At 26.5% G+C, this 72,089-nt stretch overlaps 1 protein-coding gene across 1 annotated transcript; it reads left to right on the top strand.

Moving 5' to 3' along the window:
• Positions 1-14,412: 14,412 nt before the first annotated feature.
• Positions 14,413-49,283, top strand: LOC117170082. Its single transcript, XM_033356605.1, has 4 exons — positions 14,413-14,463; positions 46,340-46,426; positions 46,520-46,615; positions 49,164-49,283. Exons 1-4 carry the CDS (start codon positions 14,413-14,415, stop codon positions 49,281-49,283), a joined length of 354 nt encoding a protein of 117 aa, XP_033212496.1.
• Positions 49,284-72,089: the final 22,806 nt, after the last annotated feature.

Raw genomic sequence — 72,089 nt, 5'->3', positions numbered from 1 at the left:
CTCATTCTATTTTTGCTAAGAAATTGGTCTCTTTTATTTAAAAATTTACCTATTTAGTTGCAAACTTGTCTTTTTTAATTGAGCCTTTGATTACTTTTGTTAAAACTGAATATTATCGGGTCGTAAATTCAATTTTTTTTTTGAAAATTCGTCTGTTTGTCGGGAAATGACAACAGTGTTGATATAATTTTTCTCTTTGTCGACTGAAGAAATTTTCTCTGTTTAAAACTTAATCCTTTTGTTGAAAATTGATATTTTTAGTTCAAAAATTGGTCATTTTTTGTTGAAAATTAAAATAACTTCGAAAGTAATTTAAAATTACTGAGAATCGAGCCACAGAATTTTCGATTGCCAATCGGGTGCTTTCCCATTAGGCTTTCTTTCATTAAGTATTTTATGTAATTTGAAGAACTAACTCGAACGATAGGTTAATTTCTATTTTCACGATAGTGATGATAATACAGATTTCTTTAAATTATTCTAATAATTTTGTAAAAAAAAAAAATGTATTTTTTGTTAAATTCAACTTTTTTTATTCAAAATTAAGATTATCTTTGTACAAATATCAACTATTACACATTTTACTGAGAATTAATTTTTTAACGAAGATCCAAAATGATAGAAAATTTGAATTATAGTTAATTTTGGAAAGATACGCTTGAACTTTAATTAGGTTCACTTTATAGTGATTTTAATAGCCCATTCTGCAATTCAAAGATTTATACGCAGCTTTTTAGATCCTTTCACTTCTTAAGTGAGTTGACAATATATCGGAAATTGAAAAAATTTTATGATCCCAGAAAAGCACTATGTTATATTTTAACCCCTATGAGGAGTGCTTTTTAAAGTGAATTTTTTTCGTCCTTAACATCTGGTATGCTGATTCTATTATGATTGAATATAATAACAGCACTCATTTTTTTACCAAACAGAAGATGTTTTCCAACATTTTTCCATAATATTCGTATAATGCTTCATGTAAATATTGCATGCAAAACAAAAAAGTAAGGAAAGAGTGGAATTTTTTGTTCAAAAAGTTTAGGAGGTCAAATTTTTAAGCTAATCAGTTATTTATAAATGAAGGTGGAAAAATAGCTTTTTCTTCGTCTTATTTATAAATACAATTAAAATTACAGTTAAGAACATAATCTTTCAAAGTTCAAAATAAAATAATTTCTGATTAAAGATTCGTCCCAATTAGATCATTTAAAATAGCATCATATTTTAGTTAATTTTGATCATTAGACCTTAGATTTGTTATGCGTTTTTAAATAAAAAAAATTCAGAACGTAGTATTTGTTTTCAGGGGGCTGGCTGAAAACCGAAACGTTGGTAATTTTTCATAAATACTTTAAAAACAATATTACTGAAAATTCATTCTGGGTCTATAATTATTTTTTCATCATGAATTTCTTATAATTTTCGCGATTCGAAAAAAATCATGATGAGAAAATCAGTATTGATATACAGAATGCTCTAATATTGAAAAAAGCTGCGGCGAAACATAGAAAAAGTATTAAGAAATCATTTCCCAGTGGACGCAAAGTTTGACGACGTCTTTAAGACATCTTTGCGACGTCTTTAAGACATCTTGACGACATCTTGACGACAACTTTACGACATCCTATGTCCATGTCGTTAAGATGCCTTTACGATATCGTAAATAAGTCGCATGACCTGACGATGTCTTTACGATATCGCAAAGACACGAAGACGACATGGACATAGGATGTCGTAAAGATGTCGTGATGACGTCGTAAAGACGTCGCCAAATTTTGTGCCCACTGGGTTATTTATGTACATACTTCATTTAGATTTTTAATCATATTAGGTGATTTTAAGAGATATCAAATTATTTTTAAATTTTCCAAATATTCCTAATGGTTTCAAAAGATTTCATCGGTTTTCAAGAGATTAAAAAAAATGTTCATATATTTCAAGAGATTTCTTAATATTTTTTGAACGATATGTAATAAAGGATTTCAAACTACTTAGAAATAACTAAGGATTTTAAATAATTTCATAGGATTTCCAAAGATTTTAAGATATTTCAAATGAACTTGGGAAAATAAATCACATTAAAACAAATTTGAAAGAATTTTTTAGCAATCTCAAACATTTTGAGAAAATTCTAAGGTATTTTAAGAAATTTCCCAAGATACTAAGGTTTCAAAGATTTATAGGAATTTGAAAGTATTTTTAAAGGATTACAATTAATAAGTTTAATTTAATTTAAATTGCAGTGAATTTCCTTATACTTTAATCCTTTAATCCGGATTCTTTTTTCATCTATTAAACAAAAGGTATTTGGAGGACCTCTGTTTGGATGAAAATTAGGTTGATACAAAATTATTTATAACTATTACATTGGTTTATATTCCTTTGTTTGGTTGTGAATTCAATCACTTGCTTCGCGGTTGATCTAGTTTGTTAATTTATAAAAAACAGTAATGAAAATCACGAAAACAAATTTAGGCGACGAAAATTACGTAAGATTAAAGGGGGCGGATAAAATTGCAGACCATAGTAAAGGAGTTTACATAGTTTAAAATTTTAGAAAAATATCGCGCAATTTAATTTGATGATATAAACTTCTTCCATTATCATGGTATTGCTCTTTTTCATATCAAAGTATACATTTCTTCTTTTCTCGTTATTTCTTTTTTACGTTTCTCTCTTGACTCAAATTTACTTTCGCGTTCATTGAGAGTTAAATTTAATGAAATAGAATAATTCAAAGAGAGAATGTAAGTTTTCTTTTCATTTCTTAGCGTCTTACTTCTAGTATGTGTTGTAGTCGAGTTTCAAGAAGTCGCCTTCTCATAAGGAATAAATGGATCTTCTATGTGACTTTCTTCAAGTGTCTCTTCATTAAAAAAGGTACTCCGAAGAAACATAAAAAAATATTCTTATTTTTTAAGGTTTTCTTTTGATCTAAAAGTCACATTGAGTCCAAAATTTAAGTCGTCAATTAAACACAATTTATTTCATCATATTAATAAAAAAAAAATCTACGAAATAAATCAAAGCAATGAAAGGTCCTAGCAGGCACAAAATTTGGCGACGTCTTTACGACATCGTTACGACATCTGTACGACAACTTTATGACATACTATGTCCATGTCGTTTCGCTGTCTTTACGATATCGTAAATAAGTCGCATGATCTGACGATGTCTTTACGACATCGTAAAGACAGCTAAGCGTCATGGACATAGGATGTCGTAAAATTGTCGTAAAGGTGTCGTAACGATGTCGTAAAGACGTCGCCGAATTTCGTGCCCACTGGGAAAGGTTACATCGTTAAAAATCACGACGGGTTAATTACTCAGAATCTTGGTGGATACTAGATTTCAATAATGCAAAAGCGTAGGGTATTCCAAGTATCGTAAAATATTGTACAAGATTTCAAAAATGTTATGAATAATAGAAAACTCATTCTATAAAATAGTTCAAATAAAAAAAATTTATAGGGTAATCAGCATTGGAATAAATTTCACAAAAACACCGATGCAATAAATGTAAAAAGTAGCGAAAATACTGAATCTCTTAGAATCTCTTAATACCTTCCCAGTGGGCACAAAGTTCGGCGACGTCTTTAGGACATCGTTACGACATCCTTACGACAACTTTACGACATCCTATGTCCATGTCGTTAAGATGTCTTTACGATATTGTAAATAAGTCGTATGACCTGACAATGTCTTTACGATATCGCAAAGACACGGAAACGACATGGACATAGGATGTCGTAAAGATGTCGAAAAGATGTCGTAAAGATGTCGTAACGATGTCGTAAAGACGTCGCCAAATTTTGTGCCCACTGGGTTGGAAAATATCTTGAAAGGGATTGGAATCTATTGAAGTCCATTGAAATTTGTATGTAAAATCTCCCAAAATCTTTGATACAATTGAAAATCTTATAAATCATAATCTTCTTTTATTTTATTTTTGAGATCCTTAGCAATTATGTCAATATTGGCACCCTATGCTACTGCGCTTGCGTTAGGGCTGTGCGCTGGTTGCCCGCACTTGGCGCGCTATTCAAAATTGCTTTGAAAAACAATTCTTGTAATGTAAGTAAATAACTATTAAAATATCCAAAAGGATATATAAAAAATTGTGTAACTTTTGATTTTAGGCAAAAAAATTATAAAATATATATTTAATAGTTTATTTTCATTTAATTATATAACCTATAAATACATAAATTGTCACGACTGCATTGCAGTTGTTTTTCTTTTCTTTTTTTTTTTTTTACTTTAGGCGTTGTTTTACCGCATGTCAATCAAAAGGAACAATATTCTGAGCTGAATTTTTTTTTTAGAAAAATTCAAATATTCTAATTATTATATTCTGCAATTTACTTCTATATATTAAGCTGCTAAAATATTATATGGTATCCCAAAACATGTATCTCTTAAAAAATGTTATGTGAAATATAGCTCAGTCATTAAAATTCAATAAAAATAAACAGATATTTATCAAATATATGTGTTATACATTTTTTCTTTGTCTCAAATAAAAAGTAACACAATTTGTATACATCTTGTGCATATTTCAATGATTATTTATTTAAATGGCAAGAATTGTTTTTTAATGTGATTTTGATTCGCGCGACAAATGTGGATAACCACCGAGAAATCATTAAAATCACTGGAAAGTCTTGGTGATTTATTAAAATCATTTAAATCTTGTGGAATTTATTGAAATCGCTAGAAATCCTCCGGAATCTTTCGGAATGTTACATCATTTCTTTAAATCCCTTAACGTTTTTGTATATCTTTCGAAATCCTTTGAAATTCTATCTAAAAAATATAAATTGAATATAATTCAAATCAAATTGATTAATTAAATTTTTCAAAAATAAGGTACCTCTAGAAATCTCTGAAATCCCTTGAAATCTTTTAAGACTCAATATAATTCTTATAATTTTGTTAAATTCCTTAAAAAATCCCTGGAAATGTTTAGAAATTTTTTCAAATGGAGAAAAATATTTTCACACTCATAGAAGTAAACGCAATCTTTTGAAATTATTCTAAGTATTTAGAAATTCCTCAAAACTTCCTGACATAATAGGAAATCTCTAAAATGCATGAAATTTTAAGAAATCTGACAAAATCGCTTAAAATCCATAGTAATTTGTTGAAATGCAAATTAAATTTAAACTATTGATTAAATTACTCTAAAAACGTTTAAATCCCTATAATTTTTTCAAATTTTTAATTTTGTTTAAATTCCTTTTAATGCAATAAAATCCTTTCTCTTTAGACCAAAAAATGTAGCAATTTTTGTCTTGATTGAAAAAAATATTGGTTTGAAATTCATCTCCTCCCGTAAAAAATTCACGTTATTTAGTTAAAAATGCAATTGCCTGGATAAAAGTTAATCAGTTTTATTTACTTAGTTCTTTTTTGTCTGCTTAATCCAAATGTTTTTTTAATTTGAAATTCGAATATTTTTTGTTAAAATATCAACTATTAGATTTTGTGTTAAAAATTCGTCTTTTTAAATTCATGATTAATTTTTTGTTTGGTTTTTTGTTTGGTCAAAAATTATTTTTTGCATTGAAAATTATTTCTTTTATAGGAACAAATAGCTCCTCTATTTATGAATAAATATTGTCCTTTCTTAGTTTAAACATTCTACTATTTATAGTTTAAAAAATGATCAAAACCAGCTTCACATCAATTTTTCAACTATTTAGTTGTTTTTTGTTGAAAATTGAAATCCATGATAAACACGCTAAGAATCTTTTAAGATTCAATAAAATTTTATTCAATTTTCAAAGTTCTTGAAAAATTCCTTAACTTTTTTATGGATACTACACAATTAATAATTATTAATGATTTTGTATTATGATGTTTACAAAATCGCATGAAAAGTATAAGAGATTAATTATATAAGAAAATAATTATAGGCCCATACCAAATTTCGTCCAATATTTTTCTGCGCTTTAAGGGTAAAAATTGATTATAAACTAATTTTTTAATATAAGAGTTTAAAAGGTTTTTATTGAATTTCTGTATGATATAAAAGTAATTTCGTCTTGAGAAGACGCTATTAATTTATAAATTATTCAACATTATTCTACAATATTTTGTGCAATTGTCGGTAAAACATCGTTAATTTTCGTTTACTCCTTCTGCGGCAGAAGTTCTTTGCTCTTAGAAATTCCAAGAAAATATGGATTCCACTTTAAGAAAGCAATAAACTGAAGCAAATTAAATATTTTATGAGACTGTACGACCTAAAATTTGCTTAAAAGTGGAGTTTTATGAAACAAGGTGACTCTTAATCAAATTAGGTGAATTTTCAGTAAATTAATTAAATGTTCAAAAAAAGGTTTACTTTGTAACCACATAGTTGAATTTTTGACATACAACGATGATTTCATTGATGAAATCGTTCAATTTTACACATACAAAAATTAATTTTGTAACCAGCCCGCATTTACAACAAAATGTTTGGAATTTCAAGAAAAAATACCTAATTTAAAAAAAATAGTTTAATTTTTAACTAAAAAAAAAAAGAATCTTTTAAAACCTTTTCTATTTGAAATGATAAATTTTCTATCTAAAAAGACAAATATTCTTTTCTATCGAAATTCATTGAGGACATCAAGTTAAAAAAAAACTGAAGTGGGGTGAATTGGAAATTCACGTAAAGTAAAATTAAAATAAGTTAAAATTATATAATTTTTAACGGATAATAGGAATTTTGTACAAAGTGGTTCAATTATAAGTTAAGGAGATTGATATTATATAAAAAAAGACAAATTTTCAACAAAATACATGAAATTGCAAACCAAAAATTGTTGAATTTTCTGCCAAAAGAAGATAAATATTTCAACAATTACAGAAACGAAAAATTTTTTAGTCAAAGGAAATAATTGTCAATCAAAAAAAAAGATTATTTCACAAAATTGTTCCATTTTGAATATAAGATTTTCAAAAATCAAAGATGTTCACTCAATAAAATAGATTTTAAACAAAGTATGTCAACTTTTAACTAAGAAATAAAAGTTTCAATCTAGAAGGTAAATTATGTAGGCACCAAAAAAGATGCATTTGCAACAAAATATATATATATTTTTTTAATTGTTAAATTTTTATCTCAACACTATCAATTTGCAACCAATAATTTAACAGTTAAATGTTCAGTCGAAGGAACCAGTTTTCAATAAAAAAGGAAGAAATTTTCAAAAAATTAGGTTTACCTTAAACCACTGATTAATAAAATAGTTTAATCTTTAATCAGGTATTTGAATGTTTAATTAGATAAGATGAATTCTGTACCAAAAATATAATAGTAGATTTTTTGATTAAAAAGGATTAACTTGGTTATTCAAATTATTGGTTAATTTTTTACGAAAAAAGATGAGTTGTTAATGACAAATTTTTTAATTGGATTTTCAATTAAAAAGACTAACCTTTTAACCAAAAATGGAATACCAAAATGTTTGAATATAATCTTACATTTTTTTAATATTAATTAATTTTTTACATATATGTACATATTTTTGCACCAGTGTACTCTAATATTCTAGAAAATTTTTGAATTCTCAACTAAAAATGATCAATTTTTAAAAATTAATACAATGTTAAGTTTGAAGAATTAATTTCTACCAAAAGAAACGAATTTTGAACAACACAGTTGAATTTCAACCAAAGAGTTGCATTTTTTTTTAATATTTGCATTTTAAAGCAAGTGGTTCAATTTTCAATCAAGAAGATTAATTTTGTGCAAAAAATAAGAATTCTCGACAAAAGGCATGAATTTGTAACAAAATTGTTAAATTTTTAACCAAGGTATTGGATCATTAACTACTAACAATATTAGTTTTTATGAATGTAGTTGATTTTTGATGACTTGTCAACTGAATTATCAACAATTACATCTGAATTATCAACAAATCAGTTTAATCTTTAACCTCTGAAGTTAATTTTCAACAAAGCAGTTCAATTTTCAACTAAAAAGTTGAATCTTTAATAAAAAATATGAGTTCCTAATACAAAATTATAGAGTTGGATTGTTAATTAATAATTATAAACTTCTTAACCAAATATAGGATAGTTCAATTTTGATTAAAAAAAATAAATTTTCAAAAAAAGCAACAATTTTTCCACTAACTAGATAAATCTTTAATAAAATAATTGAATTTTTAAACAGAAGAGATTAATTCTGTTTCAAAAATATTGAAGAAGACTTTTAGATTAAAAAGGATTAGGTTGATTGATTATTAATTAATTTCTTAGCAAAAAAGACAAGTAGAAGCAATATGATAAATTTTCAAGAAAATGTTGAATTCAAAATGAAAAATCGAACAGTTGAATTTTCAAATATGAAAGATTGACCTCGCTTCCAAAAATATAATAGTTACATTTTTATTTAAAATAATAATTTTTTAACAACTACAAAAAAACATTTCTAAAAAATAGGAAAACTTTTAAACAAAAATAATTTTGAACCAGAATAGATGAATTTTGTACCAAAAATATAATAGTATACTTTTTTATCAAAAAGGATTAACTTGGACAATAAAATTATTGATTATTTTTTCCAAAAAGGATGAATTTGAAACAAAATAATTAATTTTTGGCAAAAAAAGAAACCGAATTTTCAACATAGTATTTGAATCTTCAAAAAAAGACATGGATCTCTAATGAATGAAATAAAGAAACATAACTTTTTCAAACGGAATTGTTCAATCTTTAACCAAATAAAAAATTATTAACCTAAAGAGATGAATTTTGTACCAAAAATATAAATATAAAGTTTTTGATTGATTTACATATTATGTTTAAATCATTGAATTCTTTTTTAACAGAAAAGCCGAATTTGCAACAAAATAATAAATTGATAAAATTCATCTTTAAGAAAGTAGTTCACCTTTATTCTTTTTTTCCTTTTTACTAGAAGAGATTAATTATGTTCAAAAAATGAAAGCCGACTTTTGGATTTAAAAGAATTATCTTTTAACCCTAAGTAGCTAAGACTTTAGATACTTCAATTGTAAAAAACAATCCCTAAATTTGCTTTCTTTTGAAACCTAAAAAAAATGTTATTTCAATTTACATTTTTCGTGTGTGATATTACATTCTGCGTTGACTTTTTCACCCTTTAAGTCTGTCTTGTTTTTCGAATCAACCGAAAAATGATAAAGTGGAAACCCTAAGAAAACAAGAGATGGCGGCTGCGGACCATTAGCTGAAAAGGAGGAAACAGTTCAATATGAAATTACGAGAAAGTGTCGAAATGAGCACTGACGTGAAAACTTATCGGCACGTTTCAGCGGATATTTCCAATGGCTCGCTCGCACGATGCGAAAGAGCGAATTCTTTTCACATGCATTCATCTCTCGAAGGGGTTCCTGCGAAATTAAATTACATGTTTTCAAGCGCTAGGAGAAAACTTTTCCATTTTAAATAAGAATAAATTCAGATTCCGTCGCGCCTCGCGAATCCTTATGGCTTGAGTAACAAGAACGGTGGACTCACCTCACTGCATAAAGAAGAACGTTATAGGATAAGAAACTTATGCCACTTGAGGCATAAGAATTTATGAAAGTTTTGCGGAGAACCTCATTTTGCAAACGCGAAAAGAGCTTTTAGTGATTCGTCTGTTTTTTGTTAGTTTTTTTTTTGCTTTTTTAGAAATTTCTATTATATAGATGAGTCCTTTCCGAAAATGAATCCGGCTATTTTAATGCAATCAATTCTCCTGTAAAATCGATTACCCTTGCTGCGTTCATTTAAAGTTTCTACCAAATAAATATGATTGATAAAGTTTATTGTGTACGTTTTTAATAATAACGTTTACGGAAGGACAAGAGTGAAATTTCTACCCATGAGAATCCCTACTGTAATTAAGAGGATAGATACCCTATCTTTTTTAATAATGTTGAATCTTTATAAAAAAAAGAGATAATAGATTCTCAATAGTTCGATATCTCCATTTTAATTTCAATTCCTGCTTATCTTTTTCAATCTATTTGTTAATTTGAAATCATTTCTATATTTTTCTAACCCTTCTTCTGTACCTAATCACATCTTTGTTCTATCCATGTCAATCCTTTCCTATCTCTGTGGATCTGAATTCACGTATGTCTTTTTCAATACCTTCTTCTCCATCTCATCCTATACTTTATCTATCCACATCATATCCTTCGTCTGTAAACTTCTATCTTCTTCAATCCTACCTTCTATATTCCACCCGATCTTTCATCTATCCACGTCAATCTTTAAAAAATTTTCTGTCAATCTATATTTGTGTCTATCTTTTTTGACCTACTGTTTCCTACCTTATCCTATCATTTATGTATCCAAGTCAATATTTTTCAATCTCTCTATTAATATGAACTACTATGTGTCTTTTCCACGTCTACCTTTTTTCTGTATCTTTCTTAATTTGAATTTACGCCTTAATTTTGCAATCCCTTCTTCTCTATAACATCATATCCTTGATCTATTCGTTTCAATCTTATTCTATCTCTGTTGATCTAAATTCACATTAGTCAGAAATTGAAATTTCTTAAAAATTCAATGCTTTTGTTAAAGATTCAGAATTTTCATAAAAAATTTATCTCTTTGGTTGAAAGTTAAACTTTTTTGATTAAACCCAGGTTTTCCACTTTACTAAAGTTTTTCTACAAATATTCAAAATCAATTTTGTGAAAAGTGCAGTATTGGAAATGACGAAATTGCAATACATTTATTTTAAGTGTTGTAAATCGTGAAGTCATCGTCCAGCATTCCAATACATGTATTAGAGCGTTTCTAAGACGAGAATGGAATAGAAGGAATTCACGAAATATACGGAATTCTCAGGATTCATGAAATTCACGGAATACATGACATTCATAGAATAAGCGGAACTCATGCAAAGGAATGAATTTACGAAATCTATTGAATTCGTGGAATTCAAGGAATTTACGAAATTCATGAAGTTCACCAAAGTTCTGGAATTTGATGATTTCATGTAATTCCAGAAATACGCGAAATTATCAGAATTCATGGAATTCGCGGAATTTATGCAAATCATGAAATTCATAGAATTTGCGGAATTTCTGGTAAATGATGGAATTGAAGGAAATCGCGGAATTGATAGAATTCATGGAATTCACGAAACTGATGGAATTTAAGTAATTCATGGAATTCAGGGATGCATGGTATTTACGGAATTGAAGAATTTCGCAAAATGGAATGTAATAACGGAATTTAAGGAATTTATGTAACACCCATAATTCACGAAATTCATGCAATTCGCGAAATTCGAAGAATTCAGGGAAATAAATGAATTAACAAAATTTATGGAAGTTACGAAATTCATGGAATTAACGGAATTCGTGCGATTCATGGATATCATAAAATTTGCAATATTCGCGAAATTTATAGAATTGAAGGAGTTCAAAGGATTTACAATATTCAAGGAATTGGCGGAGTTTATGGAATTCGTGAAAGTCCATGACTTATTTTGAATTCCATGAATTGCTTGAATTCCGCGAATTCCATTAATTCCATGAATTTCGTAGAAGCCATAAATTCCGTGATTTCCTTTTATTCGATGAAGTCCGTGAATTCCATCATTTTTGTGAATTCCATAAATTCCGTGAAGTACTTGAGTTTCTGGAATTTCATGAATTCCTTGAGTTCCTTAATTTCTTTAGATTCCGTTTATTCCTTGATTTTCGTGAATTCTTTGGATTTCGCACATTTCTAAATGCTGTGAATTCTGTAAATTTAATGAAGTCTCTGAAATTCGTATATAGCGTGAACTGCGGGAATTGTTCGAATTCCGTAAATTCCGCGAATTCACATTCGTGAATTTTGCTAATTCCATGAAATCCGTGAATTCTGGACGTTATATGAATTTCGCATATTCTGTGAATTCGACGAATTCATTCAGTTCTCTTAAATATATACACATATTATTATAATAAATAATAAGGTGCAAATTTATTTTATGTTTCAGGTACGTATGACTCATAGAGTGAACTGTTTTCTGTTCCAAAATCAAATTTCATGAGCATCTTGGTATGTACTCATAATACATAGTTTTAGACAATTGAAAGCCCAGTAAATCAATATTTGTTAACTTAGACCATTTTTTTATAAAAATGAAAAAATTGGGAGCATTTTATAAATTATTGAGGCAACTTTTTTAAAGATTTAAAACCTCTTTGTACGGTTATTAGTAGTTCTCAATAATACAAACAATTGATCCTCATGACTTTTTTTGACACAAAAAAATTACTGGAGTGATAGCATTTACAAAATTAAATTAAACAAACGAAAATGATCATTTTAAGCCAAACAACGCATGATGTAAAAAATCAGAATCAGAGAAACGTTGCATTTTAATCACTCTACGAGATTGTTATAGTAACTTTTTGGATTTTCCTGGAAAATCAAAGATTCAAATTTTGATAACACAAAAAATAATTAAAATTTAAAAAAATCCATTTTGCGGTAAGTATAAGAAAGATATACGAAAATATAAGTTGACAAAAATTTTGCAATTCAAAAAGATCTAGAAATGTATTAAGAAGCATTCTTAGATAGGGCACGTAGTTTTTCTTCTATTAATAAAAAACAACATTAAAAATGAAAAAACTATATTTTTGGATAAACGACACAAAGTGCACAAAATAAAATGAATATACGAGAGTAGCTCATTTCAAAAAGAATGAAGACTCATCCAAATTCGTTGGCAATCATTTTTTGATAGGACTCCCCGTTTTCGTTTTAGCCGTAAAAAATCAAATTCGAAGTCCAAAAGTTAACTTTTTTTAAAAAACGACACAAGGTGCGGAAAAACATTAATAAAATAAAGTTCAAGCACTCATTTTAAAGTTGAACTACTTTGTTAAAAATTAATTTTTGTCTTCAAAGATTCATGTGTTTATTTAAAAATTTGACTATTTTTTTAACATTCTTTTTTTGCAGCTAATGTTCTTCTTGGTTAAAAGGTTAATTTTTTTGCTGAATGTTGAATCTTATTCCAAATATTATTTTTTTAGTTATTTTCCTAAAAATTTAAAAACGTAACTATTCCATTTTTAGTTCGTAATTGATATTTTTAATTGATTATTGATCTTCTGTGGTAGAAACTTCGTGTTTTTTGGTACAACATTAATCTTCTGGGTGAAAATATCATCCTTTTTTGTCAAAAATGCAACTGCTTACTTAAAACTTAATCTATTTTGGTTGAGCATTCAACTATTTCTTTGAAAATTCGTCTTTTATTAAAAATTTTTTTCTGGTGAAAGATTCATAATTTTAAAGGAAAATTTATCTCTTTGGTGAAAATTTAGTTTTTTTCATAAAAATTTTTTTATCTAAATATTTAACTATTTGGTTAAAAACTCAACTTTTTTATAGAAAATTCGTCATCCTATCATTAAAATTCAACAGTTTGGAATAATATTGTTCTATTTAGTGCATAATTCAACTATTTTTCAAAAATTCGTTTTTTCAAGATGTAAAATACCGTTTTTAATTAAAGCTCATCTATTTCATTTTTGGTTAATAATGGATCTTTTTTGCTTTCCAACTTCAACTATTTGGTTCAAAATTTTTGTAATTTGTTCAAAATTCGCCTTTTTGGTAAAAAGTTCAGCTTTTGGGTAAAAACCCATATTTTAAGTTAAAAATTCGATTATTTTGTTGAAAATTCAACTGCTTCTTAACAGAATTGTTTTTTTTGGCTTAGAAATTGTAGATTTTCAATAAAATTGATTGTTTTTATAGACTGAAAATGTTCCAGAGTTGACAATGCTACTATTATTAAAAATTGCCGTTTGTTATTTGAATATTTATCTCTTCTAACAGAAAGGTCATCTTTTTTTGGTTCATTTCAACTTTTTTTTTATTGTAAATAAAAAACTTCACATGGTTAAAATATCAAATATTACATTATTTGTTAAGGATTCAACATTTTTTGAAATTCAACTAACTAACATTACACTAACTTAAAGAAGATTGTATTTAATATTATATTGCATACACCACGTAAGGAACTGTCTAACCCTGCGAGTGATGTACGATATTTCTTTCAAAATAAGTATTTTATGAGACTGCAGGGCAGTCTGAAAAGTAAATCGTGATGCCAATAAGATCTTCGGTCGTAAAAATAGAGGACTCATGTATCAGTCATCTGCTTTACTTTGACTAGTAATCACGTATGGTACGAAATTTGAAATTGTGATTACGAATAAAGCTAATAAATGTAAATTTCTAAAACAATTTGAGTTAGTATAGTGTGATGTAAATTCTTGCTCAATACTCTATACATGGAACATTTGTGTAGCAATTAGAAGTCAGTTTACGACGTTAGCGGAGTACATGGTACGTGAGTGGATTTTCGACACGAGTATTCGGTTCTGGTGCGAGAAGCCTTTGTCTACCTAAATGATGTGGCTAACCGTGGGATCAAGTGTTTCTGGTCAGGGTAAGCAAGTTAAGGTACTTGTATTTAATCGACCGTCCTTATCTTAATCCCAGGGACGACGGTGAACCTTGTTAATTTTCAAGATAAACAGGTTATTCTAAAGGAACACCTTCTTTATTAGATTTACTTAAACTCACCTCGGGTTACGACGAACCTTTGCACCTACAACTTGATGTCCTTGTTAGTAATAAAATATTAGACCTTAAAATATACAATTTAAGAGAACTTTTAAAAATAAAAAAATAAATAAAAATTCACAATACAAAATTCTTTTCACCAATTTTGTACAAATTTTAAGCTTTTGGCTTTTTTATTATATTTTTTATTTTGGAAGTCATGCTAGCATCACTCAACTACAACCTGGCATAAACCGGTGATTAAAAAATTTGTGATATCATTTGCTGTTACAATTTTGGAACATAATTTTATAATAATTTACGTTTGACTTCAAGAAAAAAGAAGCCTATTATATTTTAAAACCAGAAACTGAAAAAATAAAAATAGTTTCTTAAAAACATCTGACACGATTTTTATAATTCCATATATAAAATATCCAAACATCATACGAAAGAAAAGATTCTGTAAAAAAAGTTTATTAATATTATTTTTTAATAACCTTTTGCAAGAAAGGAATATATAAACCTTTGTGTATTCTACAGTTATAATTACACACCAAAATTTGAAAGATTGCTTTGAATCTATATTTAATTGTCAGCAACTCCTGAGTAAGAATTTGTAAAACTTCTTGTAAAACTTGCCTTCCTTAAAAGCCGTTCATTTTCAAATTTAAAAAAAAAAACAAATATTCGAACAGGAAAATTTTTTCTGTAAATAAAATAATTAATCCTAAATGTTGAATTTTCAGAGCAAAAAGACAAGCTTTCTACAGATCAGTTAAAAAATCAACAAAATAGTTGAATATACAACCAAAAGGATAAATTTTTAACTAACAAGATGATTTATAGATTAAAAAGTCATTTTCAGATTTTTATTAAAATAAAATACAATTAAAAAAAAAATTCTACAAAACAGGTGAATTTTCAAACAAATATTTTTATTTCCTAGCCTAAAAAGCCACCCTTCTACCAAATAATTAAAATTTCAACTAAATAGTTCATTCGAATAAGTTGCATAATTTTTCATCCAAATAATTGTCTTTTTTCACCAAAAATTATCAATTTAAACCAAAAATGTAATTGTTAGGTTTTTATTGAAAAATATACTTGAAGAAAATTATTTTCTACAAGGTAGATAAACTTTTTAACAAGTGGTCGAATTTCCCACTAAATTATTGAATTTTCTAATCAACGAGATGAGTTTTGTTTAAAATAGTTGAATTTTTGTCCCGAAAATATTATTCAAAATCGTTAAGTTTGAATGTACAAAAAATACATTTTCAGCCTTAAAAATTAATTTTCATGATAAATGTAATAGTTCATCTTTTTACCAAATTTTCAAAAAAAAAGATTAATTTTCTACTAACAAAAATTTCAATCAAAATACTTGAATTTCCCGCCAAATAGTCAAATTTTTAAACAACTAATAAAATGCATTTTTGACCGACAATTCATTCGTCGAATTTATATTACAAAACCTTACTTTAAAATAAAAAAATTAATTTTCTGCAAAACATACGAATTTTTTACGTAGAAGTCAAATTTCCTCTCAAATTATTTCATTTTTAGTCAGAAAATCTGATATATAACAAACAAAAAACGAATGTATGTACAACCTGCGACGATGAATTTTTGATTAAAAATTAAAACAAATGCGCATTGAGATTGTTATATATAATTATAATTTTGAATTAAGAAAATTTTTAACCATGCAATTCGAAATTTTTTCAAGTTGAGTTCGAAATATTCGATATTTTGAACAAATTTTCAAATAAAAAGTGAATCAATTTTCAAACCCGAGTTCTTACATCTTTTTACTCTCAAGACTTTAATTAAAAAAATGATCTCTTAAATTTTATTTTTTTTTAAATTTATTCTGAAGGCACTTCATTCAAAATCGTTTATTTTGCAAATCATTTAAATTAAAAAATGTGAAATTCCATGTTTTAGGACTTCAAGAACTTGAAAAATCAGAAAATTTCGTGCGGTGAAAAATTTGTATGCAACCAATTTAGAAACCCTCCAAAAGCTGAAAAATTTCATATCAGACCTTTTCGAATTTAAGCCTATAAAGCAGACAAACTTTACTAAAATATTTAATTATTTAAAAAAATATATTTTAGCCCGTCCAGAATATTTGTTTACAAATCTCATTATCTAAAGTTTTAAACTTCTTCGTGATCTCCCCGATTATAGAAACTGAGTGTGCAAAAATAAAAAATATTAAATAATTCTAACAATATAATTTTCACATTTTTAGCCTTGTGTGGCAGATACGAAATTTTTATTTTTCCATAAAAGGTATTTTTAAAAAACTGGCCGACTATACACTGACCTGCACTACTTTATCAGCGGTGGCTGACTCTGTAATTACTTATACTACTAGAAATCATTTTTTTTATTTTCTAAAACAATTTTATACAAAAAAAAATTATATTATAAGGGTTTTTATATAGAAAATTGTAAATTAGTTGAACTGAAAACATAATTCCTCCAATCTTGGTTCAAAATTAATCTTCTGGTTTTGAAAAACTGTATGCTTGAAAATACTTGCATTTTATAATTTTTATCAGTCAAAGTGTTGGAAATATATTTATCTGCGAATTTGTTGTAAATTCACACTATTAAGCTCCTAACAGTAAAGTTGTTTTTATAACAAAAAGAAAAATTTAGAACGTCAGGGAAAATGAAACACCTGTTTAGGGAGTCAGGAAACGTAAGGGAATTTCAAAAATCGGATTCTGTAGCAAATCAGTTATTGTAAATTGGATTACTCGATCCAGCTTAGATTAAATTTTGTGAAAATTTAGCAACATTCTTTTCTTTGAAATTTTTTAATTACCCAATTATAACCTTTTATAATACATCTATAAATAATTTTTGATTTTTTATATATCCTGGTAATGCAGCTAAATTGATAAAGGTCTCTTCAGATTGATTTAGAGGACCAAAAAGGCTCTTCCATCTAGGTGGTGAATTAATTGAAAATTCCGATCAGAAACTGCTTCAGGCAACTCGGAGTTTGAGAAGTGTTTCCAAATCGTGAGAACAAGTTTGTTACATTATGTTGCTCTGCGAGTTCAATAGTTCCGTGCATCTTTTGAGAGAGAAAAGTTATAACGAGCAGTTAGTTGTCACTTATTTCGAACTATGTGAAAAAGTAGTAAATGAGGACCCTGAAAAAGTGTCATTAATTTGGGTTCAATCGATAAACCCATTGGTTTTCTAGTTGTCATTTATTTTTAATATTTCTAGAGACCTTGAATGGCTTCCGAAAATTTGAAAGATTTTCATTTGCATCCATTGGTATAAATACACTAGAAAAAAAACAAAAGTTGAATATAATATTTCAAATTTTTAAAAAATAATTTCAAATAAACAAAAGCTTAGTTTTAAAAGTTAAATCTATGTATACCTATGATTTCCTAAACTAATCAAAATTTGTTGTAGCCTATTTTTAAGAGTAGAAACGTTCCAGATGCCTAAAAAAATCCGTCCTACATTTAGGTAGGTTTTAACATTATTTATTTAAAACATTGTTTTATTAGACAATAAACATTCTCGATATCGAAAATCTTGTTTTTTATCCATACTATTGCTTATATTCTCCAAATATTGATGCCCTATATTTTGGTCATATAACTCGAAAATTATAAACACACATTGCAGTCAAAGCACATAGCATTTTCTTGTTGACTTTCCGTGAAGTTTTACTGTTTGGGATTTCTGAAAAAAATGAATATGTATTTCCAATAGATTTCAATAAACTGATGAGATTTAAATAATTTTTTTCAGCTATGACGTATTTTTAAGATTTTTAAACAATTTTTCAGATATTTAAAAGTTTTAAATAATTTCGAAATATTGCAAGAGAATCTAAATATTTTATGGTACTTTCATGTATTCTAAAGAATTTGTAATATATTTCTATAAATTAAAGGAGTTTCTATAGTTTTCTCAAGATTTTAAGATATTTTTGGAAACCCCAAGGAATTGTTAGAAGCATTACAAAATTTCGAATTTTTCCAATAGATTTTTAAACACTTGGAAAATTTTAGGGTATTGTAAAGAAGTCTAAGAGCTTTCCAGTAGATTTCAATTAATTAAAACAATTGTTAAGGCTTAAGAATATTTATAGATGAAAACAAATATCGAAATATTTTCAAATAGTTTTCATTAGATTAAAGGATTTCAAAATATATTTATTATTTTAGGGGCTTTTGAAAGATTTGAATGTATTTTCAACAGGTTTCAATAGTTTGAAGGTATTTCAAAAGTTGTTTAAAGATATAAACGTCTTTGTAAAACCTGTGAGGAATTTTCAAGATCTTTCGAAAAATTTCAAGGGATTTTAAGTACTGTAAAGTATTTCAAAAGATTTAAAAGTATTTTATTTCTTTAAAGGTATTTTTTAGATTCTTAGAATAATTGTTTTGAAAAGTTTCTGTTAAAAAATATTCAAATTTAAAGCTTTTGATTTTTTTGTTTGCTTTAATCGCCAAAAAGGAATAATTTTCTACCAGAAAAACGAATGGTCAATAAAGTACATGATTTTTCAATGAAGTATTTGCTTTTTAACTAAATGAGATGAATTTTTAACCATTAATGTAGTCAATACATTTTTAGTCACAATAATAAAATCAAAACAAAATAAATTTTAAATGAACAAGATGAATTCCGAAAAAAACTGTTAATCAAAAATGTTTGGAATTTTTTATTGGAATCTATTAAGTCAGTTCGTATTTAAGCGAAAAAAACTAGAAAAGTCGGAAAAGGAAAAGTTTCTTAACAATAAGCGAAAAAATAAGACTATTGAAAAAGAGAAAAGTTGATATCGTTGACATGCTATCAGTGAAAATTACGTAAAAATATTAAAAGTAAAAAATCTAAATTCTTAATTCTTAATTTGTATAAATAGCTTTATATCACTGTATTGAACTATTTTGTGGGAAATGTTTTTTTTTATTTTTTTTTGTTTGAAATTAGGTTTTTTAGTTAACAATTTAATTATTCTATTTTTAGTTGAAAATTTATCATTTTTAATTGAAAATCTATCATTTATAATTGAAAATGCAAGCATCTCACTAAAAATTCATATATGTTGTTGAAAAATTATGTCCTTTTGGTAGATAATTAAACGTCTTGGAAAAAATTCAACAGCTGTTATGTAAACTTTTCTCTCTCATGACTGAACATTTTCATATTTTTCATATATCATTTTCATATTTTTTGGAATAAATATGCAATAACTTGGTTGAAAGTTGAACTCTTTTGTTAAAAATGAACTTCTTGGTTGAAAATTTATCATTGCAATTTAAAATTTATCTCTTTCATTAAAAATGAGCTATGTCGTGGAAAATTCGTATTTTCTTTGGCTAGGAATTAATTTTTTTGCTGAAAATTTTACTGTTTTAGTTGGAACTATAGGTATTTTGTTGAAAATTCTTTTTTTGGGTTGAAATTTTTTGTCTCAAACTAAAAATGTATCAATAATTATAGTTCATAATTTTATTATTTCACTTAAAAATTCGTAATTTTTGGTAGAAATGATTCTTCTCGGTTGAAAATTGACCTTTATGGTTGAAAATCAACTATTCCATTTAAAAATTAATTATTCAAGTTGAAAATTCACCCGTTAAACTGATCTTCCTTAGACCGAGGTTAAACTATTTTGTTTGGAAATGCATTCTTTTGGTTAGAAATAAAACTAAGTGGTTGAAAGTTAAAAATTGATTGAGGATTCATGTACTCTGTTGAAAATTGGTCTTTTTTGGTAGAAAATTAATCTTTTTGGTTAGAAATTTATCTATCTGTTTGGAAATTCATGATTTTTACTTTAAAAGTGAAGAATTAAAAAATTATTGACTTTATGGTCTAACTTAAGAAATTATTAAATATGTTTTAGTGTTATTTAAATAATTGATTAATTGCCATTTTTAATTTCTCGGAAGTTCGAGCACGCCTATCGCGCGCGACTGTTGGTTCTTGCGCTTCGCACTCAATTATGTATTTATCTCGCGCTTTGCGCTTGATTATGTATTTACCTCGCGCTACGCGCTGGGTATTTATATTTTCACATATTCTTGCGCAAACCTTTTGAAATTAGGACTCAAAACATCCACCACTGTAATTTTGTGATCGTGAATTCTCTTTCGTTAAAAGAGCTTTGCTCGAGAGTTTGAGCGCACCTACGGCATGCGACTGATGGAAATTGCACTCCGCACTTTAAAAAAAAAATATTTTAGAGGCTTTTAAAAGATTTGAACGGTCAACATACCGACAACTGTAATTTTGTGATTTTGAACTCTCTTTTGTTAAAGCTCTTTCGGCTTTAACGAACACATTCTCATCACGTATCTCGTGTTTCGCACTCGATCGTCCAACATGTCAACTTTCCTACATCGTACACAACACTTTTATATCAATTATAATACACTTTTTATGTAACTCTGCCTGGGATTGCTTATCAAAAAATTGAAAAATAACGAGCAAATCGTATTTATCATGATTATTTTTATATTCGTTTCTTATTTTAATGTAAATTGTATTCTACGCTGCGCTAAAACATATATCATTTCAATAAATGTATAACATGACAATTTATAATATTCATACAAATTAAATCATACTATATAGGGTCATATAGAGGAGACTATATCCTCTTTCGTTTTTTCTGTGCTTTTTCCATAAATTTATTTTTTAAATTTTTAATCTTATTTTTTACGATTAAAAGAAAATCTACTCGTTCTATTGAAAAATGATTAATAATAAATTTATAGATCTTTTCAGGCGAACAACTTTTGCCTGTTAATTTTAGTTCATACCTTGTGTCGTTTTTTCAAAAAAAAATTTATTTTGAATGTTATTTTTTACGATTAAAGCATAAACTACGTGTCCTATTAAAAATTATAGCTCTTTTTTGGATAAAAAAGTTTTGTCCCATTTTTTTTCGTAGCTTCTGTCGAAAAGTGATTCATTATAAATTTTTAGTTCTTTCCATGACCAATATGAGCTCTTTCATTTTTTTCGTATCTCGCATAGTTTGATCAAAAATGGAATTTTTGGATTTTTCCTTATTTTTGGTACGATCAAATTGGGAGTGTTCAACTTTTCGACCAAATTAAAATAGTTGTTATCATAGTTTTGTAGGGCTTTCAAAAAGCAACCTTTTTGCTTCTTGACTTTTTTTCGTATCATGCGTTGTTTGGCTTAAAATGTTCATTTTAGTTTTTTTTTTTTTTATTTTGAATATGCTATAACTTTAGTAATTTTTGACTTTCCGGAAAAAGTCATGATGATAAATTGTTTTACTTTTTGAATACTATGAACGACCGTTCAGATATTTTTTGAATTTTGAAAAAAGTGGTCTCAAAAATATTCAAAATGTACCCACTTTTTGAATTTTCATCCAAAATGTCTGGCTAACAAACTTGACCTTTATTTTACGAGACTAAACGAATGTACCAATGAGAAATTTACTACATCAATATTTTCAAAAGTTATCGTGTTCACAGGCAGACGTACATACATACAAATGTACAGACAGACATACATACAGGCAGACACATTCGTAAAAACCTGTTTTTTGGATTCAGGGGGTCTCAAAACGTGAACATTTGACGAAAACTGGGGGGGGGGAATTTTACACAAATCTAATACTTTCTCTGATGAGAATGTAAAAATTATTTATAATAAATTTTTAAAACTGTAACTAGCTGTTTGTTTTAAACAATGCGAAATATCTGAATTTCTTCGTGCACCCACTAGTATCTCGAGGACAGGTTACCGTTGATTAGACCACTGTTAATTGCGTGTTTGGACAATGAGTCGATACTTTCTGACCATTTAAATGGGCCATTTTAAGCGTTGGTTCAGAGAGTTTGGAACCGTAGTATAGAAAACTTGATTTTGCTCCACTGAGAAAAAGGCTAGATTTAAACAAATTTTGTAGAAAAATAATTTTTGAATCAATAAAAGTTTTATTTGATTTAAACAAAATTTATTTTAATTAAGCAATAACTATATTTAATATAAAACAAATATTTGGTGGGCCTTATATCAAAGAAATAAAATCTTTACGTTTAACAAAGAATTTGTTTGATTTGAAACAAATTTGGGTGCATTAAATAATATTTGTTCAAATCAATCCAAATTCATTAAAAAAATTAAATGAATAAATTGCATAAAATAAAATTTCATTAAGAATTTGGTTGAAAGGCCATATTTTTAGTCAAAAATTCAACAGCTTGGTTCAAAGTTAAACTATTTTTTTGAAAGCTTGTCTCCTTAGTTTAAAGGTCCTATGTGTGATTAAAATTTTTACTATTTTGTTAAACATTCGTTTCTGTTTTGATTGGAAACTAACTTTTTTCAAACTGAAATTTAATTTTTGGGTTTCTGGTTCATAATTTATCTGTTTTAATTAAAATTTAACCATTTTGATTTAAATATCACCAATTACACAGATCGTTGAAAATTCATCTTTGTTGTTCGGAAATTTAACTATCTTGAAAGTTGAATTACTTAGTTCCAAATCAATTTTTTTTGTAAAGATTCATAATTTTAATTTAAGAAAATGTGTCTTTAGTGTAAAAATTTTAACTAGTATTCCTAAGCTGATAATACAACTATTCCATTTTTTGTTCGAAGTTTCTCTTTTCAATTAAAAATTAATCTTTTATTTTATTGGTCTTCTTAGCTTGAAAATTCAAAAATTTGTTAGCAAATTAAACGACGTAGTTAAAAGTTAAGTTATTCGTTCTAGTTTCTTATTTTTGAAAAATTCAATTCTTTTATAGAAGATACTTATTTCTGGTTTGAAAATTTATTTTCTCTTAAAGATTTTCTTTTTGATAAAAAATGAAACTATTTCGTTAAAAATTCCTATTTTAAGTTATAAAATTAATCCTTTTCATCGAAAATTCATCCCTTTGTCTTGCGAGAATTCAATTATTTTGTTCAAAAACCATTTCTTTGTTTTTATTTTAACTAGTAGAAAATTAGTTCAAAATTATTTTTTCAAACTTAAACTCATTAGTAAAAATTCGATTTATCTTCTAAAATTTACTTATTTCGTATGAAAATTGAATTATATTGTAAAAAATAGTACTATTTATTTCAAAAAGTAACTAACTTGTAAAAAATTGCCCCTTTCTTTGAAAACTTATAGATATAAAGTTCAAATATTTTATTCAAAATTGATCCTTTTAAATTATAAATTCAACAACTTGGGCAAAATTTAAACTTATTTTTCGTGCAAAATTGATTTTTTAAAAAGAGTTACCATTTGCGGTGAAAATTAAACTATATAGTTGAAAATTTTGATTTTTTTTTGTAGAAAATTTAACTCTTTTGTACAAAAATTTGCAAATAAGGCTTGTAATTTCATCAATTCGGTTATTATTTTTTCCCTCTTGATTGACAAATCTCTCCTGGTTGAAAGTTTAATGCTTACTTTCCATACATTTTTTTTTAAATTCTACTGTTTCTGATTCAAAATACAAATCTCTTTTGGTTATAATATCCATTATTATTTTCTATCTTGAAAATGACGTGCAAAGTATAATTATTTTCTTTAATGTTGATCATTTTTAATTGAAAATTTAACTACTTCGTTCAAAGTTACACTTCTTTGTTATAAATTAATATTTTTGTTGCACATTCATAATTTTATTTGAAAATGTAACTATTATATTGAGAATTTGATTGCTTTATTAAAAATTATACTATTTCGTAGAACATTTGTCTTTCTGGATACAAAATTTGCCCTTTTATTTTGAAAACTTTACATCCTTTTTAAAAATTCGTCTTTTTCACATAATAATTTCACCGTTTTGGTAGAAAATTTGTCTTTGTCCCTGTATACAATTTTTTGGTACAGCGGGGTTAGAGGGGTTTAACAAATTACAAAATATTAATTAAATCAAATAAAAATTGATTTAATTTGAATAATTTTAAAATAAATTAATTTAATCAATTTAGCTTTAAATGGAGCGGATCACATATCACATGTGTATTATTACAGCCGATGAGTGAATTGCAGTGTTAAAACCAGATACCCTGAGGTGTAGTGTTACGCATATCATAAAAGACCTATAAAATCAACAGATTGGAAATCTCTACTGAATTTTAAATAACGATTTTAAAAGTTGTGAATTAAAAAAAATATTTTTAAAGTCACAAAAATGTGAAAATTACAACTTTTACAGGGAGCGCTGATTTACAGGGAACCCAAACTTTTAGCCAAAAGAAAAAATTCGAATAAAAAATTATTTTCAACAAAATAATTGAGTCCTTGAACAAAATTATGAATTTTCAAAAAACAAGTTTAATAATATATATCCAAAAAAATGAATTATCAATAAAATACATAAATTTGTAAGCAAGTAATTGAATTTCCAACTAACAAAGAAAATTTTTTAACAAAATAATTGAAACTAACAACTAAAATATAATGATAGACTTTTTGACAAAAACTTAATTTTCAGCGACAATTTGAATTTTGACCAAATAGGTACGTTTTCAAACCAAAAAGATAAATTTTTCCAAAGATTTTTCTGCAATAAATGATGAATTTTCCAATTAAAATGTTAATTTTCAACCAAACTATTGAATTTTCAAGACAAGGAATTGAAATATTCTACAAAATCGTTCAAGACCAAAAACAATTATTTTGATGAAAAGATTGAGTTAACAAAACAAGAATATGCATTTTCTATAAAAAAAATGGAATTTCTTCAAGAAAGACGCATTTTCTCTAAGAAAGACGAATTTTTACCAAAAATTTGTAACGAGGAATATTTCATTGCATAGTTACTTTTTTAACCAAATTGTCGAATATTCTACCAAAAGAGGAAAATCTTCAAAAACACATAAAATTATAGCCGAATATTTTTATTTTTAAACGAATTTTCAACCAAAGAACTGAATTTTCTACCAAAAAGTAAATTAGTTACCAAAGAGATTAATATTCTACCAGATGAGACAAACTTTCAACAAAATGCAGAAATTTTTAACCAAATATTGGAATTTTTATATGAAGAAAATAAATCGTAAAACAAACGTTAACCGAAACGATTAATTTTTCACCAAAAGAAAAATTAAAAATATAAATGTTTAAAAAAAAAATTTAATTTTTAAAGAAAGATTCAATCTAATAGTTCAATTTTTAACCAAAAAAACTAAATTTTCTATTAAAAAGGTAAATTAGTCACCGATGATATTATTATTCTACCAGATAATACCAAGCTTTAACGAAATACAAAAATTTTCAACCAAATAGTGGAAAAGAATAATTAACATTAACTGATTGCGAGTGGGACAAAATAATTGTTCTAAATCTAGTTTTCAAATTCCAGTTTAAGAGGGAAACAAAGTTTCAAAGAAACTTTTTCAATTGTCATAACTTGGCGGAATTGAATGCATTTCTGGTCTGTAAATATGACTTTCTTTATAATTTTGTTTATCAAAACAATTGACCCCTGTTATAGTTTAAAATGTTGTAATTAGAATTTTTTAATTAATTATTTTTTAAATTACAAATTGATAAATATCAATTTTGAACGTTAATTTCTTTGTATTTATTTTCACACCAGTTTTATTTTTCTAAGATTCTCAATAAAATTTAAAAAGATTTTGGTATATTTTAGATACGTTAAATAAAAAAATCATCAATAAAAGTTAAGCTTTATATAAATAGTGGATGCTTTGAGCGAGAAACATTTTTAATTAAAATTAAAGATGTGAAAATACGAAAATATAAAAATAGTCTAAAATATATAAATATTCTTCAAAACTTTTTTATATTATATAATTGACGAAAATCTTAAATTTTATTCCTTAAATTAGAAGTAGAGTAATCAGTATCAGTATGCACAGTATTAAATTAAAAGGATTTTTTATATTGTATTTATTTGACAGCCAGAATGATTATTCTGGTGCTAAAATATATAAATATTCTTCGAAACTTTTTTTATGATATATAATTGACGAAAATCTTAAATGTTATTCCCTAAATTAAAAATAGGGTAATCAGTATCAGTATAGACAGTACTAAATTAAAAAGATTTTTTTAATATTATATTTATTTGACAGCCAGAATGATTATTCTAGTGCATTTTCAATTTGTTTTCAATCCACGAATTCGAAACTACAATATATAACACTTAATATTAAAAAATTAACTGAAATGGATTTATCAAGTCTTCTTTGCTCAATCCTCAATTTTAATCTAGCGCAAACTAGCTGATTGCATATCTAGAATTACGTCACTAATGGAAATTAGTAAAAATTATAGCTGATTAAAATTTGTAGAGAAAATACATAATTTGTTGTATTTCCCAGTGCACTATGTCTTGCACCTTGGGGTTACGAGTGTTGATTCAGCTTTAGATTATATTTGGCCGAAACTGCGAACTTGTGTCTTATGTTTGAACGGGAAATTAGAACTTAATCCCAAAAGAGCTGAGTTTATATGTTGGCCAAAGAGCTCTAGCGAGAAGATGTTAACACTAGTTGTCTAAAAGTTACAACCGTCATGTGTGGATTAAAGCTTAGGGACCTTACTCAAATTACGTTTCTTACAGAAGGTGGAAGGCGTCCTTCACTCATTTACTTAATTTTTGTAAATTGACACAAAATTTGTCATGTAGATTATCTTTCTAGTTATTACTTATTTATTTGATATTGACTATATTTAATTTACTATTGTATTATATATTTGTTTATTAATTTAGTTATTAATTTGTTGAAAATTTAACAATTTTCCTAAAAAGACATCATTTTTAGTTGGAAAATTCACTGCTTTTGTTTAAAATCTGTCTTCTTGGATCAGAGATTCAACCCTTATCGCAAATACTTTAACTGTTCTTAAAAATTCGTATTTTTTTGCTCATAAATCAACTGAAATCTTTTCTTGATGAAAACTTTTTAAAAAGTCTTTTTTATTTAAAATTTCATTTTTTCAGTATAAATATTGAATCTTGCCTTGACAAAAATTCACCTGTTTTAACAGAATTTTAATTTTTCTTGGACAAAAATGAAACTATTCAGTTGAGAATTTAACAACCTAGTTCAAAAGTCATAATTTTTGCTAAAAAAATTCGACTATTTAGCAGTTCAAATTCTGGTGTTTTGGTGAAAATTTCACTGTTTTGTAGAAAATTTAGGTTTCGTTTGAATTTAATACTTTGGTGTTGAAAAGAGAACTGAAATCTTCACTGAATGAAAATTCAACTATTTTTTTAAACGAAAACTTAGTCTGTCTAAAAGTGCTACTGTTGAGTTGAAAATTAAACAGCTGTGTTATCATGTCCTACTTTTGATTAAAAATTCTATTGTTTTGTTGAAGATTCAAATGTTTTGTTAAAAATTTACTTTTGGTTCAAATTTTATATTTGGGTGTTGAAAAATCAACTGAAATCTTTAAAAGTTCAACTTAAACAAAAATTGGTCATTTTTTATTAAAAATTCCTTTTTATTACAAATTTCATTTTTCTTGGATAAAAAGTCAACCATTTACTGAAGAATGTATCTATTTTGTTAAAAAGTCATCCTTTTTGCTTAAAAAAGTTCGTTTTTTGAGTTCAAAATTCAATTTTTTTCATCAAAAGTTATTTTTTGTTAAAAAATTCATATTTTGATCGTGACAAGTAAACGGGAATGTTTATTTAATCAAAATTAATCTATTTTTCCGAATTTTTTCAAAATGAAAATTCATCCGTTTTAATAGAATTTTTTTTTTTTAGTTTCAAAATGCAACTAGTTGTTAGAGAATTCAACAATTTTATTGATAAGTATTTCTTATTGGTTAAAAATTCGATTTTTACATTCTCAGCACTTATATGCTTCAGAAAGTATTAGAATTGTCTGAAATTTCATTCCATAGTTTTTTAAAGAAACTCCACGTTTTGAGACCTTCTGAATCCAAAAATCCAGTTTTTACGATGGCGTCTGTCTGTCCACCCAGCCGTCCGTCTGCGAACACGATAAGTCTCGAAAAAATGAACTGATCAAATGACTTTTTTAGATAAAAAGAACATTTTTAAAGTTACAGTATTTATAAGATTAAAAAAATCAATCAAAACAAAAATCTTAAGACAAACAACGGACAATATATAAAAAACAAGAGAAAACATTGTTCTTTCAAAGTATTTTGAGAAAAAATTGTGATCCCAAAAAGAACAAAATTTTTTTGAAATAATCAGTTCTTCATAGGGTGCGTAGTTTTTTGTTTTATTAGTAGAAAATAACATTCAAAATAAAAAAAATTAATTTGTGGAAAAAAGGCATAAGGATGAAAAAAGGAACGAAAACAATTTGATAGAAAAAAGTTGTTCATCGAAAAAAGGGATACATATTTATAATAATTCTTTACATTCTTATCATTTGTAATTTAGAAAAAAATTAAAAATTCCAATATTACCCCGAAGAGTTGAGTGGTTTTTTAATAATTTTAAGAATCTAAATACTGCATTCTAAAAGAAATTTTTTTTACTAAGTTTCATTAAAATATTTCAGATGCAAAGAATAAATATCCGAACGTGAAGCGCGAAATTCAACAGAATTTTTTCTTAAGATTTAGGTTTTTAGTTGAAAATCCATGTCTTTGGTTGTGACTAGAGATATTTTTAAAAATTAATCCTTTTAATTCAAAATTTAACTGCTTGAGTAATACTTAAACTAAATTGTTAAAAATTAATTTTTTTTTAATTGAACCTTTTTGTCTTTAAGGTTATATATAAACAATGATACTTTTTTGTTTGGAATTTACCTTTTGAGGTTGAAAGTCAAACTATTGTCTTAAATATTTAATTATTTTGTTGAAAATTCAACTGTTTTGTTAAAAATCATCTTTCATAGTAGAATCCCCATTTTTTTGTTAAAAATAAATTAATAAACTAAAAATTTGTATATTTGTGTCTTAATTGCTGTTTATTCCGTTTATAGAGGATACTATGCTTAAAGTATTACGACATAAAGTGCTCGTCTTTGATTATTAATGGAGGGGAGAAATATTTTGTTATGGTTTGTTATAGTGTGAAAAGGCGGGACTTAGAGACTACGTGTGCGCTTATGACCCTTTCTTTTTTTTAAAAACTAGGTTCAGTTTCCAAAATTTTGTTTAATTTACTTATGTACATAATTATATCATACATTATAAAATCAATTGAATGAAAATTTGACCAAAAAAATCAATTTTTGAAAAAAAAATTAAATCTTTAACCAACTAATTCAATGTTTCACCCAGAAGATTAATTTCCTGGAAGAGATAAATCTAATAAAGATGGTAGTTAAAAAGTCTTTTTTTACGAAATTCTCGAATTTTGAACAAGATAGTTTAATTTTTAACCAAAGTATTTCAGTTGGAATCTGAAAAAAACGACGTTTTTTAGAAAACACTTTCATTTTCAAAAATAAAGTTCACTTTCGACCAAATGGTTTACTTTACTATCAAAACTACTTATTTTTAACCAACACAGAAGGTTGTATTAAAAATAACAAGCTGATGTAGTGAGAAAAGAAGCGCAAGGGGATAAATTAAGTACCATAGCGGGAACAAGGTCATGTGAGTTTAAGTAGAAGTTATTAGCGGAAAAGTGAGGGGAGTGAGAGAAAGCAGACGAAATGGTAGGGAGAGCGAAAGAATCAATAAGGAATAGAGAGATGTAAGAGTTAGGACAATTATAAGAAGGATTAGAAAAGAGAGAGAGGGGAATAAAATAATACAAAGATCGGGGGTAATTGATGGACACAGATATAATTAATCGTGCAAGAAAATAAGAAAAAAGAAATACCAAAGTATTTAAAAAGGGTTATGGAGAGAGAAGATGGACAGGAATAGAAGTATCAAGATTGGGAAGCGAAGTAGGGGAAGGTATGTATTTGGAACAAGAAAGATAATAGATAGTGCAGTCTGTAAATGGGAAGAGGATATATGGCAGGAAAAATGATCAGGATTTTGAAGATTTGCCCCCATCATCTAATTCTGGGACCTATGCTCTGAGTCCAAAGAGCTCATCTTTTAATAGTACTGATTCCAAATTGATGGGTTATCAATTAAGATGATTCGTCTTGCACTCCTAAAAAGCTTTCCTATCCTAATCCTTGTTTACAATAAATCATTCGAGGTGGGCATTTTCTCTGATCGTTAAAGAAATGGTTAAAAAATTCTTAGTGCTTTCTTAGAACCCCATGAACGGATACTCCACAAGCAACTTACCACATGCGGGTTCCGATCTAAGCACAGTAGTGACACAGCAACTGCTGAATCTGTAACTAATTTCAAAATTGCTATCGATGATAAAAGGATCATAATTGTGGTCATATTTAGTTTTTCTAAAGCGTTCGACATGGTCAACGATGATCTTCTTTCAGATAAAATAAGATCATTAGGACTGTCTTATTCCACCTTTTGATGCTTCGCATCATATCTATCGCCGTTGAGATTTTTAGAACGAACTTCAGATCAACCCCACCCCCCTCCAAGAAGATCTAAAAAAAGGCTTTTAGAGTGCAGCAGCGGTAGAAGCTCAAAGAAATAATGAATCATTATCCGCAACTATAAAGATCCTCCTACTTAGGAGCCTCATTCTACTAATTTGTTACTGGCTTCTTGTATTCGATTTATCAATAATATGCCAATTTTGCCAAGAGGAGCTTAATTTTAATGGCTAATGTACTGTACACTAGAGTCTAAATATAGGACCTACTTTGATGCTCCAAATGGAAGTATTGCCCCTACTTAGCGACTGCTTATTCTATTAGCTCCCACGTAGCCACTCCTAAAGATATTTTTTTTCTAATGGATACTTTGTTCTTTTCTCTAACTTCCATCGTCACAGTTTGTAAAAGCAACAGTTTTAGTGGTTTTAAATAATATATATTATAATTTAATTTATCAATGATTCCTAACAAGAGTCGAGAAATAGTATGCATATGGCTACATTAAAGTGAAATGACATGAAAGCGAACGAAACTATCCAATTAATCGCAAAAGTGCTAACTATCACCGCGAGTAAATAATTTTATTTTACGTTGTCCTATTTAATTATATTTTTTCCTAATAATAGTTTAAAATTTAATTTATTTACATTTATTTATGTAGCTTTTAAAGACGAAAAATGAACATCAGTAGGTGGCATCACAAAACAAAGAAAACGAGCAGAATAAGCAAACGTGGGTGGCCACTATTTTTCATATTTTCGTGTCCCAGTTTTTTCCCGGTCCTTTTGGTAAATATTCATGATTTGTCCCAGTTTATAAAGAAATTAACTCACTTTGCAAAACACAGTTTTTCCAAATATCTTATCAATTATAAAAATCGATAAGCATCAGCAAATCCTTCTGTAAGAAATCAATTGGCTTTGAATCATATAAATAGGATAAGCAATAATTTCACGCGCGCAAATCGCACCTTCACGTCTCTGAATATTTATTTCCTAAAATGAAAAATATGAAAATTTAAAAATACACTTTCTAACTTAATGTTTTTAAATTTATTAACTACAGTGCAAAATTTCGAATTAAAGGCTTCTGAAAAAAAATTAAAAGATTTTTGACAATTTAATAATAAAGAGTAATGAAATTGTATAGTTTCAAATTCAAAGCACTGGGAAGTAAACAATTTTATTTTAAATTGAAGATTCACAAAATTGATTGATTTCAGATTAAAACTTTATCAAATAGGGCAAATTAAGACCTTAGAAATTGAATATCTCAGGATTAGATCATTGAAAATTAAGAGGAATTGAAATTGTATTATTTATACTTGAAATCGTTCAAACGTAAAGAATTAAAAATTGAAAACTGTTGAATTGGAATGATTCTGGATTAAAAGCGATCAAGACTTGGCAATTTTATGTTTAAAACTGAATTGAATCTTTTAAAGTAAAAGCTTCTGAAATACTAGAATTTTAAATTGTTATAATATAACGAAATTATGATTTGACATTAGAACTTATTAGCTGAATTTTTATGAAAGCAAAGAATGAATTGAATTATGCTAAATAAACTGTCAAACTAAATAGTAATTTTAAATGAAAAACACTTAAAATGAAAAAAAATCTACATCAGAACCTTCAACCTGAAACTAGTGCGAACACCATTTTAAAATGAAAAAATTGATATTCACCAAAAATTGCGAGATTAAAACTTTTTTATAATTAAACCCTTTGAAATTTCATTTATTCAGAGTAAATTCAAATCACTTAAAAACTAATAATGTTTAAATTGCTAATTAAGCTTTCTCAATTGCAACCAAATCATCTTTAGTTGCAAAAGTAAAATCTATGTAAGGCAAAAATTTTCTAATTGAGCATTCAACATGTAAATTCAGAACTCTAAAATTATTTTATCTATTGAAAATTGCCAAAATTATGCATTTATTGTCGTATCAATTTTAATTACATAGTTTAATTTTCTTCTTTTTTTATTTTAATTCTAAAGTTCAATTTTAGAATGTCAACTCTTTCTTTAGAACTAGTTTTCTTTCTTGAGTTAACTCTTGTCATTTTCAAATAAAATATTTTTCAGTTTGAAATGATTTATTAGTCAAATTCAAAACTGACTTATTAGGGCTTTTAATATGCAATTTTTGAATAATAATTATTTATATTTTAAACTGCAATATTGTGAAATTTTAAATTTATTACCTCTGGCCTTTATCATTTATAGCACTTCTTTTGTTTTTAAAACATACTGTTACTGGTTCATAATAGTTAAATATCTTTTCTATATTAATAATGACTAATTTTGACTTATAAACTTCCTTCTATTTTGAAAGATTCTAATAAAAAAATTATAAGGAAAAAAAGAAGATTGACAAAAGCTGAGTGAAATCAGGACATTGTGAAATTTTGTACATATCTCATAACATTTTGCATCTTCATTTAAGCTTCCATAATTTTAATTTACTTATCCACATAAATACCTGTTTGTATAAACCAACACTTAATTAGTGACCAAAAATAGAATAGTTAAATTTTCAGCAAAAAAAAATTGATTTAAAATGAAAACGAAAACCAATTTTTCATTAAAGGGTTAAATGTTAAACGCAAGAGATGAATTTTCAAGCCATTTAACATGTACATGTCACCTATTCGTGGATTCGATTTGTGATTCGTTTAGAACTTGGAATTGTATGAAAAAAGTAAAATAAAACTCTGATTCGCTCTGAATCCCTCCGGCCATCTTTTACGAATCAGGACGTTATCGGTGTAGTCTTTTCTCTCTCGCTGTGAAAATCCATGGAGGATTTAATCTCAAACCTGCAATCTACGAAATGAATCTGCAAACTTTTAACAGAACACTGATAGATCTTTGCCAAAAGGCAGAGGTGAAAATAAAAAAATCAACACAGTTTGTTTGAAAACTTTGTTTTGGTATAGGTACTTTGTATTCAAGTGAAACACTTTTTTCAATAGTCGCAAAGGACTCGTAATCCATGCTACTTCTCTGTAAACAAAATAAAATTGAAATCTTCGTTTAAATGCAAGAAAATTTTGATCTTGCATTTTGAGTGAATCCATTAAATTTTGGATTAAAAAAATGAGCTTTCTCGAAACTAGCTGAATTTAAAAACCGAAAAGTAAAACGTGAATTTCCAATCTAAAGAGACGAATTTTCAACATAACAGTTGAATTTTCGACCAAACAAGTGTCTATAACAAGAGTAGTTACATTTTTAACAAAATACATTTTCAACCAAGAAGATTAATTTCTTACTAAAATACGAATTATCAACAAAATACAGGGATTCTTAAGCAAATAATTTGCTTTTTAACTGAAGAAGATAAGGTTTTGAACCCAACACAAAATAGTTAAATTCTACGCTTAAAAAATAACTTTTTAAATAAATAAACAAATTATCAACCAGTTTACTTCAACGAAAATGGCTGAAAAGTCAAATGTTTTAGATAGCGGTTGATTTTTGATCCAGCAAAGAAGAATTTTTAACGAAACAGTAAAACCTTCAAAGAAAACATATTATTTATAACAGTCAGTTGCCTTTTCAATTAAAAAGTTTAATTTTGTATAAAAAGATGACTTTTTAACAAGAAAATTATTTTCAGCAACAACAACAAAAAAACGAATTTTCCGCAAAATACTTCAATTTTCAAAAAGAAAAAGTTATAACTAAATATCAAATTTTCTACTGACTTTTTGAATTTTTAAGTAAAATAGTCGAAAATATAAATTTTCAACAAAAAGTTAATTGACGACCCAATAGTCCAATTTTTAATTGAAACGATGACTTTTTTACAAACTGGTTTAACTCTGAACCAAGTTGTAGATTATTCATACGAAAATGGTAAATTGTAACAAAGCATGTCATAATGAATAATTGAATAACAGAAAATTTAATATGGAATCGGAAATAATTAAATTCAATCGAAAAAAGAGGAATTTTAAACAAAAAAATTACATCCTTAACCTAAAAAAGATTAATTTTTGATCAAGAAGTTGCTTTTTTAACCAAAAAGGATAAACTTTCTTCCAGAAAGATTAATTTTCCAACAAAAAATACGAATTTTCCAAAAATTCATGATCTTCTACCAAATAAAAGAAATTTTCAATCAAAATAATAGATTTTTAGTCGAAACTAAAATAGTTGCATTTTTAGGTAAAAAATTACTTATCAAAGAAAAACGAATTTTTAGCAAAATAGTTCAATTTTTAACAAACATGTGAATTTTTAACCAGTGAGATTAATTTATTATAGAAAAGGACGAATTATTCAGAGAATACGTGAATCGTCAACCAAATAAATCGATTTATTTATTGAAAAAAATGAATTTACAACCAAATAGTTCAATTTTGAACAAAACAGATAAATTTTCAACAAGAAATAAAAAAGTTAAATAGTTCATTGGAAAAAATTGACTTTCTACAAAAGATATAATACATGTCTGATAAAATAAGAAACTTCTTAAAATTTTTAACTGAATAGTCAAATTTTTAATTTAAAAAGAATGTTTTCCAACATCAAACATCTAATTTGTATACACTAATCGTTTTCTGGCCAGCCCTTAATGTTAAAGTATATATATCTTAGTGTCAGGCCTAATAAAAAAGATCAAGCTTAAACCAGAAACAGGGCCTAGCGCGTGCGATTTTTTGTTGTCGCGCTTCGCGCTCGGTGATGTATTTATCCAGGCACAGACCTTTAAAAATTAAAGATCAACGAATCGACAACTGTAGTCTTTCTTTTGTGAACTCTCTTTTGTTAAAGCTCTTTCGGCTTTATCACTTTTATATAAAATATAATTCTTTTTTTATGTACTTTTTTATGTATCATGTTAATAAGTGTATATCACTACAATTCATAATATGCATGGAAATTGAAACAGTCTTATTCTTATTGCCTTATTTATATAAATATATTTTTTATTTTCAATCTTGTTTTTTACAATTAAAAAAAAACTAGTCTTCCTAAAAAAAAATATTTGTAAAAAATTTGTATTATATCTTTTAGTTGAATAAATTTTGTCTTACTTATTCCTCTAGCTTTCCCATATCACGCATTTTTGGGCTGAAAATGGTCATTTTTGTTTGGTTTTTTTTTTATTTTGAAAATGCTATAACTTTTGTCATTTTTATTTTATTAAAAAAAGAATGGGGATAAATTGTTCATATTTTAGTCTACTATAAATAGCTGAAGAAAGAACTTTAAAATATTTAAAGAGTGGTCTTAAAATTTCTCAAAATGCTATAACCTTTTTAAGTTTTTTTTCAATAAATGCTAGTTAACGAATTTGCCCTTTGTTTTCATGTCCTTATAAGGCATGCCAAAGGGAAATCTAATCGAATTATTCCTTAAAATGCGACCGTGTTTATATACTAAAACGACAACAGCGACAACGGCGACAGACAGACTCCGACGTATAAACTATTCTTTTTTACCCAGGGGGTTTAAGCGTCGACATTTGATAAATTTGGCGAAAGTAATTTTCACATAAAACCAATACCAATTTAAAAAACCCTAAAATTTGTAAAAAAAACACTCAAAAATAAAATTTTTATATTTAGCTTGTTTAACTATAATTCTCTAATGAATAAATATAATGGCGGAATTGATCGTGAAACGTTCAATCGAATATATTTTACAATTCCCTATTATTTATGCCACCGTTCAATGTGATATCTAAATGGAACTCGAAGTCAGATTCGCTCCACATAACTCCAATCAATTTACGAAATTGGTTGTCAGTTTTCTTAAAAATATGGAACTGAGATTTTTTTTATTGCAAAAATATCTCCTTTACAGGAACGTTAAACTAGTTTTTAATTTAACATGGTGAAGAATGAAGTTAACCACTTTAGATTCATTCTCAGGTTTGCATGATTTTCTCTTTTTACATTCTGATCAGAGAAGGTATGAGATTTGTGTAAAATTTGACCCCCTTGGTTTTTCTCAAATGTCCACGTTTCGAAACCCCCTGAATCCGAAAAACAAGTTTTTATGAATGTGTCTGTATATATGTATGTCTGTCAGTTTTTCTACCCCACTGTCTGTCTATGAGCACGATAACTTTTAAAAATATCATTCTATTAGTTTGGCCTTTGGTAAACACGAAGATTAACGTTTTTAGCCAAATAACGCAAGTTATACAAAAAAGACGAGAAAAGAAAAATTTAAATTTTCGATAGCGCTACAAGATTATTATAAAAACTTTTTGAATTTTTTTGAAAAATTAAGAATTCTAATTTTGACCGTACAAAAAATAATCAAAAATCAAAGATTGCATTTTGCGGTCAAATTATGCAAGATAGGAAAAATAATAACGAGACGAATTTTTTTTATTGGATACGTGGTTTTTGTTTTACTTATAAAATAATATTGAAAATATATAAATTAAATTTTTGTTAAACGTATAGAAGATACGAGAGAATGAATTCACAAAAGTTGTTTTAGCCAAAAAAGTCTAAAAATTGTTTTCAACTAATTTTTTTATAAAATACGTGGTTTTCGTTTTAATCGTAAAAAATAACATTAAAAATAATGGAATTGAATGTTTAAAAAATCACACAAGACAAATTAAAATGTTTATTGAGGCGTATATTCCAAAATGTAGCTACAACATTTTCTTCACCCATTTTTTCATATGACAGCCCGTTTATTTAACTTATAACATATACAAATTTACCAGTTTTTTCCTGAGTATCAAAAAGGCTTCTTCCACATTTATATTTTTAAATTCTCAACATGAAAACTAAACAAATTATAATTTAAAGTATTGAAAGCAGATTTTTTATATTTAAGGAATCTAATTCACACCGATTCCCAAAAAAAATTTTATACGAAGAAATTGAATAGTGATAAGTGAGTATCTTCAAAAATAAATATAATATTTAAAAAAATTATTTGGGATAAATTAAACAGCATTGAAACAAATTTCATCAATAACCTCCAAATGTAGGGTGATATTTAAACACTTCAATATTAATTAAACAAAAACTTTTAAAACATTTATCAAATGAATAGAATAAGGTGTATTTAGAAGAATTCAAAAGAATTTAGAATAATTCAATAATAATTCGGAGTGAATTCAAAATGAATTGCAAAAAATATTTTTAAATTTCTTCAAATCTTTGAAACCCTACACCGTATGTGTACGTTTAAATCATACAAATAACTTTGGATATTAGCAAATTCATTTGATGGAAAAACGACAAAAGTTGAAATGAAATGTTTATCAATAATTTTTTTTAAAGAATGCGCAATTTTTTAAAACAAGGCAACGAAACTTCGTCAGTTTTAATACAAGTACATGATGAGAATTATAAAAATATATATTTATGGGAATGCTATACAATTTCAGAGGTAAACTGGAGAGCGAAGCACGAGATACGTGATAAGAATGTGTTCGTTAAAGCCGAAAGAGCTTTAACAAAAGAGAACTCACAGCCACCAAATTACTGTTGCCGAAGCTCTGATTAACATTCGCGCACCGTTGGCACGCTCACACTTGCTTTATCAATTTTATCCCTTTTAAGAAAATCTGTTTTTCCCTTTTTACCCCTTCCTTTTTTTCGCAGAAAATTCCAAATTTTTTTTTGGTATAAAGTTAACTTTTTTTTAAATTAAAAAGTGAACTATTATATTTTTTGTTCAAATTTCTGCTATTTTATTTAAAGTTAATTTTGTTTAATAGAAATGTCCACTAATATATTTTTTGTATAAAAGTTTACTCTCTGGTTCAAAAGATGATCGTTTAATTTAAAATCAAATTATTTTGTTAAAAAATGATCATTTATTTTCATGAAATATTATATATCTTTTGGGATTGAAATCTACACTTGCTATTTAAGATAACCCTCAAATTCAGATTTTTTCGTTTTTTTAATTTTCAAATTAAATTTTATCTACAAAAAAGATCCCTCCCCTTAAATTCCGCTAAGAATCGAACCACAGGTCCAACTAGGATTGCTGGCCGGGTGCTCTTACCACTGAAATCTCTTCAGTCGCTTAACAGGTCGAAAAGGGAAAGACCATTTTCAGTTACAGAATTTAATTTAAATATCTTATTTAAAATTAAACTGTTTCTTTTTGTTAATCATGATTCGTTTTGTTAAATTTTATATATCTTTTGGTAGCAAAATTCGTTCTTTTGGATTAACAACTTATCGCTTAGTTAAAAATTAATTATTTTCAATTATAAAGTCGATTGAAACTTTTTATTTACATTTTTTATTTACATTTACATTTTGGATAATATAGTATTCGAATTAAATTAGATTAAATTATTTTCACCACAATTGTATATAAAATAATTCTTTGTATACGCAGTCATGAATACAATTAATCTCATTCGGTTAAATTTATGAGATAGCTTGTTACAAAGGATCAGAAAGTTATTCGTGATGCTGGAAATGGTTATTTTCATATAATTATTTGTAAACCGTCCCTTTTTTATATTTAATATACACTCCAAATAATTATCTGGTGCGGATTATTTGACGTAGTTAATATTTTTAATTGCAGACAACCGTTAGGGTTTAGAACTTAGTTTAGAATTTATTTAAATAAATTCAGAATGCACTTATAATATTTAAGATTGAATTTAAAACAACTTGAGTAAAATTCAAGTAAATTTTAAAAAATACAAAAAATTCTATTGATTTAAGTAATATAGAAGTGAATATAATCAACGGAATTTTGAAGGCTGATAAAATTCAACAGAATTTAATTGAATTAAAATAAATAAAATAAAAATGAATCAAATAAAATTCAAGAGTATTTAGAGAAATCTAAGAGAAACAAGAAGAATTAGATGTACATTACAATTGAAGTTGATCCAAACAAAATCAAATTAATTCAAAGCAATTTTATAAATTCCCTTCATAGCAGTAAAATTTTAGTAGAAATTTAGTAGGCTATTAAAATTTAGAAGAACTGGAGTAAATCAAGCGAAATTTAAAAAATCAGAAATTTTGAATAAATTCATTCAACTGCCAGTAAACGAAATTTAAAAAAAATCGACAGATTTTAAGTGAATCATAGAAACAAAAAAGTAAAAAAAAAAACAATCTATTAAAATTCAAGCGAATTGAATACAGCTATAAAATATTAAAACAATTAATTGAAATTATTAATTTTGAAGTGAATTATAAAAATCTATACTATTGAAAAAATTGGATGAAATACCCAATTCAAAAGATTTCAGGGTGAATTAAAAAAATATCAATTGAATTGAGTATATTCGTGGGAATGTAGAAGAATTCAAATGTTTCAAAAAGAATTTAGGAAGATTTTCAAATAATTTCAAGTAAATCGCATACTATTTTTTTTAATTCAAGATATTTAATTAATTTCAGTCAAGCTGGGGTTGGTTTGTAAGAATTTAAGATAATTCATGAAAAATCAATGTAATTGATATGTATCCAAGACGAATTAAAAATAAATCAGCGTGAATTAAGAACAGTTCAAGTAAATGCAACAGAGTTCTAAAATCTAAGAGAATATCATTTTAAAACATCATGATTTGAATTAAATTCAAGTGAATTTAGAAGCATATAAAGAAACTGAAACAAAATTTAATGAAATTCATTTAAATTCAAGTGAATTGAAAACAATAAAAAAATATATACAAAATTAATCAAAATTGTTGAAAGTGAATTTAGAAAATGCTAGGGAATTGAAAAAGTTTGATGAAATTCCTCATTTAAAAGAATTATGGTTGGATTAAAAGAGCAAAAATAAAATGCATTGAGCGTAGTCGAGGATACTAATAAAAATTAAAGTTAATTCTAAAAAATTCAATTTTGAAATGAATTTAGGGTAAATTTCCAATTAATTTAAATAATTTGCAAAAAATTCCTAAAGAAACCTAAATATTTAATTGATTATAGAAAAACTAAAACGCATTTATAAGCATTTAAGAAAATTCAAGAGAATCCGATGGCATCAATATATATATTCATAACAATTTGAGTGATTTGAAGATAATTAAATAACATTAACCAAATTGATTGAAATCATTAATTCTGAAGTGAATTTAGAACAACACATTGAATTTAGAACGTACAAGATTTGAAAAATTTAAAAATTCAAAATCTCATTGGTATCTTCTTTAATTGGGCGTGAGAATATTTTTGAAATTTTTTATATATTAAAAAAAATGTATAACCCGTGGCTGAAGGCTGTCAAACGCTAAAAAGTGTTAATTATTTGTTTATGTGTGTCAAAGTGACAAATGGCTTATTAAAAGCAATAATTATTAAAAGAAAATGTTTATAGGTATTACTAAAAAGAATTGTTGTCTTATTTTATTCAGGAAAATACCATTTAAAGAAAAAAAAAATTATCCTCTATAGGGGGATGAAAATTTATAATGTTTTTTTCATACGTTTGATATTTTTTCAGCCTTGATTGATTGCAAATTATTTTGTAGTTTGAAGTTTTGTTATAGTTTGTGTCAGGTAATATTACTACTCAGCATGTATCGCAGACTCATTTTCTGATATTTTATTTCCAATATTTTTTTTTACTAAAGCAATTTTAATGACTCAAGAATAGACTTTAAACTGGCATTAAATAAATAAAGAAACCAATTAACATTCGTGCGATATTTCTGCAGTATTATAGGGCAATTTTTATAAAAAATTATTTAAAGAACTTTGAAAGAAACAGAATATCTTTCTAAGGGCTATTTAAAAAAAGTATAAATATAATACAAATATTCCTTGGGCCACGGGTGAAAACTTTTCTTAATGTATCAAAAATGGTACAATTATTTTTAAACCAACTAAAATAAAATAGAAGAACTAATACATCTGAAACAAAAAAGTTTTATTTTTCCGGTCATCATGATGGTCACCCGAACAATATGTATCAATAATCAAAAAAACTGTATATTCCTACAGCCAAAAATTTTCTGATAGAAGCATTTTGTTACCTTTGAGAATTAGTGAATGTCATATGTAGAGAAAGATTTGTATGACTTGCTGAAATTGGTTCTAGAGGAAGCAAACAGTCCTGTTTGCAACCTTACTTCGTGGACTGTTACACTAGTGATCAAAGGTCAAAGTTTAATGAGTGATCTTTAATGATTTTCTCTCTTGGAAATTTACATTGGGTGGAAGTTTCCGTTCACAGTCTGTAATTGAACTGGAAACTTTAAATACAAGCAGGTTGGAAGTCTACACTGTTATTTTGTAGTTGGATCGTTAGGTATACTCTACTTTAAAATTAGTCTATTAACAAAAACCAACCAAGGTTCTTCAGATTATCTAAAAACTAATAATAAGGTATAATAATAATATAATTGATAAAAAAGATCTATTAGGTTATTTAAAATTTAACAAGAACTTGCTTTCAGTCAACTGGTCTTAAAAAAATAGTGCATTCTTTTTCATCGTGATACTCTCGTTACAGTTTTCAAATCTAAAAAATTTCCCTAAATCTTTTGAGACATAATAAGTTTCATTTATCAAATTATTACCGATATTGGTCTACATTTTTTAACAATGAAGATATTTAAAATTTTTAAATTTAAAGTTTGAAATATGGAGAAGGATTAAAAGAAAAATGGAGAGCTGCAAACTTTGGAATGTCGTTTAGAACACAGTATTTTTCTGCTGTAAAGTAAAGACTATTTTTATCTTTCTAGCACTTCACATTGTAAAAAATTCTTTTTGAGTAAAATCTCGTGCTTTTATATACGAAATTTTCCTTTTTTTAAAAAAATTTTCCTTTATAATTATAATGGAAAAACTCCCAGAACATAAGTCTGAAAGAAAAGCTTCCTCCCTGATAATCTAAGGGAAGATAATTTTTGCATATTTAACAACTGTTAAAAAGAAAACGGCACATAAAAAGAAGCAAATTTCAGTTTTCAATACAGATTCACATTTTAACTGTTTTTATTGGAGCCGCCTTCAGAGACAATCAAAAGACTACAAAAGAATCCGACAAAATTTTGCAAAAAACAACGGAATTTCTTAAATTTTCTAAATTTTAACCGGCTGATTAAAAAATATATCTCTATAAAAAATCAAATATTCATTTTGAATCAATATTCAAGTAGAAATTTCAATAAACATCTTGATAGTGGTAAAAAAGAATACAATTTTCAAATTTAAAAAATTTTTTACAGGCCGATAACAAAAAAGGTGTACTATGATCTTCCGTTTGAGCTATTTTGTGAAAAAATCGGACCAATAGAAAAACTTCTAGCCTATAGTCATATAAAAGACGAAATATTTTAAATTTTATTCTTTATTTTATCAAACTCATATAAAACAAATATCACTTTAGCATACAAAATTTTATTTGTAATGAATATCTACATGCCATCCTGAAATCAATAGGACTAATAATTTAATAATAAATGCTTTACTTATTAATTGATGAATTTTCTTTTAACATATCCTTTCCTTCTTTGAAAATATAAACAAAATCTTAAAAGTGTTTAGTTTTTACTTATTCCAAATTTTTCTTTAAAAATATTGATTTTCAGTTAGAAAACCAAAACCTATCTATAATTTTAAATTCTTAGAACTTGTTAGTAATTTTAGGCACTAAATCGAGAATAATTATAAGTATTAAAACATTAGACTTCATTGTCTCAAATTCTCTAATAATGATAAATTAGGGCACTTTTTCACAAAAATGAAATAATAATAGGGAAATAAATTCTTTTAAATAACACTAATTGTTGAACTTTTAAGCGAAAAAGACAAATTGTCAAAAACATTGTTTAACTTTTAACCGAAAAGTAAAATTTCCAAGCCTAGAAGACGAATTTATTAGAAGATAGAGTTTTTAACCAAAAAAAATTATTAAATCAAAAAGTTGAATTTTAACAACAACAAAAATTTTTGAAAGATATAGTTCAATCTTTAATCATATAGGCTACTTTTCAACTTACAAAAATTCGTTTTTAACCAATTGGTTGAATTTAAAAAAATTTTTAATTTTTAAAAAGAACACTAAAATTCAACCAGAAGAAGATACATTTTGAACACTGTTGAACATGGTTTTTAAAACAATCATTTTATTATACTAATGTACTCTAACTAAGTATAAACTGAAGTACTCAAAGAAAATCTCTTTAAATCAAAATGGTTAAAGTTTAACCAATCGCTATTGAAATTTTGTAGTTTGGATTATCGAAAACTGAGCCATTTAAGATTCGTATGAAATTCCTAATTCGAATAGTTAAGATATTTTCAAAGTGTATAGTGAAAAAATAATTGCCTGGCAAATGTCAAATTGTTCCTTCTATAATAATTTAAAAAAGTTATATTCATGAAAAACTTGAAAAATGGAAAATTTGAATAATACTAGGCTGATTGTGTAACATTTTTTAATTTATTGAGGCAATCAGAAGGCCATCTTCAGAAATTGATAGCGTGACCTAGCCCGTTTCCATTCTTAAAATATTGCATTTGAATTGTTTAAAAAACGTTAAGAAACATAAAAATGTTTGCAAGCTTTAAAATTTAATGGATCAGTATAACGTTAATATGGATCAGTATAATAATTATTCCGGATCCTTATCCACTACTTTTCAAATATATGTGTTTTTGATTCAAACAATTTTTCAGTGTTGTATATTTCCTATTTTCCATAGAAAATTGCAATTATTTAGCGAATTTTGTCAAAATTATTTTCCTTCAATAAGCATCTGCTTGAACAAGTATAAAATTGACTCACCAAAGATGAGAAAAATATTAATAATTCGATTAGTTGAGACATTTTCTAATAAATTAGTGGAAAAAAAATAAATGCTTACTATTAATAAATAAATTTACTTATGACTGTATATAATAGTTATATTAGAAGGTTATAAATATGTAAAAGTGCGAAATATAAAATTTTAATAAAAGACCGTGATAGTTTCACGTTTTTAAGTCGATTGAAACAACAAGAAGGTCATATTGGGAAATGGTAAACGAGACCTAGTCTGCCTCCAATTTAAAAACATTTTCTTCTGAATGTTTGCACAAAGTAAAAGATAAATTATATACCAAAAGTATTATAGTCAAACTTTTAAATATGAAAAATAAAAAAGACATTAATAAAGCTTACAAAAGATTTGTAATAAAAAATTTATTTCTCTCATTTTTCTCATTTTTTATTCGCTCATTTAAAAAAAAAAACAATATCACGGTATAGTAAATTTTACTTCGTAATCTTTCTTCTTCTCATTTTTAATTTTTGACAACAACAAAAACATCAGTATTGCATAGGAAATTTGACTTTTTTATTCACATATAAATTACAAGATTTAAATCTCATAATATTTGTTACGTTTAATATTTTTTTAATCCCCTTTAAAGAACGGTTTACTCAATTTTGTAACAAATGTTATCAATGAAGCCTTGGCACTGATAATCTTGCATCATGGAAAATTTTTATTTCTGAAAATATTTTCACACTGTAGGAATATGTTGAAGCGGTCTACTTTAATTGAATTTTATCTATCGAACTATAAATTCAAGATTTTTTCCAAAGTCATCCTTATTTTTTTGAGGCGTCGAAGGTATGTATAAAGAGCAACATTTAATCTGTAAGTAATAATTTAACTGAATTTCAAGTTGAAGATACAGCTTGCAAGCTTATTTTTAACTTTAAAACCAGCTGATAAATTGTGACATAAATTTTTTAAACGCAGAATCTGAAGGTAAGATATTAATTTAATGCAATAATATGATAATATCATAATATTTTTATTAGTACCATCAAATAAGGATATGCATGTCTTTTTGTAATATTTTTTAACCCTTCAAACAAATTTTCTTTTATTTTATGCATATTTATTGCTCCTATTTTGAAATATGATAAGAAACTTTCACTAAGTAAGTTACTTGTTTGTTTCTCTATTATAAAATGCTAACATTTTTTGCAGCTTTCGATTATTTTCTATTCAAAGATACGACCATGAATCTTAAATGCCAGTATTTCCTTACTGTATTGTTAGTGTTATGTTTAACCACGGTGAGTCAACATTTTATCAAACATTTTTTAAAATCAAAATTATCAAATGCCGATTTTATAATTTCAAAATAAGCGATCATAAACTTATGAGATTTTTCGAAATGTTTTCAACACTCAAAGTTTTTTTTATATTCTAACCAAAAATCTAATACTTTTCCCGAAATTAATCATGCTTCAAAAATGGGGTTCGTGTGATTAGAAGAATAAAATCAATGAAAGGGTTTTCTATTTTTATATTTCAGCATGGAATTCTTTTTTAGAGCCTTTTTCTACAGTAGAACCTAATAATATTTTTTTTAAATTTACTAAAATTCATTAATTTCGATTATTACAGGCAGTCTTCGCAAATAAATTGCATAAGCCTAAAAAACCTGAGGATATGATGAAGCACATCGGAAATAAAACAAAGGCTTACGTTAAGGTCAGTTCAAGACAATAATTTCTCATTGCTAAATACGTATTCAATATTGAAAAAATCAAAAGAATTTTTTATTTTTCTCTTCTTTCTCACTAGGCTCAGACTGGAGGCAAAGGTCCTTGTTGGGAAGATTTTAAGGTCTCATTCAAGACATATGCCGATGCTAGATTTACTGAATTGGACGGATGTAAGGTACATATACGAAATATAATTTATCATCTATTTTAAACAAAAGATATACCTGCTACTAATCACACGTCACACGCCCCCCCCCCCTTGAATTTTCAACCAGATAGTTTTACTTTATACTTTTGTTTTAAATTTTAAAGCCAGAAACATTGAAGTTTTTAACCCGTAAATATGAGTTTTCTGCTAAAAATATGAATTCCAGCCACAAATATAAGCTTTCGACAAATACAGTTGAACTTTCAACGAACATAATTGAATCGTAGACCAAAAATTTTAATTTTCATTCAAGAAATTAAATTTTTATTTGAAAATTCATTTTTGATAATAAGGTTTTTTCTACAAAAAATCTGAATTTTCTACCAAATAGTTTAAGTTTTTACTAACCAGATGAATCGTGAAGCCATAGAAACAAATCATTTACAAAAAACTTCGTTTTTAAAACGAAAATATGAATTTTTAACAAACTAATATATTTATAAACAGAGAGTTGAGCATTCAACTAATTCATTGAATTTACAACCAAAGAGTTCTATTTTTTACGGAAAAAAATTAATTTTTGAGAAAAAAAGTTTTCATTCAATGCAGTTTAATTTTCAAGCAAATAAATTAATTTTTATCTAAAATATAAATCTTGTAAAATGATTTGATGAAACAAATCAATCCTTTCTTCGACCGTTGATATTTATTGATTTCAAATCGTAGATTTCAAATTCTTTATGTCTTACGGTCCAATCGTAAATCAAAAAAATAAATATGAGTCAAAAAAGCATGTTCTTCGAAACTCAGATATTTATTTAATAGAAAAAACTCCTTTCAAAACTTCCTGACGTTTCAGTACACATGCGTACCTTTTTCAAAGGTTCTTAAACCTAAATAATTATAATAAAAATTAGTAATTTTAGTACGAACAAATATGATAGATAATTACGTAGATTTGAATACATTGTTACCTGAGTTGATGGTAGTTTAAATATTCAAACAGATCAATTTTCAGTCAAAAAAAGGAACATTTGAGTCAATAGTTTTAAGAAAATTAATTAAAATTTAGTCATTTTTTTGAAGTCTCAAAAAAAAATTTTCGAGACTTCAATCGATTACACTACATTTTTTAAAATTGTACGAGAAAAACAAAATTGGCGTAGGTTAGGACGGACGAACAGAAATTGACAGTTTTAGAAATACATGAGGAATACGTAATGAACGATGATGTGATAGGCAAGTTTCCATTGAAAACCACTGATGTGGATGCGCGTAATTGAGTTTAAATTTGAAATATGAAATTAAAAAAAAAAAATTGTTTTTAAATTTTTTCAAAAAAATATGTTTTTTTGACTCATATTTATTTTTTCGATTTACGATTGGACCGTAAGACATAAAGAATTTTAAATCTACGATTTGAAATCAATAAATATAAATCTTACACAAAAACAATGACATTTTAAGAAAGCACTTCTACTTTCCACCAAGGAGTTGAATGCGCAACCTAGGGAGATCAATTTTCAACAAAACTGCAACGGTTTATGTTTTAACATTCTTATTTCTTAAAATATTTAAAAAATCGCTAGTAAAATATTTTTATTTTAATGAAAAAAAATCTTTATATACATGAATTTTCAACTAAATATTTGAAATTCTCAAGTAATTTTTTAACAATTAGTCGATTTATTTACCAAAGGAACGATTATTTAACTGAGTTGATAAATATTCGAATAAGAAAATTAATTTTTAACAAAGTAGTTCAACTTGCAACCAAATATTTTAAGTTCCTACCAAATTGAATTTTTATGAAAATCAACATTTTTTTTACAAAGATCAAAATAGTTAAATTATGAAAAAAAGGAAAGAAGACTTTTAAGATAATAGTTAATTTATCAACCAAGTTATCTTCAACTGATAGAATTAATTTTTAACGAAGTAGTTCAATTTTCCTCACTCGAAAGACTTTACATAATTGATTAGCAGCCCCTCAAATTATTTTCAATAAAAAAGTACGGTTCTTTGTTAAAATATTTTTGTAAAATTACAAATAATAGTTGATTTTTCTTCAATTTGTGTTTGTGAAAATCAATCTGATATTATCCTAAATTTCACTGTTTACAAAAGATAAATATTTGGATATTTGAATAAAAATCACTAGCTTATTGATAATAACAAGCAAAAAAAGTCAAAGTTTAACACTAGTTTTTTTTATAAAAGCAATATCAAGCCATGAAATAAAAAATTTTCTGTGTTTCGCTTTACCCCACATTGCTTTTGTTAAAACGGAGTTTATTGGCTCGTATGGGGTAAACTAGAACAGTCGATTTTTATAAAAAGAAATATTAAGTCAGGATAAAAAAATGTAGGGTGTCTTGCTTTATTCCACAATGCCTGTTTCTTTTGAAAACGGAGCTCATTAGACTTTGTGGGGTAAAGTGGGACACCATATTTTTCTATAAAAAGGAATGTAAAGTTATGAAATAGAAAATTGCAGATGTACTGCTTTACCTCATACTGCCATTGTCCCATTTTATAGTGTATACTGGAAAGAAATAATTTTTCTTCTTTACAGAAAGCGAAAAATTGCGTTATTGGCGTTATTAATGGAATGAGAAGCGACGCAGAATTAGCTGTTGGTTCAGCAAATAAATGCTATAAAAAGTGCGGTAAAGTGGGCTGCAAAGAAAACTAAAAATGTATGAATGTACAGATTAGATTGTATTGATAATAATAAAAAATTTGACAAATGAATTTTATTAAATTTATTGAATATTCCTTACCAAAATTAACTATAAATTACCAGAAGTTACCGAAAAAACTTCGATCATTAAAATTTCCGGCAATGTAGCAATTTTTCACAAATTTCTTGAAATTTCATAAATTTCTGGATTTTTTTCAAAATTCTTTGGATAGTTGTATTCACCAACAAAAATAACGTGTGCTTTTAAAAACATTTGAAATCTGTGAAATCAAAATTTCAACAGAAAACTACATTTTCAGCTAGAAATTTGAATCTTTGACCAATACAGGTGTATTCTTAGCGAAAAATTTAATAGTTTATATTTCAACAAAAAATGCTTTAATTTCAAATCGAAAACTATAATTAATCTACTATAATCCATATTATATTATTATTTTTTAATTTTACAAATTTTTCAAAAATTTTGAAAATCTGTGTAAATAATATCTTAGAATTAATTTGTTTAAAAAGAAAATAATAAAAAAATGTCCCATGCATCTTAAGAAATTTCTCTTATTCTCTTGAAATCTTTCAAAAATTTTAAGAAGGTTTTTAAAAGTTTTAAATGTCTGAAAATCTTTTTCAGTTTAAAATTATTTTTTATTATTTTCAAAACATCTAATTATCTCTTTAACGTACTCAAATAATTACATTTTTTTTACAAAAAGTTTTCTTTTGACTATGATATGAATTTTTAATAAGAATAATTAAAATGGAAGCACATTATTTAATTTTTAGTTGAAAAATTTATTCTTAACTAAAAGGATGAATTTTGAACGGAGTTTTGGGTCGCTGATTACAAATTAAGAAGTCAAAATTCAGAAATTAAACTTAGCAAATCCAATATGGAGGACGAGTATTGCATCCGCCATTTTGAAAATTTTTATTTTGACTTCAGACATGTGATCAGCGTCCTAAAAACCCTGAGTACCGTTTTTGAAACTACGAGAAGAATTTTTTTATTTTCTCGCCACCATATTGGATTCGTCTTTTAAAATTTTTTAATTCAGACTTTAAATTCGCAATCGGCGATAAAAAAAACCCGAAAAACTATTTTGAAGGCAATGAACCAATTTTTACATTTTTATACGTCATGATGCATCCGCTTTTTAGAATTTTGCGTTTATACTTCAAAGCCTGAAAATAAGTAGAAATATTTTGAAATTTTGAATATTCTCAGAATTTACAGATAAATATTTTTTTAATTAACGTGTTCCCTAATTTTTTTTCTTTTCAATTGCGATTACATAACTGAGTGGAGTGGCCACGACCGACTGAATTCAGTGATTGCAAAAGGCATTGGTATAAAAATGAATTTAAAAAAAATATTTAGAAATGTTTGTGCATATTTTTATTTCTCACTTGAATATGTCAAAAGCATTAATTTAAGATGTTCATAAAGAAAATTTCACTTAAAAAGAAAAATTTTTATTTGCACCGCTTCTCGCGTGCATCACATTGAGTTTTTCAGTTTTTAACTCTCTTCCATTCAAAACTCTCGTTAAAAAAATTCAGAACGGAAGAAAAATCTCATTTACTCTCAAACATTATAAAAAGTGTTTCCTCATGAGCGAACCGAATAAAGTATTTAAAAAATCGAGATATCCATTAAATAATTTTCTCTCTATTTTATTAATACCCTCAAGGGGTAATTATGCTCTTTCATCTTGTTTCTTCTTTTCGTGAAATATTTCCTCTCTTTGCTTTGTAGGAAAACATTTCTGTTACTCCTGCATTAAAAGCGTACCTCATTATTCTGGCGATGCACATACTTTCGTTTGAAGAAGTTTCATTTAAATTTTCGGAACTTAAAATCACAATAAAAGAAAATGAAGTATTAACTCAGGCATCTGAAAAAAATAAAAGGACCTTTTAGTGCTTAAGCTTATTTGGTAAGTTATTTTCATTAACTCTATTATTAATAAAATGAATAATTTTATTTATTAATTGTTAATCATAAAGTTCACACAATTTGAATATTATTTATTTATAGTTTTTCCTTTATTCGTTGTCAATTTTTTTGACAGAAGTGATACCTTTTTTGCGTTTAGACATTAGAAAGACAATTCACCATGTATATATGAGAAAAACTATTTTGATTTACGAAATGCAACGATACTGTATTAAATATATTTCTTCGCGTCATCCAGACGCATCGATCAATATATTTTTAAACCTTTTGTGACCTACTAGTACCGATTAATGAACTTTGGAGAAAATTGTTTATATATTTTGTAAATATATTGTCCATCTTGTTTATATGAAAACTTCCCCTACCGAGTGAGTCACGCCTACCCCGAAAGGAAAATGGCTCAATAGTGTAATAATAATTTTTTCTAATTTTAGGAATTCAAGAAGATTCTTTAGGATATAATTTTTAGCTTTTTTGAGACGCATTTAATGACCTATTCAAGAAAATTTCATGACCTTTTAAGATCGAACAATCCACATTTACACTATTTCGAAGTATATTGTTTATATTCTTAGGATGGGAAATTTTTTTCTTATATTCGGAATTCAACAAGATTGTATATCATATAATCGCTTGCATTTTTAAGGCTCCTCTGCTGACCTAATCAACTCTTTAATGATAGCTTATGACGTAAAAATACCTATTTATAATTTTTTAACTATATTGTTTATCTTCCTAATATAGGAAAAAATGTTCTAATTTTGGGAATACAACAAGACTGTACATTTAATAATTGCTTGCATTTCTGAGACCCATTGATTGATCTACTAAACAACCTTTTATGACCACTTATGATCTCGCAATACCTATTTATATTTTTCTAAGTATATTCTTTATCTTATTTATGTGAAAAAATTCTTTCTAATTTCGGGAATACAACAGGATATGATATGATTGTTTGCGTTTTCGAGCCCCGGGTAGGGACCCTGTAGTAAGGGACGCGCCACCTGGGCAGCTGACTGCGGATTGGTCGAGCGAGAAGAGAGAGACACTTCCGTTCCATATCAAGATACTATACCAAAATTGGCTACAGCTTTGCGCTTTGTTATGCGAATAGTGCAATCATGTTTAATAAGTTTATTCAAGGATCGTGTCTTATGTTTAAAACATTTAAAATACTTATTTATTCATAAAATCTTCAAAGTTTAAGATTCATGGTTAAAGATTAATCTTTTTTGTTTGAAAATTTGGCCATTCAGTTTAAAATTTATATTTGTAGGTTGAAAATTTAACTATTTGGTTAATATTAAACTATTTGGTTTTAAATGCAAATCTTTCATTAAAAAATGAAAATTTTAACAAACCCCTTTACACTGAAAATGAAAAAGCTTAATTTTCAGTTTAAAAAAATCAACGAATTTGCAATCAAATAGTTACTTTTTCATCCAAAAACATAACATTTTAACGAAATAGTTAAACTTTTAAATAAGTATATACATTTTCAACCAAAAACTAAAAAATATGATTATTTTGAAATAACAACGGCTGAATTGAACTAAAAAGTGCATTTCGAACAAATTTTTAAATTTTTGACCAGAAATAAGTTTTAAACTAAAATAATAATTCTTTAACCAAAAAATCAATTTGTAAAAGGTCGTTCAACCTTAAAACAATTAGAGGAATGATTAAAAATAAAGTAATTGATTGAAAATTCGTCTTTTTTGTTAAACATGAACCTCATTAGTTAAAAATTAATCTTTTGAACATAGAATTTTTTTTATAACGAAAAAATAGTTCTCATAAAATTTAATCTCAAAACATCATAATTTCCTTCCTGATCTATTCAACGATCTGAAATGCAGAACCTGTCTAGTGTGAAATGGATTCGATATGCTTTGAAAATAATATTTATAACACTGTTCTTTTTGGTGAAAATTAATTTTTTGAACAGAAAATTCAACTATGACATTTTTGGTAAAAAATTAAATTTTTTAAATAAAGTGTGATCTTTTTTAGTTAAAAAAACTAACTCTTTGTTGAAAAATTTATAAATTATGTTAGAAATTCGTATTTTTTAGCAGATAATTAATCTTCTTGTTTAAAAATTCATCTTACTGATTGAGGATTCAACAATTTTTTTGACAATTCTTATTTTTTCAAAATTAATTTATTGAAGTGAAAATTTAACTTTTCTATTTTTTGTTAAAAAATTATTGATACTTTTAATTACAATCTATCTTGGTAGAGAACTCAGATTTTTTTAATTACACTTCTTTAAATTGAAAATTATTTTTTTTAACTGAAAACTGAACCATCCCATTTTTTCGTTTAACATTAAGTTCATAATTGAAGCTTCATCTCTTTCTATTTTAAACAAACCTTTTGGATTGAAAATTCAACTATTTTCTTCAAATTTCCATATATACTTTTAATTAATTTCTATAATGGTAAAATCTACTTATATTACTTTTGGTTGAAAAATGATATTTTTAAGTTGAAAATCATATATTTGTTTGAAACTTTCTAGATTTTGTAGAAAATTCATAATTTTTGGTAGAAAAGTAATTTTCTTGGTTGAAATTAATATTTATCATTAAAGGTTCAGTTATTTAAAATTAATCCTTTTGTTTTAAAATCGATCTCTTTTCGTTAAAAATTGAACTATTTGGAAACAAATTCATCTGTTTTCATACAGTATTAGAAAATTCATAATTTTGTTGAAAATTCGTCATTCTTGGTAGAAAAAAAAACTTTCTAATCGAAATTTCATCTTTTTTCGAGGATTTTATTATTTTGTTAAAAATTCCTTTTATCGTAAAAAATTAATTTATTTAAGAGAAAATTTGATTACAGCATTTTTGATAGTATTCATTCTAAATAGATTCTTGTTATACAATTTCTGAATCTAAAACGTTTCTGTTAATATATTAATTATGTATGTAATTAAGTACCTTACGATTTTAAAATAATTATTACAGCTTTAGGAGCATTTTCCTTTGGCGCTAACATTCGTATATTCTTTACTTCACATAATCACATAGATACAGTTTTTTTCTTTTTACATTTTTTCCTACTGCGTGAGTTACACAGTGGGTTGTTAATTTATTTACAGTAGGAATTTCTATAACTATTCCCTTTTGTTTTTATTTTATAAATATTACTATTGTCTATTTTTTAACTTCAAAACCATTAATTACTTTGATTTTCTCAATCCGATTGAATACTCGATTCAGGTATATTATTTATTGACGTTTGAATATCTCGCGTCTTCTACCGCTGGCTCCAACTTCCGTTCCATTTTCCCCCACCGCATGGCCACATGGCGCGTCCCTTACTACAGGGTCCCTAGCGCCGAGTTTCGTCTGTAGAAATTTTTCCGGAGATAAGAGGGACGAAATTATGGGAGTGGAAGTAGGCAAAGTGAGGCGACATGAATGATGGTACAGTATACAAAGTAGGGGAAATGAGGGGAGTTAAGTATGGAAAATCAAGGGAGCTAACGTAGAGGAAATGAGGGGAGGGTAAGTAAGGGAAGGAAGGGGAGGTGAAGTAGATGAAGTACGGAAAATGTTGCGAGGGAAAGTAGGTGAAGTAGAACAAATAAGAGGAGATCATGGGATAGGCAGTAGGAGAATTGCACGAAAATAAAGTGTGTTGAAGTAAAAGAATTTCGAAGAAATAAGGGGTTGGTGAATAGGAGTAGTGAGGATAAATTATGGAGGTGAAACAGGGAAAGTGACTTTAAGTGAGGGTGAGCAACAGAGGGGAGGACAGTGTTGAATATGGGCAGTAGAACAAGGGGAGTTTCAGCTGGAGAAGTGAGAAGGAAGGGAAGTAGAATAGGAGGAAGCTGGAGAAGAGTCGCGTAGGGTGAATTGCTGCGAAGAGAAGTAGTTGAATGCGTGGAAAGTGGCGAGGGGAAAGGATAAGAGTGGGAGATTTTAAGGAAACTGAGAAAGTTAATTTAAAGTTTTTTTCACATTTCCCTGCAATGTAATCATACAGAAAACTTCAAGGGATGTGTGGCAGAGGTTAGTAATAATCGACTTATCTAAACTCGGTAGCGCATAATTTTGTTGGTCATGGAAACGAAACACACTCCTGGGAGAAAAATAATTTTAAGTTTGAAAAATAAGGGACACCCTAAAAAATAAATTAATTAACAAATAATGAATAACACTCATTAAACCATTTTAGAAACGAGAAAAGCGCTCTACCTATCTTAAATGATAAAAACCTACGAGATGGCTGCAATCTCTTTGCCTCTTTAGTTTAAAAAAATTTGATTAAGCGCATAATAAATTTGAAAGTCACCCTTCGGTAGCGATGTTGCGGGGATAATGCTAAATGACAAAAGCTGTTCGATCTATGTACTCTCAATGGGGCAGTTAAACCATATAAATACTTGTAGTATTTTCCGGAAGCTGGCAATTTATAACAGCGTTACAAATCCTAGTGATAGTGCTATCACGATTTACTGTGAGCCGAAAGTGTCAAAATCTGGGTGAATTTATTACGCAGATATATGAGCTGGAACCAGGATGGCCAAAATTCGAAAAAAACCTGGAAATCAGAAAAATGTCAGGGATAACAAAAAATTTCGAAAGTTAGGAGATTTCTACAAAAAGCACTATAAGTAACTGTCAAGATTAATCAGGATTTTCACAGTCTCTTCTAGTCATTCTTTTCTAAAATAGCGTTTGTAAGATCTTTAAAAAAATGAACCTTTGGGTTAATTACTAATAAATTTAGGTATTAAAATTGTCTAAATTTTAAGAATTTGAAGCAATTCAAAATCATTTTTTAATATTTTAGGACATTCTTGAAAATTTCAACAAACTTATAAAATTGTTTGAAAGTTTCCAAGTATCTAAGTATACTTAATACGATTCCAAAGAACTTTTTTAAGATTTCAATAATTTGAAGGTGTTTCAACGAATCTGAAAGATTTTAGAATATTAAAAAAAATCAAGAAATTTTAAAGAGGCTTAAAAACTGCTAAAGGAGTTCAAAACATTTTAAAGAATTTAAAATATTTTAGGGCACTTTAAAAGATTTCAAGGCATTTTCAAGGGGTGATTATGTTTTAAATGAATTTCCGAGGACATCAAAGATTTCAAGGGATTTAAAAAGATATGAAGGTATTTTAATAAAATTTCAAGAAATATTATAAAATTTTAAGATATGTTTAAAAGATTACAGCGATTTGCCAATTTTATCAGATTATTAATAATTACAAAAATTTTAGGGTGTTTTTAAAAATTCCATTAATAATTTTTAGAGCTCTCGGGAATGCTTTCGAATTTTTTAAAATACTCTAAAACATTTCAAGACCTTTGAAATCTTTCTAAAGTATTTTAAAAAATTCGAAAACATTTACAAGATCTCTAAAAATTATTGAGGAACCTCAATAGATTATAATTGTTAATTATTTTAGGATATTGATAAAGATTTTAAAGAATTTTAAATTGATTTATTAACTTGACGGGATATCAATAAATTTGAAATATTTCAGCTAATTTCGAAAGATTTCTAGGCATTTTGAAAATCTTTAAAAATTGTTAAGGGCTTTCAAAAAATTTCAATGAATTTGAAGTATCATAGGGAATTAGAAAAGATTCTAAAGTATTTTTCATCGATTTCTATAATACAAAGGCATTTAAAACATTCTGAGTTTTTAAATATAAATTAGAATCTTCGAGTTTGACTTAATTCTAATTAATTCAATGGATTTTAAAGGATTTTTAAAAATTCTTTTAGTTCTTATGAAGTCTATTAAATTCAAAATTGTTAGGCATTGCATTAAATCTTTTTAAGTTTCCCTACATTTTTTAAACCTTATTTCAAACTTAACAAATTCAATGAATTTCGTCATATATTTTTTCATTTTTTGTTAATCAACTTTAAATTGCTCTCATCACCCTTAAAAATTTTGGAATTCGCTTCAATTTTGCTTCAATCAATGGAATTTTTTTTATTTTTTCTGATTATTCTCTCCAGTACCGTTTCCAGAAAATTTTGATGTAATAATTATTTTTGGGGACATTTTTTATTTTTATCTTTTTATTGTTTAAGTGAATACATATTTATTATAATATTATATAATATACTCAAACTTTTTTTAACTTATCTTTCTTTTTCTTTTACTACAGTTACTCTGGATAAGAAATAAAACTTTGATCAATTATTGTGTCCTGTACATACAGTTCACATAATTATTATTGCTATCTTGTGAGCAAAATACTGATAATCACATTGCTTAGCAAAATTTTTCTAAAAATCAAAAATTGTAGATAACAAAAAACCTGGTATTATAGATATAAAAAACATAATATTCTATAAATAAAAAAAACATAACCTTACAGAAGGTTGGTTTAATTAAATTATTTTTTAAGAAAAAACCATGTCTATTTAAAAATTATAGAAGAAACATTAAAGATTTATAGGAATTTCATAATTTTATTCTGCATTATAATCCATTACATTTTTTGTAGCAATTATAGACAGATAGGTGACACTTATCGCATTTGCGTTATAAAAGAGTCTAAAGTAAAAATTTGTGATATTTTTACTATGGCAAATTAAATTATTATACAAAAATTACAAAAAAATTGTAAATTAGTTTTAGATCTTAATTTGTGAAATAAGGTTATGATATGTGATGCTTAACTTTTGGGTATCTATTCCAATCTTTTCGAAATTTGTGTATCTTTTTATATAAATGATTTCTTTTGCTAAAGTCTTGTTCGATGTTTAAAATTTTATTATTTTCATTGGAATCAAAAATGTGAGAACATTCATAAGTGTGCTTGGCTAAAGCTGTGTTATTTTTCTACAAATTTTTTATGGTCCAATATTGCAATTGTATTTGAAAGCCTATGAAGAATTTCATCAAATCATTGATTTATGTCATTACAATAATCATGTCTTGGCTTAGAAGATCTGTAATTTTATTTTTCCAATTTTTTTATTCTATAATAGTTTTATAACGCTTAGCTATCTTTGCTTTGAACAGTTCTAAGGAGATGTCGAGCAAAATTAAGAAAAAGGTCTAACAACAATTTTGGTACTTTCCATTATGAGTTTTAAGTCTAGGAAATTAATTTTCTTTTCTCTTGCTATTTCAACCGTGAATTTTAGTTTGTTATTCACAGATGTAATGTTATTCAATGTTTTCGATTACAATATTAGCAGTTATGCCACAAATTACAGTTTTAATAGTTTCAGTTGTTTCTATTTTGTATTGATTGTGTTTAGAATAAAGCTTCAATCTATTTTTGTGAATTTTGAAACTTTGCGGATCACGTGACAGGACCAGCTCATACATTAGCTTGTGTTAGTGATCTCCCCTTAGGACATTTAAGAACAAGGTTTTAGACGATCAGAGAAAAAAAGGTTCGTTTATGTAACTTTCTCATACCACTGCGGATTAATAGTGCACAAATCGATATTCAAGGGTGGAACAGAATACAAGAAAATTGAAATAAGGGTTCTAGTGACATGGCTGATGATGAATTTTATACTAATAGAATCTGCCTGAAATTCTTAAGATGAAAGAGGCTTGAGGATTAATTAAAAATACATCTGTCTGACTACTATTAAGATAATGAGACAATAATTCGATGTTGCTGATGGGAAGGAATGTCACAAAAGATAAAGGAACTCGAGATCCCTAAATATTGTTTAAGCTTCAACACATTATATTTTGTTCAGCACTATGTACTCTTATTATTTCGAAAATATTATTATTGGTAATAATGAATGTGAAAAAACTGAAACAAGAATGTCCAGGGTCATGTTACGTTTCCACACTTCAAGTATTCTCATTCTGAGAAAAAAAAATCTTATTACGAGAACATTACAAATGAGCTGCAACAGAAATTAACCCACTCTTCTTCTGTGCATCTTGCCAAGTTTTCATTTATATAACATGCATATAAAGAATAACTTGGCAAACTTTGATTTCACAAACTATTTTGATTGTCCTAATAACTTTTTATTTGTCGGAATTTATTTAATCGTAGCTGTTTTTCATAAGATATCTTATGTTTCTTCATTAGAGTTTTTGTAATCACTCTAAGCTTTTGTTCTTCTTTGAAGGATTCTCTCTGTAAAGTTTCCAAAAATACCAATTGTATTTTAAATATAATATGTTCACCTGTAACATCATGGTGACAAAATAAATCGACACTTTAGTTGAAAACGTCCATATGACATGGCTGGTTTACTGCCAAAATATTCTTGTTTGATGCTGATGGATTAACAGAACATAACAGAGGGAAGTGAATGCCCATTCGCAGTGGTTGCAAGTACAGAGACATTCGTGGAGATTCCACTGGGTTTACTAATTCAGTAGTCAGTTTGGTAAACCACTGTTTACCCTGTCCGGAAGTAGTGCCGGTACACAGTAGGTTTGCTAGCAGCGCATATCTGCCGAATCTCTAACATGAGTAGTCGTGTCACGCACACAAGTGGGAAGCAATCGCTGGCTGGCTTTCAAGGACTCAGAGTCGACGCAAGTTATTTCACGTCGCCTCAGAGATGCATAATAAGGATTCACGTCATCGACCCGGAATTCTGTGCCGCCACGGTCGGAATTTCTAGAGGCTTCTGTAAATATGATCCAATATTTTAGCAAAATGATGAAAAAATATTTTCCTTTGTTTTATTAAAGTAGGAAAACAATGAGAGCGTCAGAGTCCTTTGTTATTCTACTTTCTTACGGAAAGTGAATGAATATATTGATTTCGATCGGTTTGGAAAATTTTAATTCCGATTCCTTGAAAGAGGTGCATCAATATTCCGCAAATTTTATCTTCCCTGATTTTTAGGACAGACCAATGAAAATGTTAGTTATCATTATCAGATCAGATAGACAGATGTAATTTAAGTAGTTCAATCTCCTGGAGACAATAAATTTTTTTAATCAGAAAAGTAGGTGACACCTTTGTTTCCGATTTGAAAAAACAAATTTCACGAACTGTATAGAAAAATTTAAAAGCGTTGGAAGCCTATTTTTCCGAATGCAGCGGTACAATTCAATAATAACTTAATAAGTTTGAAAACCACTTTCAAAATTTCAGGCGTAACACTCTTTCCCAGATTTCCCTACATTCCCCTTTTTTAAGAACACCTTTTTTTGTGATTTTAAAGAGGTTTCTTATTTTGTTCACGTTTTCTTCAATTTCTTTCTTTGGTTAAAAATTCTAATATTTTGTTGCAAATTAACTTTTTTTAAACTTAACATTAAACCATTACATTTCTAGTTTGAAGTTTATACTTTTTAGTTAAAAATTGAAGTTTCTGGTTAAAAATGTATCCTTTTTAGTTAAAAATCTGTGTATTCTGTTGAGAGTTCCTATTTTTGGTAAAAACTTATACTTTTAAGTTGAAAATTAATCTTTATTGCTTGTAATTCAACTATTTTGTGGAAAATTAAAATTATTATATGGCATTTTTTTATTTTATTCAAATTAAAATATTTTTTGGTTAAAATTTTATCAATTACACTTTTAGTTGAAAATTAAACTATCTGGTCGAAAGTGGAACTAATTTGTTAAAAATAATTTTTTTTCAAGATTCTTCATTTTCCATGAAAATTCATCTTGAAAGTTGAAAATTTGACCAGTTGCTTTAACTGAACATATATAATCTGTTTTAGGTTAAAAACGTAAATTTTAAATTGAAAATTTATCTTTCCTATTTAAAAAATCTAATATTTGATTAAACATTGATTTATTTTGTTGAGGATCTAACAATGTTTCTGAAAATTCGTATTCTTTCGTTAAATTCCACTTTTTATTTTTCTAAATCAAAATAGTTTTTGGTTGAAATATTAAGTATTGTAAGTTTCATTCAAGATTTATATTTTCGTTTCGAAAAATCAACTGCTCCGTAGAAAATTTGTGTTTTTGTCTTAAAAATTAAAAAATTTGTTAGAAAATTAAACTATATAGTTAAAAATGAACTTCTTGGTAAAATTCATTTGTTTTATCGGAAATACGTATTTTTTGTTTAAAAATGTATGCCTTCTTAGATATCATTATTTTTGAAAAAAATGCAATTTCTCGGTTGAAAATTCAACCATTTGGTAAAAAATTGAACTATTTATTTAAAAATCACCTAATTAATAGAAAATCAACTTTTCAGTTAAAAATTCATAAGGTCGGATCGAAAAGTTGAATAATTTGCTAGAAAATGTAACTGTAGAATTAACATTAAAATATTTCTTTCCAAAATTAACTACTGCTAGAATTGTAACTTTTTTTCTGAAAATTCATAGCGTGCTGTAGATTGAACTATTTTGTTAAAAATGCATCTTTTTTGGTTCAATTTAACTGGTCAAAATTTCGGTCTTCTTTTTTGTTTTGGAAAATCGTAATTTTGGTTGAGCATTAGAATATTTTATTTAAAAATAATATTTTATAATTAAATAGAATCAGTTGATTTTTTTTAACATTAATTTCTTGGAATAAAATTGCAACTATTCCATTTTTGGTTAGAAACTTATATTTTTAGTTAGAAATTCATCTATTTTGGTTGAGGGCTGAAATATTTGATGAATAATTCGCGCTTTTTTCCTTGAAATTGACCGTTTTTGACTTTTTAAAACATTTTTTACAGATTTCGAAAACAAACAATAAAAATCACGCTGGCGATTATGCTGCAGCATAGAGTCAATGTATTTTAATAACTATAGATTTGGTTCTAACAATCATTTTTTATTGTTAAAGTTGACAAGAGTTCATGTATCTATTTTTTGTCTTACAAAACTATTTGCTGCTTTATTTTAACTAAAGAATACACAATCAGAAGTTAAGCTACAAAACTTTTGGAAATTGAACGATAAATAAGAATCCCACAATCAAGTTTTTACAAGAGAATCCCAAAATACTTTAATCAAAATTTTAAATAATAAATAAAAAAGAGGAAAAAGAAGGAAGGCAACACAAAAATCCCCTCCCTTATATTTTTACCGTTTTTCTTTCTTTTTCAATAAATCACAATAAAAAAATCACATTTTGCGAAAAACTGCTAAAGTTACAATACTTTTAAGGGAACAAAAACAAATTTTTCATGGAGATAAAATTCTGATTACCGCATTGCGTATGAATTGTTAAAAAATTGTTTTTATTTACTTTAACAGAGCTTTGATTGAAGAACGAAAGTATGTTGTCTAAACTTTATCATTAGATTCTTTTTTTCTGATTTAAAAATATTTTGTATTCAAATTTAAATATTCCCCTTTTAAAAAGAATTGCAATTTTGAATAATTTTAAATTTCATGACTCAATTTTTTATAAAAAGTTAAGGTTCAAAAAAGCTAATGTTTTATTTTTGAGGCAATTTTTTGTAAGCTCGGTAATTGTGTTTTGATAGTTTGTTTTTAAAATTTTTGTTATATGGTGGACGATTGTTTAAAACATCTTAGCTTAATTCATCATAAAATTTCATCAAGGAATTGGATTAATGTACCAAATGCTTGCCTGATTTTTCTCTAAATTTTTATAAGTACTGTGTAATACTATACAATTAATGTAAAACATTTTTTGAGTGGCAGATTTCCCGCGTATTTTATTTTCAAAGGTGCCTTCAACGGGAAAAGTAATAAAATACATAAAATACGTGCTCGTAAAAAGAACAGTAAAAGCTATGGCATATAATTTTTCAAAACCATGAAAATTTTTTATTGAACTGCAATCACTAAAAAGTTTTAATAAGGAGAGAAGAAATTAAAAAATATTTTGAGATAATATAATACCATAAGAAATTCTTATAAATTAAGAAATTTCAATTCTCTTAAAAGGTGAGAAATGGCCCAACTTGCATTAGATTAAGTTTAAATTGAGCGTATTTCCTGCTAGGCGATCACAGGTGCAAACTTTACTGAACTTGGTTACTATAAGCTGGCTATACTCTCGTTTAATTAAACATTAATTACGGAACATTAATTAGGGGTTGCAAAGATGCATGGCCCATTACGATCTTGAAATCGTTTGCTGTAAATGAGAAAAACAAAATGAGTCACATTTCAAATATATTCAATCAAATTCAACTAATTTCATTATACATTATAATTTATTTTAAGAATTTATTACCACAATAACTATAAAAATGGTTAAAGTGTTTTCACCGCCGGTTTAAATTTAAGGATCTCACTTCCAATTAACTATTTTATGTTTACTGTCAGTTCGAATGCCACAGAATTTTTAATATTATGTAACAGTATAAATAATAAGGTAAAATAGACATTTCCAAATGCAATTAAAAAGTAATCTATCAATTCATTTATTCACTTTGTTCACTAGTTTTGTGACTTATTCTGTTTTCAATCGAAATTTTTCATCGTTGAATATCAATATATAATTTTGGCACTACTTCCCTTTAGATTGGAAAGATTGAATTTTGAAACTTTCGATGTAGAATTCAAAAATTAATTATTTGTAACAACTCACCTTCGGGGTGCTAATGTAGGTATGCTTCAATTTTTAATAGAAATTTCAAATTGTTTAACTTGTAATGCTCTGCATTTTAATGAATTAATTTAAAAAATTCTAATTGTAAAACATATAATTTTCAAAGTTTTTAAAATAATTAAATATTAAAGGTTCGGAATATTTAAAATTCTTCAATGCTAAACGGTGAAAATAGCAATGATGCAAAAGTAGGAATAACAAGAATTTATTCTTGAATTGGTGTCTGAGATGTCTCACAACTTTTTTCATTAAAAAACAAACTTGTTTTCTTGAAAAATTTCCTTTTTCGTTTTAACTTTGAATTTCTTTTTTTCTAATTTCTTGTTCTCTATATAAGTAGAAAATCTATGAATGTACTCATAACAACATAGTTTTCAACACATAAATTTTTTTGTCTTGAACTGATAAAAAATTTTTAATAAAGAAAACGTAACTTTAGACCTCGCTTAATGTTTGAAGAAAATTGGATATATTGAATTAAAAAGAAAATTAAAAATGGATTTTTTTTCAAAAATGCGTATGGAGATGTTTTTGTATTTGATCAATTTGTTGACCTATTATTCCGATAAGAAGATTCTGGGAATCGTATACGTGATATCACACTTAATAATAATAATTTTTAATTAAAATATTATAGATTGGGGTTCATTTAAGTTAGTTTTAAATTTATTATTTTAGATAAAAATATACTGAATTGCTTGGTTTTCATTCTTAAGGAATAATAATTACTGGCTTTTTAAATTCTTCAAACCCGTAGAATATGAAATTGAAAGAGATGATTCCATTTCCGGTTGAAATAAATTGTAATTAAACCATTTTTAGTTAAATCTCTTCCAAATAAATTCAAAACGATGAAAAATTAGAACAATAATTTCTCAAATTCAAACCTCAGAAATTGACAGATTCTAAAACTAGGTATTAAAAATTAAATTATATTTTACTGAATAATATTCCAAAATATTTAATATTTCCAACTCCACTAAAAAAACGAAACAAAAAACAATTAGGCTGTCTCAAATCAATATTTTACTACTTGAGTGATTTCTTCATGCTTGAATGTTTATAATTTTGTAATTCTGACTTTTGATGTCAAACGCTATTTTTTAAATTTTCCTTTTTCATAACTTTTAATTTTGCAATTAAAATCAAATAATAATTTTGGCAGCAGTAGCAATTTCAAAATGTGGAAAGATTTTTCCTTAAAGTATTCAATTTACTTTTAATTTTTTAATTTTCAAAAGTATTCGCTACGAATTGGAAATTTCTTCAACTCAAAATTTTGCAGTTTTTAATTATTCATTTTCAAACGATTTTAATTAGAAATAATATAATTTCAATTTCGTTGAATTTTAAATGATCTAATTTTCAAAATTCTATTTTGAAATAAGTCAATTTTTTATCGTTATAAAATTAACAGATTCAAACATTTTTAATTTAAAATCATTTAATTCCAAGGTTTCAGTTCCAAATATAATTTATCAATTTTTAAATCTTTCAATCACAAATAATAAATTTCACTTCTCTCTAATGAAAATGTCTTATTACCAAAATTAGGTCTGAAATTTTTCACTTTTGAGAGCTTCTAATTTTAAAATTTAAATTTTTAAAACGTTTTTAATTACAAATAATTCGATTTTGAACGCTTTTATTCAGAAATACTTCACGTTGAATTGCTTTGCCTTCCATTCGAAATATTTTTCTTTTTGAATTTTACATAATCCAAAGTTATTTAGTTTGGAATGTTTTTGATGTAGAATCGTACTATACAGAACTTTTTTTTTTAATCCAAAAGCTTTTAATTCGAAATTATTAATCTTTGATTATTGTTTCAAAAATATAACCCTAATATTGACAAATTTTATAAATAATGGGTTTTTAAGCTCTTTCTATTTTTAACGTGAGGCAATACAAATCCAGATGCTGTTTTTAAAGCGTTTATGCTTTTGTAATATTATAATCTGACCATGTACACATAGATACCTATCTTGTATTATAGAACTGTTTGTACAAAATAATGCATATTCTAGAAGCAGACAACTTTTGGTTCTCTCGCTTTCCGAATGTAATGTATTCTCTTTGTAGAAACACAGGTACGAAAGGAATAAAACAAATTATCTCAATATTAACATAATGTCTTCCGTGTTTCTCTATAGAAGCAAAATTTGTAAGGTTCTGTATAATTGTGAAATTCACCCATAATAAAGAATTTACTAAATATCCTGAAATTTCATAATTGTAATAAATCAGAACCCATAAATTTAACTAAAATTAGGCTGTATGGAATACTTTTGAAATAGTCGTGAACGTATGGAAGGAAAAATAATAAATTAATGCATGTCTGCACAGATTATAGTAATGTCAGAGAAGTTTAACATACGCGTAGAGGTAATTTAGAAGCTTCTCTGTTTCTACGTCTTGTCTAAGAGCGTCTCAATGTAATGCTGAATGTATTGTTCCAAACATTGTCATGCTCCTTGGCTACTAAAATACCTACACAGTCGCATAATCTGCAGTATTCTTTAATCAAAGTGGCTAAAATTTGGCATAAATGGATATCAAATCGAATTATTATAAATAAATGGCGCTGTTTTCGACTGGTATCTCGAAACTATTTTGGTCCATTAACCCGAGTTAATGATTAGTTAGAGGTGTCATTCTGTTGTTTTTTGAAGAAGTATGACAAACTTGAAAACTGTTTGTTTTTAGTGTAAAGGATATCTCAAAGTGGTTTTTCGAAAAGTGTAGCTTTTATTTGATCAAGTATCATAATCGTAAAAAAGATTTTTCAATTGTCATTAGGGTCGATAATATATTTTTTTGCAATTAACTAAATTTGTGAAATAAATTACAAATGAGTTTTTTCATGTTTTTTCCCGTGCTGATTCCCGGACTCTTCCGTAGGGCAGTGTGAAACAGATGTGCCACAGATACGACATTTAAAATTTTAATTGACATTAATTTCATTGTTCAGTATATTTTCTAAAAATTAACAAAAAAATGTTAATTAATATACAGTATAATGAAAAATAGGCAAATTCATATGTGGAATTTAAAGTCTAGAGTAGAAATGATTTAGATTGCCTCACTAAAGAAGCCAGTGGGCAAATCCAGGAAAAACTTAAAAAATCGAATTTTGTTTGAACATTTTTTTAAATTAATTGCAAATCAAAAATAATAGTATCGACCCTAATTTCCATTAAGAAATCTGCTGTACTACTTTTGGTTTCTCTCATGGTTATTATGAAAACTTTCTTGTGTTTTGTAAATAAACAAAGAAAGTTGAATAGACATATCAGAAAAATCAAACATACAGATTAATTTTGAGAATAGTTTTAAAAAAATCGAATTATTAAAAAGTACGTCGCGCCATTTTATATAAATATCTCGAAACTAGCTCGAAAATATTATTATCCTGAAACCCGTGTTTGCTATTGCTTAGGGGTTTTATCTGGTATTTTTTTATTTAAGGAAACATGACAAACTTCAAGATCTTAGTTTCTTTTTTGGGTGATATGGTGAATCTTTATGCTTTTGTCATTTTCGATAAATGTCTCGAATCTATTTCGTAACTGTTGTAACTTCAATAATAGAAAATCGTTATGAATCGTGAAAATATATTTTTACTCTGCAGTTGTTATTTATATGTAGAAACTAAACATAAAATCTGTTTTCCGTAAAAATGAGAAATTTATTATGCCTTTTAATTTACCTAAAAATTTCGTCCCCGAAATAAACTTTAAAAAACGTAATTTGGTATCGTGTTTAAGATCAAGTCTTCTCAATTCATATAGCTTTTTAAAAAATAAAAAGTTTTACCTCATTATCTTTATAAAGTAATTTTAGACGTCGAAAGATTTCTTTTTCAATTTAAAGGGATTTGTAAATAAAAATTTTTCTGCTTGCTAAATTCGGTTGAAAATCCGAGAGTAATTTACCAGGCTTACCACTATTTTTTTAAGCTTTTGGATAAGTTATTTTAAAATTTCTACCAGGAGAATTTTAATGTCAACCTTTTGTCATAATTCAAGATCTTTACCCAGCTCCTGGAGTAAACAGGTATAATTTTTCATAGTACGAGCGACTTCAACATTTTACAGTTCTTCAAAAATAATTTTTTTTTTCATAATCTAAAGTTCATGAATTTAAATTATAATTGAATCAAATTTTTATTTTATCTTTTGACACTTGAAATTCAGGATATATTCATATAAAATTAAGGTAAGTACTATATTGAGTTCAATTTTAATCGCTTTAGGTTTCTAACTTCGTAATGAAAATGTTGCATTTTGCACAAGATATGTGAATTTTGAACCGAAAAGCTGAATTTTAGACCAAAAAGATTAGTTTTAGGATAAATACTAAAATATTCGACCAAAAAAATAAATTTTTTATAAGATGATTAATTTTCTTATAATAAAATTAATTTTTAATAAAATACAACCATTCTTAACCAGATAGTTACATTTTCAACGAAAAAAATGGAATACGTAAACTGACAGTGAAAAAAAATTAATTTTGAACCAAAATGAAGAATTTTCAACTGAAATTATCAATCTCTAACATGAATAGTTGAATTTTCAGCTTCTGCCAAGAAATATAATTTTCGTCAAAATGCATGAATTTTCAACTGAAAAAGATAAATTATTAACTAAAAATTTAATAGTCAATTTTTCTAGTTGAAAAAAATAGTCTTCAACCAATTGAAATAATGGAATCTTCAATGACAATAGTTACAGTTTCAGTTCAAAAAAATTAATCTTCAAGAAAAAAAACAACTTTTTTTTAACAAAGTGGTTGAAGTTTTAAACAGAATAGTTACATTTCTAGTGAAGAAGATTAATTTTCAATTCGAGAAAAAACGAATTTTTAACCAAATATTTTATTTTTCGATCGCTTCGATCAATTTCCGATTAAAATTATACTGGGTACTTAAATAAAATATCCCCAGGTAATTTTTGAATCAACAAACAAAAATTATTTAAAGAAATAGAATGTTTTGCTAAAGTTGAAAATAAAATCATGATCATTTAGTTTACGTCTATTAGGTTTTACTCAAAATTATTGTACGTTGAATGATGAAAAACGAAAAATTTTTAAAGAACATTCTATTTGCTTAAATAATTTTTTTTGTTGATTCAAAAAATAGACTGGGGTTCTTTTATTGTAGCATCCAGTTATGTGTTGAAAAATATTTTCCGACTAATACTTTTGTTTAAAAATCTTTATTTGTGCACAATTCGAAAATCACCTAGAGCTATGGTTGAGCCGAATCCAGATGTTTTTTTCAACTAATGAAAATGTTGAGTCAAGAAAGAGAAAAAATTTCTAGTAAGCTGTTTAATTTTCAATCAAAAAAATTAATTTTTGACCAAAAGCAATCCATTTTCAACCAAATTTAATATTAACAATTAAATTCTCCTTTAACAAAATAATTTAGAAATAAACAAGAAACGAAAGCATCATAATTGAATCCATACTCTTCTTCAACCCTTATATTAAAAGACAAAGACTTGCATATTCCATTAAACATATGAATGACCCAATTTTTTGAAAACGATGTTTTTGTACCGCCCACTTAGCTATGGAATCCTTATTTTCCAAGCCAAATTTTTAATTATCTAACCTATTATTTTAATTTGAAAGATTTAAAAATGAACCTCAATGCTTATTTAAAATCTTACTATTTAGCCTGTGAATTGCCAATGAAAATTTCACCTTTTTATTTTCTTTCCATTTAAATATGAACTAAATTAATAGAAGCTAAAAAGAAAATCGTAATACTTATGGTTTAAACTTAATTCTTTTTGGCTAAATAGTTTATTATTAAAATATAATTATTCATTTATAACTTAACTATCTTGTTAAAAATTTTGATTGAATTTCGTCCCATTCTTAATAGAAATTATAATTTATCAATCGATTTTTTGTGTAAAGTTTATTATTACATTTTATCTAAAACTGTAATTATTTATTTTTTAAGTTGAAAATTGAACAGTTTAGTGCAAAATTCGATTATTTTGTTAAACATTTAATTTGTTGTTAAATACTCATACTTTATGTTAGAAATTTAACTGTTTTGTTAAAAATACAATTTGTTTGCATTTGTTTTTCGTGAAATGAATGATAAATTATCAAACAAAATTCACTCTATTTCTCATTTTTACATCTACAAGCGAAATAAATAAATATAATTGAATAAGAAAATCCAAAACATTTTTTGTTAACAGTTTTGTCCAAGATTCATACATTTTTATTAAAAATTCAATTGTATTGGTCAAAATTCATCTATTTGGTTGAAAACAAGGGTTTCTTTTTTACACCAAAAATGTAATTGTCAAACTGAAAATTCAACTGTTCATAGATAATTCATCTTTTTTATATAACAATGAATAATTTGGTACAAAATTTTTTTCTTGTCCAAAAAATGCTCTCAGTCAAAAGTTCAACTGTTTCGACAAATATTCATCTCTTTGGTTTAGTTATTCTTTTTTTCGTAATGATGCAATCTATTTTGGTTCCAGATGCAGCTGATGGTTTTAAAATTAATAATTTTTTGGTTGTGAATTCAACTTTTTGTTTGAAAACAAAATTTGGAAAACATTTTTTTAAATCAATTGTCTTGTCCAAAATTTGTCCTTTTGTCTTGAAAATGCAACAGTATTTATATTTTTTTGTTAGAAACGTTATATTTTTTTAGGAAAATACCAATTTTGTCAAAAAATTATCCTTTTTTGATTGAAAATTCAACTATAATGGTAAATAGAATTCTGGGGTTAAGTACTTGTCTGCTTGTTTAAAAATAAACTTTTTTAAAAATCATATTGTAAAATAAAAAATTCAGTTGTTTTGTAGACAATTAATATTTTGTTCTATAAAATTGAATAGTTTCGTGAATTTTGGTTTATTGTATGAAAAATGCTTTCTTGTTCGAAGATTCAAAACTTTTGTTGTTGCTAAAATAAAAGTAAACTGTTTTGTAAAAAGTTAATCTTCTTACTTTAATATTCATCTTTTTGTTTTTAAGATTGGACTGCTGGTTTGAAAATTCAGTCATTTGATTAGGAATTTAACATTTCACTTTAAATTATAAGAATTCAAAGCCCGATATTAGTTGGATATTAAATAGTTTGATAATAGAAAAATGTTAAGCATCTAAAGATTTTTTTGATTGGTTTAAAGTATTTTTTACAAGAAGTTGATTTGCTTTGAGGCAGAAATGAATAGTTTACAGTTACGCTTTAGTGAAGCAGTACAGCTGGTTAGGACATAAAAGTCCTGGCTTGTGGGAAAAGTTACGAGCGTCTTTTTCAAGGGGAACGAAATAGTCAAGAGTTTTAGTATTTCTCTGTCCACTTGTTTTCCAACTAAGTCACTAGATTCGTAATTATTCCTTTTACGACTCTTGCGAACATGAACCACAACTGCACTGCTTGTCCCTTGATCGGACATTATATATACATGAAACCAAAACACAATCAGTTCACGGAACTTGGCTAGATTGAGATACTATGGCTAGGGAAGATTGCAATATCAAATATCTCTACATTTCGAGTTTGGAGTTTAAACTATTCCATAACTTCATTATCGAGCATATCAAATTGTTAATATTTCTCATCATCGTGGATTATCTTTGTTGCTCTCTATATCTGAATTGGTAGAAAATTACTAATTTCAATTCGTTTTTTACGAATTCCAATAGCGTTGATTTCTTTACTGATAATTAGTAAGAATCTACTAATTCAATATGCGAGAACAACTGACTAAATAAATTAGTAACTATATCTGCTAAAGGAACTGAATTTTATTCAAATCAAATAATAAATGATTAAATACATGGAAAAATACAATAAATGTGATAAAATAATCGAAGAAATTTTCATGTCCGATCACAGCCAGAATTTTCTACTTAAAGTGCACACAAGGGGAACTCCGGGTCAAATCCACATTAAACCAAACTCTATCACACCAATTTTTTAAAAACTTACACAGCATGTTACACATTTATAAAAAAAATAAGTTATAGATTTTTCTTCAATTCAAAATATTTTTTACGAAAAATTCGAATAGGTTTAAGCAAAATCTCAAAATATAAAAACTACACTCTTCAAACATATATGAATCTGTATAATTAATTGAATACAAAAAATGAATTCATCAATATTTGATTCAGTTAAGGCGTATTTAGCTGATTATTTATGTTCTACTAATATAGATTTATTACCACTTCTAAATAACATTTTCTGACAAAATGTTCAAAAAGATTTACATATTTTAGTCAATAATTTTCAATCAGATAATAATTTTTGTTACAATTTAATTTTAATTTAACAAATATATAGGCGTTGAAAATGAAAAGCAAAATTACTTTTT

This window comes from Belonocnema kinseyi, chromosome 3, assembly GCF_010883055.1.
Source record: "Belonocnema kinseyi isolate 2016_QV_RU_SX_M_011 chromosome 3, B_treatae_v1, whole genome shotgun sequence".
Classification (NCBI taxonomy): domain Eukaryota; kingdom Metazoa; phylum Arthropoda; class Insecta; order Hymenoptera; family Cynipidae; genus Belonocnema; species Belonocnema kinseyi.
The sequence above is the reverse complement of the archived record's forward strand: the minus strand, read 5'-3'. Positions and strand labels throughout refer to the sequence as shown.

Bases quoted from the DNA above. Each gene is read 5' to 3' on its own strand.
- LOC117170082 (XM_033356605.1), top strand. From the start codon at position 14,413: ATGTGGCTAACCGTGGGATCAAGTGTTTCTGGTCAGGGTAAGCAAGTT. The intron at 46,427-46,519 runs GTCAGTTCAAGA...CTTTCTCACTAG, and splicing joins AAACAAAGGCTTACGTTAAG to GCTCAGACTGGAGGCAAAGG. The intron at 46,616-49,163 runs GTACATATACGA...TCTTCTTTACAG, and splicing joins CTGAATTGGACGGATGTAAG to AAAGCGAAAAATTGCGTTAT.